This window comes from Protopterus annectens, chromosome 11.part0, assembly GCF_019279795.1.
Source record: "Protopterus annectens isolate FY-2018-M chromosome 11.part0, PAN1.0, whole genome shotgun sequence".
Classification (NCBI taxonomy): domain Eukaryota; kingdom Metazoa; phylum Chordata; order Ceratodontiformes; family Protopteridae; genus Protopterus; species Protopterus annectens.
In genome coordinates, this window is record NC_056745.1 from 1,507,374,396 (window position 1) to 1,507,446,484 (window position 72,089).

A 72,089-nucleotide genomic window follows, 5' to 3' on the forward strand; every position below is an offset into this window, starting at 1 on the left:
TCGCCCATGTTAGTAATGACCAGGTCAAGGATGTTGCTACCTCTAGTGGGGGTAAGATTGAGCTTGCCCAGAGCATTGGAATTAATGAATTCCAGAAAGTATTGGGCAAGTGTATTGGTACATGAGTAGTTATCCCAATTAATGGAGGGGTAGTTGAAGTCGCCCAGTATGAGAGTGTTTGGTTGGGCCCTAATATTCTTCAGGGTGCTTAGGAACATGGAGTGTTAGTCTTGGGACATGTTTGGGGACCTATCACAGGCGACAACCTAAATCGTTGTCTTACCCAATATTAGCTGTACCTGAATTATCTCAGATGCGTTATGTTGGACTACTAGTCTGAAGGTGTGCGCATCCTTTATGAATAAGGAAACGCCACTGCCTTTGGAGCTTCACTCCAAGTTCTGGGGCCAAAAGGTGTGGAATGAGTTATAGCCTGGTAGTGCAGGGGTGCTTTCTGCTGCCTTGAACCAGGTCTCTGTTATAGCACAAATGTCGATGTTCTCTATTTTAAGGAGTGCTACGAGCAACTGCATTTTGATATTTAGACTTCTAGCATTGAGCAGCATGACTCTCAGACTGCATTTGTTTGTAGCTCTTACAGTGGTAATTTGGTCTTTTGAACACCACCTAAAAAGGCACTATAGGGGTGGTAAGAGCCTTGGTCAGTATCTGGAAGACCAGGGGTGACAGATGTAGGCCGTCTCTGGAAAAGCATCGAGTTCTGTCAATCATGTCATCCCAGGCAGACAGATACTGGATCCCCTTAGAATGACACCAGAAACTTAGCCAATTGTTAAAATCAATCATTTTCTCCTTGTACTGTGGTATCATTCTGGGTGATGGTAGGATGCTTCTCAGGGCTAGGGTCATACCAACCTGGGCTACATAATCCAAGAGCTCCTCTATGTCTCTTTTCATGTAGTCCAGGGATGTATGTCTCAGGTCATTCACACCAACATGTACAATGACAGAGACATATTTGTACCTGTTGTTGAGGAACCTGAGTCCGTGCATTATGTGGGGGATCCTGGCACCTGACAGGCAGCTCACTGTTACTTTCTCCTTATTCAACCTAGTGAGTGGGACATGAGTGTGACTCACTATCGAATCACCTATGACTAGTGTGCTGGATATGCTGTTTTGCTTTAGGTGCTTTGGTTTGAGTGGCACACTGTTTAGGAGAGTTATGCATCTCATAATTAGTGCTGTGTTGTGGTGGTTGAGTGCATTTCTGCCCTGGAAGTCTCTGCTGTTTTGGTAGATTTTTATTGAGAGCCTCCACAAAGGTGGGTGTGTGGTTTGTGTTTTTATGTGAAGGCAGTGCTGGTGTGTGTTCTGGAGGGCTATGTGTTCCATGTGGTGTGGCGCAAGTGTTGACCTTCTCCTCTTGACCAGCTATTCTTGTCTTGGCAGGAGAGTGCATGGCTTCCAATTTGGATATATAAGTGCATCTCTCACAAGTCTGAGTGTTGGGAGGTAAGAGGAGAGGGTTGTCAATGTACATGAGGCAGTTGCTACATTGCCCAGGATGCCCAAGTTCACCAGGTTAATAAGAGAAAGCACAGGGAACTGACATTTAGACATGCCTGGAGGGGTGGGCATTAATAAATACTGGAGCTGTTTCTTTGTAGAATGTTTAGTGCTGGTAGCACTTTTGTGTGCTACAATAATTGCTAGAAGAAGTCTGGTGAAGTGCTAAACTAATAAGCTAGTAAAAGTGCAGGAGGGGAGAGAACTAGCAGATCTAAGGAAAAAATTGAAGAGCAGACTCTGGCACTGCTCATTAGCTTACAAGCAGTCCTGGATACAACAAATCTGTACCTGGACTAGACTAGTTACAGGAAAGGTGGGAAACAAGCAAAAACATGGGCTTTTAAACCAGAAAGTCAAAAGAGATGGAAAAACTGCCCAAACGGCCAATAAACTACAATTTCTGGACCAGAACCTACTCCTCTTGTAGTAGATATGCTACCTAATTCTTATCACTCCAATTAAAAAGCTAGAAGGCTTCCCTCCAACGCAGAAAGGTTTGGGAGGCTTAGAAGCATACCAATAGTCCTGGATACATCAAATCTGTATCTGGACTATACTAGTTACAGGAAAGGCAGGAAACAAGCACAAACATGGGCTTTTAAACCAGAAAGTTGAAAGAGAGGGAAATGCTGACCAAACGGTCAATAAACTACAATTTCTAGGCCAGAAACCACTCCTCTTGTGGTAGACAGGCTGCCTAGTGCTTATCACTCCTGCTTTTAAGCTAGAAGGCTTCCCTCCAACACAGAAAGATTTAGGGAGCTCAGAAGCTTACCAACAGTCCTGGATATAGCAAATCTGTATCTGGACTAGACTAGTTATAGGAAAGGCAGGAAACAAGCTTAGATTTTTTTCAGAAAGCAGCTAAAACAGCACTAAAAACAATTCAAGTGCAGTACAAGCTAGCACACTTGAGTGTGTAGCAGTATTAAAGTAAATACAGTTTAAATAAATGCAATGTATTTGAAATGTATTCTGAACTAAATTCAACTGTTGTTTTATTCAACTCTGAGCAGTTAAAAAGTGCCAAATATATACTTATCAGCTGAGAAGCACACTCAATCAGAACATAAGATTTTATTTTGTTGTTAGTAAAGTGCAAGGGGAGGAGAGAGGAGCAGAAGATAATTCAAGGTTTAGAACCTACATGGGTTGGTCTTCTCAAATGTACTCTCTGTATTAGGCAGAATGAACACTAGACTGGGAGGAGTGTCCCAGATCAAATTTACAGTATGGGTGGGCAACTGCAAAGCCACCAACTATAACAAACACTACAGGAATAGGGTGGGTGGGATGGAGTAAAACAGTTTCAGAAGAGATCAGAAAAAAAAAACTATGCCAGCAAATATATAAAATAATTCAGTCATCAAATATATAAAATAATTGAGTCAGACAAAAATTAAGACAATGCAGAACTCTGAAAAGTTAACGTGCCAAGAATTATACTTATCAGAGATATATTTCTAGATTGTTTGAGAGCACTCCAGTCAGAACACAAGACGTTTCGAACAGTGTATGCAGGAATTTACAAACAAGGGCTATTTTAAATCAGTAAGCCCTGAAGCATTAAGATAACAAAAAAGCTGTTAGACCAGTTTTATGAACTTTAACACCAACACAGGAATGGGAGGGGGGACCAGTTTCAGAAGAGATCAGAAACAAAAAATGATGCCAGCAAATATATAAAATAATTGAGTCAGGCAAAAATTAAGACAATGCATAACTCTGAAAAGTTAAAGTGCCAAGAATTATACTTATCAGTGATATATTTCCAGACTGATTATATAATCAGAAAAACAAACCATGTATAAGAGAATTGGAGTCACAACAGCAGCTCGGACTTCCCTTATTTCCAAACCCGCTGTTTAGTTAATGTTTGTTAAACAGATAATTTGGATAGAACATAAAAACACTCTGGGTATGATCTGAGTCACAAGGGTAAGGATAAATTCAATGTGCAGCCAATCAATCAAGGTATGCTTTCAGTGGCAGATTTAGGCATGGGCACAAGGGCATGTGCCACCCCCATTTTAATGTCATATGACATCAGTAAGAAAAAAAAAAACAGAAATGCACTGCATTATCCTTTCATTAAAATCAGAATATGTACTGCCTAAAGGATACATTTTTAGCAGATTGGAGATGCAATAGGAGGTTGCAGTCAGGTGATCTATGCTGATCCAAAAATTGCTCTTCCAGCTGCATCGCCATTGTAGTGAGTGAAGGTGCATTGGGCGGCAGGTTTTATTGATTTAGTTGATCAGAAAATAAAAAGTTGTAAAGGGATACTTTTTCCTGAAAATTCAGTCTAGCACCTACTAAATGCAGAGTTGATTGACACAAGGAAACTTACAGGTTTTTCTTTATTCATGTTTAAAATAGCAACATTGAGTGAAACAGACAGTACTTATCCGGCAAATAATTATTTATTGCCAGCTATGATAGTTAGTATATGTAAGAAATGTTTAGTTTGTCTCAGATACATACACACACACACACACACACACACACACACACACACACACACACACATGCATATAAAAAGGCAGTTTTCCTTTGTTTCCACCCATTCCTGTTTGATGTATCTTTTTTTTATATTGCCTTTGAAATGAAACTCGTGTTTGTTGTAAATAGATATTCAGTATTTTCATGTTTTCTATTTTATTATTTATTATTAAATATATCTGTACATTTCATTGTGGCTGCTCTTTTAGAAAATAGTTTAACCTTTGAGAGCAATTGCATTTATTTAGTGGCATTGTGGGCTTCATGCTACTGAAAGTCTTGCCACTTGGTCAAACATTACTATTTGTATAAATATTATTTTTTTTCAGAGTAATTGGGTACCCTAGTAGCTGGGTTTGTGGGAGTTCTGGTGGTAGTGTATCTACCTTTTAGTCTGGGTAGAGATGGTAGAGTAGGTAAGCTGTAACAGCCTTTCCCAGGGGTGTGTGTGTGTGTGTGTGTGTGTGTGTGTGTGTGTGTGTGTGTGTGTGTGTGTGTGTGTGTGTGTGTGTGTGTAAATCAAATCTCATGTCAGCTACATGGAACAGGGACACAAGGCACTGATTTCTGCAGAGAGAATGGTGAAGTGTTATTTGGGACCTGGAAAGGAAAACCGAGCCTTAGGTCTGGAGTGTGCTGCCTGTGTGCTTTTAAGGGATATTGTGCTTGGTACAGAGAGATGCATCAGAAAAAAGTGTGTGTATCCATTTTTGTTCTATTTGAACATTCCCCACTGGTGTCAATGGTGAGGATTGAGGCTCATTGAGTACTGACCCAGAGGACGGGCATCACAGTTGTCAAAATGTGCACAGCCATTTGGAAATGAGTATTGTGACAATTGTTGTGAAAGAAGGCAAATTAATTGTGTTAATTCACATTTAAATCTCCTCAAGCCCACTGTGAAGATAGGTGAAGGCTGCCAGCCTAGCCAGATAGAATTTTGTAGATAAATCTATCATTTGTAAATATTAATATACGCCACAGGCTTGTTCTCTTAAATTGGAAAAACTGGTGTTAAATGTGGAACTGCAGAAATGTGGCAACAGTGCACTCTGCTGTATCAAAGCTAATAAGTCAATTCTTTGATGTCAAAACTTGGAGCAAATATGTCTGGATGAAGGAGTTCTGGCTATTGTCTTGAGACCAGAGTTAATTGCTAGAATTTGCATGTATAAATTATTTTATTGTTCTGGCTTCCTGACCAGCTGCAATATCACATGCTATTAACCTCTGAGAATCTGTTAGCCTGGGAACCAGAAATAAATGATGTAATCTGAAATAAATCAGTGGTAATGTGTTATCAATTTAAGGACAGAAAGAATGATCCAACATCACCAACACTGTCTTGCTCTGTATGTAAGTTTATTTTAGAACCGTGTTTTCTCTTAGAAATAGCTAGGAATTAAGAAGGTTAGACTAAGTGTTTTTTTGTGATGCCAGAACCTTTCTACTGAATTATTTTACACATTTCTCTGTGATCTCTGAACTCTTGACTAGCACTGTGTAGTAAGAAATATTGTCTTGTGTTTGTATTATTTGTTATTGAATATTTTTAACCCTTTCAACTGTGGCTGTTTTGTGTAGAGATAATGTAAGCTCTAAGAGTACATTGCATGTATATAGTGATACTGTACCAAGTCAATCTAATAAACCTTGACTGTTCAGTCACACACCATTTGGATAATAATATTGCACAGTAATAATTGGACACCCTTTCAGAGGGGCCTGTGAGTAGCTGATATTAGTGAGTGGTGGCAGCTGGTACTTCCTGTTAGAATGGGCAGAAAAGGGACACAGCTGGAGAACCTGTGCCAGCCTTCCCCAGGAGTGTCTGTGTGGTTGCATATAACTCTTATTTCAAAGTGTGTGTGTGTCAGCTACTTGGGTAGGGACATGAAGCACTGTTTGGACAGAGAGGGTGCTGGAGGTTTTAGCTTGCACACTAGACTGATATCTGGACCCTATAGCTGTGCCAGTGGGAAGTCTTAATGGGGACCTGGAGAGAAAGGGAGAAACCAGCCCCAGACTGACTGTGATCTCTGTGTGCTCTTAAGGGAAATTGTACTTTACTGTGTGTATGTTTATTATCCTTTCCATATATGGATGCTCCTCACCGGTGTTAGTGGTGAGGATTGAGGCTCCTTGATTGCTGGGCCAGTGCATGGGCGCCACATCCACAGTTGCAGAGCACTCATCAATGTCACTCAGGGAACCAGGAAGGAGTTCCTGTGATTCTATCCTGAGGCAACAAAAGATGCTGAAAAGGGTTTACTCAAAAACAATACACTGTACTGAATGTGAATTTAACCAATAAGCCAATACATTTAGTTAATTCCACAAGTCTGGAGGAGAAACAATACAGTAAAACTGTAAAATAAACACACAGTGTCAGCTGTCTGGGATTATCCAAACATTGTCATCTTCAGTTATAGCAGAATAAACAAGTAAGTTAAGAAATAATTACAATAAATAGCATAAAATGGAGACAGTAATTGGGTACAAGTAATTACAATAAATAGCATAAAATGGAGACAGTAACTGGGTACAAGTAATTACAATAAATAGCATAAAATGGAGACAGTAACTGGGTACAAGTAATTACAATAAATAGCATAAAATGGAGACAGTAACTGGGTACAAGTAATTACAATAAATAGCAGAAAATGGAGACAGTAACTAGGTACAAGTAATTACAATAAATAGCAGAAAATGGAGACAGTAACTGGGTACAAGTAATTACAATAAATAGCATAAAATAGAGACAGTAATTGGGTATAAGTAATTACAATAAATAGCAGAAAATGGAGACAGTAACTGGGTACAAGTAATTAAAATAAATAGCAGACAATGGAGACAGTAACTGGGTACATTGAGTAGAGACGGCTGGAATGGAGACAGTAACTGGGTACATTGAGTAGAGACTGCTGGAATGCTTCAACAAGGACATTTTTCTTAAAGGGCCAGGAACGTAGAATTAAAGTGTGTTTAAATTGGCATCAAAGGAGTCTTAGATGAAGTAAGAAAAGGGACTGGAAGCATGCATTTTAGAAGGTAAACATACTGGATCTGAGAGAGAGAGAGAGAGAGAGAGAGAGAATGGCTTAGTTAAAGATTAAAATGCAGAAAAGGAAAAAATGCAATTGTGGAAAACATTTCCTAATCCTTAGTTTTTATAATACTTTCTGCAACTTTATGGATATGATATTCTGTATGGTTGCTGATAAGATAGCTGGGGAAGAAAAAGATAACTTGGAACATGTTTTTGTGGGAGTGTAATGAGCTCGTGGATTCTAAAAAGTACTAGAGAATACTGTGTCAGGAATATTGGGGGAGCAAATGGCAGTAACTAAGGAAATTATTATTTTGAGCTAGGACACTGGATCTAAATACCCTAGACATGCCTTATGTGGGAACAAGAAACACAAAATAATGTTCAGGAGAAAGACTGAGGTTTAAGGGAAGGCAGGAAATGAGCAGTTTATGTAATGTTGGACTAGACGATAGCTGTTGCAAAGAAAGAAAACACAGATGTATATGTAATGTATGTAAATGTAAAAAATTATATGGATTATTTTTTTTTTCTGTTGATGTTTGTGTGCCTGTGTCTTAAGTGATCATTTTATAGAGTTGTTAAAAAATCATATTCCTATATATCACTGTGTGTGAGATAAGCATTTATGTGTGTGTGTGTGCATGTGTGTGTGTACACATACTACAAGGAGTTAAGGATGGATTTGTTTATTAAAAGTGACTGAAATTTAGGGTTAAAGATTATCTAGTGACAGAAAGCTGCAGATACTAAAGATATAAAATATGAACAACACAGTGGATGGCAGAGGTAAATTTCAATTTCCAGATGCTGAATACATGATCTGTCAAGACTGGATACATACAGTTTCACTTCTGAGCCTATTTATTAATGATTTATTGATTTATTTTTTGTAAATTTAGTAAGCCCCATGTAACACAAGTAGTAACTCTGAGGCATGCTTTGGTCTTTTTCAAATGACTCAATATGAAGGTTGTCAAAATAAGACTCAGAACTGACTTTGTGCATCTTTTATGCTGTTTATTGCCTTAATCTACAAAAAACTATATTAGCGTTTACTGGAATGGAAGCATCTCAGTGTTAGACACAGTGAACTGTATGACAGATGTGCAGTCAATGCTATGTAGAAGAAAGACATTTTATTGCAGATTGTAGAGTCGGCACTTGAAGAATGAATGCCTGCCATGTTAGCTTTTGAAATGCTGTCTGCAATACATGGAACAGTATCATGACTAGTTACATCTACTTCTTAAATAGCTGTGATACTTTTAACTCAACTGAACTTAACTGTTTCCATATAAATTATTCTGTATGTACAAAGGAGTAAAACAATGAGTATAAAGGTCATACAAGAAACCAATTGTTTAAAAAACAGAAAAAGAAAAATCTAGCAAAGCTAAACTTTCCACTGTGTGATACCTTAAACCTTTTGTATCAGAGGCAACATGGAATATATGCAAAGTACCGTTTAAGGATATCAGGTATTTCAGCTAAAGTATGTTTATGGATATCTGTTGGCTATGACAGCCCTGTGTTTCCAAAAGTCAAAATTCCTCTTATGCTCTACTGATGATGCCATAAGACGGCAGAAACATGCATGTCCCCAGCTAGAGGGTTTCGCTTTAATGGCTTGAAATTGTCCATAAATAGACTTAAAAGTAAAAGAAAAAGTCATGGACATTCAGAATTGCCATTTAGCTGGAACACCTGATATCCTTAAAGGACAATTTGCATATATTCTATGTTGCCTCTGATACAAGAGATTTAAGGTATCACACAGTGGAAAGTCTAGCTTTGCTAGATTTTTCTTTTTATGTACAAAACATTACTAAAATTACTGTGTTAGCCACTGTGGCTAATATCAACTTCAGTGGGACTCTTTTGTAGGTTATAACAATGATTATACTAGCTATGCCATGAAAGGAGACTGTGACTTGGCATGGGCAACCAATCACCCCTTCCAGGCACATGTTGAAAAACATTGTACTGTCTGTAAATCTGCTGCACAGGAATTTCCGTCTTTGCGCTACCACAACCACTGTCTTTCCACATATGATGTCAGAACATCTTAACGTATCCACACTAGCCAAACCCAGTGTCCCATTTTCCAACTCCCATCCCAGTAGTTGTCCAATCAGGTTACACCCCCCCCCCCACTTTGCAGATTCCTGGATCCACCACTGGCTTTGAAGATGGAAGGAAACTATAGTGCCTGAAGTAACAACATTTATATATATATATATATATATATATATATATATATATATATATATAAATGAAAACTCCACACTAGCACAGCACTTACCTTATGTCAAGGTTGAGCTTTGCTATGACTCAAAATTCTTACCACTGAGGCACAATGCCACCACCACCCCCTAGATCTTCATCGTTCTGAAACTACATGACAAATATATGACTGGTCAGCTGGACATTGATGTTTCGTTATGTTTATTTTTTTATGAATTTATTTAATGCTTATTTTGTACATAACTTAATTATTATAATTTAATGAAAAAAATTCTTTCAGATTATGGAAGAACAAAAAGAAAATAATAAATGTTATGATTTGGAAACTTTGATCCTACTCCCAGACTGCTGTTTAAAACTTACAGTCAGCTATATCAAGAAACAGTAAGCTTTGAAGAGAGAAAGGAAATACAAGGAGCTCATTGCCAAAATACAAGTATTTATGACATATTTCATTACTATGTCAAATTCGAAAACAAACTGGTGAAATACAAAAATTGAGGTAAAATGGTAAACCACACACACAAAATTTAATGTTAGCTCTTTCTTACACCAAATGTAATGTACTTCTTCAGGCATTATTTCCCAAAATGCAAAGGCTTAAAAGCATCATTGTCTTACCAATTAATTAATTGCATGAATTACTTAATCACAAGAAAAATCATTGTTGCTTAAAGGAACATACTAAGATCTCACTTAAAATTCTAATTCATAATGCAGAAGTATGTTTTTTACTAAAATAATCATAGCTAAATTATTTTAAAAAAATTCATTACTATAGAAACCAGGATTACCTGATGAATTTTGCAGAGCTTGTACAAATACAGCTATTATCATTGTGAATAATAATTGTTAGAAAGAACATCCTTGCCTGCTACCAGTGAACAATAATATCAATTTACTGAATTAAATATTATCTGACCATCAGGATGCTATATAACCCAATCCTGATGATAAGATTTCATACCTAGCATTATATATACTGAACCTGGCACTCTGGTTTAAAACTAGCCCATCTGCATGAATAATTCCCAGTATAAATGTTTTATACTGTTGACTGTAAAGAACGCAACTGTTTTTTTGCAGTAGATGGTTTAAGTTAGACTAAATGTTATAATGTTTTTTAATTTTAATGAAACTAAAATGAATATGTTACCAAATAAAAATATATTCTGCAAATGCTTTGCATCAAACTACACACTGCGAAGAAGGCCTGGAAACATCACAAGTATCTTTATTTGCACAGATTTCATAAATCAGCAGAATTAAGTGTTTTACTTTATTTAACAGCCTTATTGATTGATATAATTTTTACATTTCTTTACTAGAAGTCATTAGCACATTTAACCAGCTGGATTTCAATGGACATTACATAGACATGTTCTGTAATATTCTTACATGCATGATCTATTAATAAGCTTATGATACCAAGACTCCAGAATTTAAACACATTTTAAATCTTACTGCAACCATATAGTAAGTCAAATTGCTGAAATTCTGTACAAATGATCAGAGATGGGGCTATATTAAAGTAAGTTTTATATTAAGTCATTTGTAGCTCCTCACTACCATTAAAAAAGGGATATTGAGCCGTTATTGAACTATCTCCCATCGTTAGATAACCTCTGTGTCTGAAACTTCATGCTGGTTATTAGTTGTGGTAGTTTCAAGCAATGGCAGATTAAGTGTACATTAGGCCACAGTCTGATTTAAATCCATGGGCACACTGAACACATTTTTGGTCCATGTATAAATGCATGTGTTCTTTTGTATTCACCTTCCTAATTATTTTAAATATTGCTTTGTTGATTAATACAGCAAAGTTTGTTAGAGTAAGTTTTACGTTTGTAGTTTATGAAAAATTTTCCAGTATGCAGTGAAACTAAATGTATTAACCAACAATGACAATTATACCAATTTCAGAACATTTCATCCATAAAAAGGCCACCTAAACTGCTCTTATAATATTCCACCAGTATCTGTACTCATCAATTATGCCCACTTCATTGAACTATGGAAATTAAATGTCTGGGATAAAAACAGCCATGGTAAATTATTTCAATTTGATTTGCACAAAAACACACTAGTCCGGCAAAGAAAGACTATTGAATTTTTAATGTTATCATGTCTGTAAAGTCAGTTATTATTATCTACAGACATTTATTTATTTATTTATTTATTTTATTTATTTCAGTTTGATTACCGGGGAAGTACACTGAGCCAAGAAGTACCTATTTTCAGTGGACGCCCTGGGAGAAAAGCTCCAAAGGCAGTACAATCAAGGATACAATGCATGAGATAAAATACAATAGAATGTCCACACAGCAAGAATACATAGTAAGAACACTGCAAATGCAAAATTACAATAGAATGTCCACACAGCAAGAATACCTAGTAAGAACACTGCAAATGCTAAATAACAAATTTTTTTTTTTTTTTTTTTTTTTTTTAGGTACTAACATAATTTGCAATATTTTCATCCTTACAGTCAAGTGAGAGTCAGCTAAAACCATTTAGCTAGAATTAGAGAGCAGAAAGGTGCAGTAGTAGAGGGGCTTAGTGTAGAAAAACCTTACAATTATATAGGGTGAAAGCAAGAACATTTCCATTTCGAAAAAGGTGTAAGAAGAGTCTAAAAAACATAAAATATAGCTACATTGTTGAATACATTGCTCTCGGATGTCTGTGTCTAAAAAAAATTAACAATAATGACAAAAGTAACATATTTAAAATTTGTTTTACACAAACACAGATTAACTATACTAAGGTATTACAACTTAACTCACACATACACATGTCCACTAGTCCTGCAAAGCATTTTAAAGACTGTTTAAAATGATGGTAAGATCATAAGGTGCATTCATCTGCAGATCGCCCCCCACCAGCAGTTATAGCCCCTTTGTTGACAGCACATGTCCCTTATTGCTATGAAGAAATAAATTACATGTACTTTGTTGGTAGCTTTGGTTGAATCACATGAAACAGTATAAAGATCATGAGCATCACACCATAAGACACAGACCCGTGTAGCACAGCTAAATAGAACAGTATTTATGATGAGGACATAAAAAATATTAACCACCTGATAACATATGTTAAGTTAATATGCACAATCAATGCAGAAGTAAAGGTCATATGAATAATTCCATACTAAAGAAAACTGATCATAATGAAGATATTGTTGTTGGCAAATAGCTTTGCATTCCAGTGCTTCATCAACAAATGCAGTGCATGCTGACCTAAGAAACTGCTGTGATGATGATACTGATGCAACATTTCCAGAGCTAGAACAGCCGTGGAGTAAGAATTGAACAGCCACGGGATAGTTAGTTACTAGGCATACAGTCTAGGAGACATTTAAAGAGGCTAGCTCAGGTTCCTAATTGCACCAAAGCATTGATTGGTTAAGTGGCTTGCTTAAAGTCACACAGCAGGTAAATGAAGATGGAAATATTCAAATCCTGCCCTCTTGACACAGGGAGAAATTCATTAACAATTAAATATTTTGGTCATCTGCAATAATTTCCAGATAGAGGAACAATTTTGAACTAGATGCAGAAATCCTTATCCATCCAGTCTTGGAGAGAAGGCTGTATCATAGTGTTGACGACTGATTGCTCTGATCATCACGTTAAATAATACAGATTATATGACCTGACAAATGTCAGCCCCTTTGCAGTTGCCGGAGGCTGTAAAGAAATTAGTATTACTAAAATGCAACGTTTCGACTGTATTATACAAAATGTTAACTTTAAATTCATAGACTTCATGCTGTCCAGTTTATTTACAGCTAAATAATAAACACACTGGCAATATTCAACAAAGCAAGAAAGCCAAGGGTCATATCCAGAGAGCATTGCTAATATGATGATGATCCTGTTTAGTACAATCAACTTCCTTCCTTTACACACTAACTACTCTGCTTTCTGGGCAGCTGAAGGGCTTGCAGTTCAGGTAACCATTAGGGAGCCTAGCTCTAATTTCCAGTTGCCCAAAAGCACTGTCTGGTTAAATTGGTCTTTCATGTTCATACAGCAGGCAAATAAGGGCTGAAAGAATGAAATCCTATACCACAGGACCTACAGCTTACAGCCTTAATCATGTGAACAGACTGCCAGAATAAAGTGAAAAGGGAGAGGAAGGATTCAAAGCAACAGTCTACAGGACACAATAGAATTAACGTATTGTATTAATTCATTACCTATTAGTAGAATAGTCACATGGAAAAACAAAATATTTACAGACACAACAGTCTACAGGACACAATAGAATTAACGTATTGTATTAATTCATTACCTATTAGTAGAATAGTCACATGGAAAAACAAAATATTTACAGACACAACAGTCTACAGGACACAATAGAATTAACGTATTGTATTAATTATTTACCTATTAGTAGAATAGTCACATGGAAAAACAAAATATTTACAGACACAACAGTCTACAGGACATAATAGAACTAACGTATTATATTAATTCATTACCTATTAGTAGAATAGTCACATGGAAAAACAAAATATTTACAGACACAACAGTCTACAGGACACAATAGAATTAACGTATTATATTAATTCATTACCTATTAGTAGAATAGTCACATGGAAAAACAAAATATTTACAGACACAACAGTCTACAGGACACAATAGAATTAACGTATTGTATTAATTCATTACCTATTAGTAGAATAGTCACATGGAAAAACAAAATATTTACAGACACAACAGTCTACAGGACACAATAGAATTAACGTATTGTATTAATTCATTACCTATTAGTAGAATAGTCACATGGAAAAACAAAATATTTACAGACACAACAGTCTACAGGACACAATAGAATTAACGTATTGTATTAATTCATTACCTATTAGTAGAATAGTCACATGGAAAAACAAAATATTTACAGACACAACAGTCTACAGGACACAATAGAATTAACGTATTGTATTAATTCATTACCTATTAGTAGAATAGTCACATGGAAAAACAAAATATTTACAGACACAACAGTCTACAGGACACAATAGAACTAACGTATTATATTAATTCATTACCTATTAGTAGAATAGTCAGATGGAAAAACAAAATATTTACAGACACAACAGTCTACAGGACACAATAGAATTAACGTATTGTATTAATTCATTACCTATTAGTAGAATAGTCAGATGGAAAAACAAAATATTTACAGACACAACAGTCTACAGGACACAATAGAATTAACGTATTGTATTAATTCATTACCTATTAGTAGAATAGTCACATGGAAAAACAAAATATTTACAGACACAACAGTCTACAGGACACAATAGAACTAACGTATTATATTAATTCATTACCTATTAGTAGAATAGTCACAAGGAAAAACAAAATATTTACAGACACAACAGTCTACAGGACACAATAGAATTAACGTATTATATTAATTCATTACCTATTAGTAGAATAGTCAGATGGAAAAACAAAATATTTACAGACACAACAGTCTACAGGACACAATAGAATTAAAGTATTATATTAATTCATTACCTATTAGTAGAATAGTCAGATGGAAAAACAAAATATTTACAGACACAACAGTCTACAGGACACAATAGAATTAACGTATTATATTAATTCATTACCTATTAGTAGAATAGTCACATGGAAAAACAAAATATTTACAGACACAACAGTCTACAGGACACAATAGAATTAATGTATTATATTAATTCATTACCTATTAGTAGAATAGTCAGATGGAAAAACAAAATATTTACAGACACAACAGTCTACAGGACACAATAGAACTAACGTATTATATTAATTCATTACCTATTAGTAGAATAGTCAGATGGAAAAACAAAATATTTACAGACACAACAGTCTACAGGACACAATAGAATTAACGTATTATATTAATTCATTACCTATTAGTAGAATAGTCAGATGGAAAAACAAAATATTTACAGACACAACAGTCTACAGGACACAATAGAACTAACGTATTATATTAATTCATTACCTATTAGTAGAATAGTCAGATGGAAAAACAAAATATTTACAGACACAACAGTCTACAGGACACAATAGAATTAACGTATTATATTAATTCATTACCTATTAGTAGAATAGTCAGATGGAAAAACAAAATATTTACAGACACAACAGTCTACAGGACACAATAGAATTAACGTATTGTATTAATTCATTACCTATTAGTAGAATAGTCACATGGAAAAACAAAATATTTACAGACACAACAGTCTACAGGACACAATAGAATTAACGTATTATATTAATTCATTACCTATTAGTAGAATAGTCAGATGGAAAAACAAAATATTTACAGACACAACAGTCTACAGGACACAATAGAACTAACGTATTATATTAATTCATTACCTATTAGTAGAATAGTCAGATGGAAAAACAAAATATTTACAGACACAACAGTCTACAGGACACAATAGAATTAACGTATTATATTAATTAATTACCTATTAGTAGAATAGTCAGATGGAAAAACAAAATATTTACAGACACAACAGTCTACAGGACACAATAGAATTAACGTATTGTATTAATTCATTACCTATTAGTAGAATAGTCAGATGGAAAAACAAAATATTTACAGACACAACAGTCTACAGGACACAATAGAATTAACGTATTATATTAATTCATTACCTATTAGTAGAATAGTCAGATGGAAAAACAAAATATTTACAGACACAACAGTCTACAGGACACAATAGAATTAACGTATTGTATTAATTCATTACCTATTAGTAGAATAGTCACATGGAAAAACAAAATATTTACAGACACAACAGTCTACAGGACACAATAGAATTAACGTATTGTATTAATTCATTACCTATTAGTAGAATAGTCACATGGAAAAACAAAATATTTACAGACACAACAGTCTACAGGACACAATAGAATTAACGTATTGTATTAATTCATTACCTATTAGTAGAATAGTCACATGGAAAAACAAAATATTTACAGACACAACAGTCTACAGGACACAATAGAACTAACGTATTATATTAATTCATTACCTATTAGTAGAATAGTCAGATGGAAAAACAAAATATTTACAGACACAACAGTCTACAGGACACAATAGAATTAACGTATTGTATTAATTCATTACCTATTAGTAGAATAGTCAGATGGAAAAACAAAATATTTACAGACACAACAGTCTACAGGACACAATAGAATTAACGTATTGTATTAATTCATTACCTATTAGTAGAATAGTCAGATGGAAAAACAAAATATTTACAGACACAACAGTCTACAGGACACAATAGAACTAACGTATTATATTAATTCATTACCTATTAGTAGAATAGTCACAAGGAAAAACAAAATATTTACAGACACAACAGTCTACAGGACACAATAGAATTAACGTATTATATTAATTCATTACCTATTAGTAGAATAGTCAGATGGAAAAACAAAATATTTACAGACACAACAGTCTACAGGACACAATAGAATTAAAGTATTATATTAATTCATTACCTATTAGTAGAATAGTCAGATGGAAAAACAAAATATTTACAGACACAACAGTCTACAGGACACAATAGAATTAACGTATTATATTAATTCATTACCTATTAGTAGAATAGTCAGATGGAAAAACAAAATATTTACAGACACAACAGTCTACAGGACACAATAGAATTAATGTATTATATTAATTCATTACCTATTAGTAGAATAGTCAGATGGAAAAACAAAATATTTACAGACACAACAGTCTACAAGACACAATAGAACTAACGTATTATATTAATTCATTACCTATTAGTAGAATAGTCAGATGGAAAAACAAAATATTTACAGACACAACAGTCTACAGGACACAATAGAATTAACGTATTATATTAATTCATTACCTATTAGTAGAATAGTCAGATGGAAAAACAAAATATTTACAGACACAACAGTCTACAGGACACAATAGAACTAACGTATTATATTAATTCATTACCTATTAGTAGAATAGTCAGATGGAAAAACAAAATATTTACAGACACAACAGTCTACAGGACACAATAGAATTAACGTATTATATTAATTCATTACCTATTAGTAGAATAGTCAGATGGAAAAACAAAATATTTACAGACACAACAGTCTACAGGACACAATAGAATTAACGTATTGTATTAATTCATTACCTATTAGTAGAATAGTCACATGGAAAAACAAAATATTTACAGACACAACAGTCTACAGGACACAATAGAATTAACGTATTATATTAATTCATTACCTATTAGTAGAATAGTCAGATGGAAAAACAAAATATTTACAGACACAACAGTCTACAGGACACAATAGAACTAACGTATTATATTAATTCATTACCTATTAGTAGAATAGTCAGATGGAAAAACAAAATATTTACAGACACAACAGTCTACAGGACACAATAGAATTAACGTATTATATTAATTCATTACCTATTAGTAGAATAGTCAGATGGAAAAACAAAATATTTACAGACACAACAGTCTACAGGACACAATAGAATTAACGTATTGTATTAATTCATTACCTATTAGTAGAATAGTCACATGGAAAACAAAATATTTACAGACACAACAGTCTACAGGACACAATAGAATTAACGTATTATATTAATTCATTACCTATTAGTAGAATAGTCAGATGGAAAAACAAAATATTTACAGACACAACAGTCTACAGGACACAATAGAATTAACGTATTGTATTAATTCATTACCTATTAGTAGAATAGTCAGATGGAAAAACAAAATATTTACAGACACAACAGTCTACAGGACACAATAGAATTAACGTATTGTATTAATTCATTACCTATTAGTAGAATAGTCAGATGGAAAAACAAAATATTTACAGACACAACAGTCTACAGGACACAATAGAATTAACGTATTGTATTAATTCATTACCTATTAGTAGAATAGTCAGATGGAAAAACAAAATATTTACAGACACAACAGTCTACAGGACACAATAGAATTAACGTATTGTATTAATTCATTACCTATTAGTAGAATAGTCAGATGGAAAAACAAAATATTTACAGACACAACAGTCTACAGGACACAATAGAATTAACGTATTATATTAATTCATTACCTATTAGTAGAATAGTCAGATGGAAAACAAAATATTTACAGACACAACAGTCTACAGGACACAATAGAATTAACGTATTATATTAATTCATTACCTATTAGTAGAATAGTCAGATGGAAAAACAAAATATTTACAGACACAACAGTCTACAGGACACAATAGAATTAACGTATTGTATTAATTCATTACCTATTAGTAGAATAGTCACATGGAAAAACAAAATATTTACAGACACAACAGTCTACAGGACACAATAGAATTAACGTATTATATTAATTCATTACCTATTAGTAGAATAGTCAGATAGAAAAACAAAATATTTACAGACACAACAGTCTACAGGACACAATAGAATTAACATATTATATTAATTCATTACCTATTAGTAGAATAGTCAGATGGAAAAACTAAATATTTACAGACACAACAGTCTACAGGACACAATAGAATTAACGTATTATCTTAATTCATTACCTATTAGTAGAATAGTCACATGGAAAAACAAAATATTTACAGACACAACAGTCTACAGGACACAATAAAATTAACGTATTATATTAATTCATTAACTATTAGTAGAATAGTCACATGGAAAAACAAAATATTTACAGACACAACAGTCTACAGGACACAATAGAATTAACGTATTATATTAATTCATTACCTATTAGTAGAATAGTCAGATGGAAAAACAAAATATTTGAACAGACAAACACACAGATATGACTATCCAAGTACAGCTTGCTCCAAGTCATTGGAGGTGAAAGGGTTCCAACTCTATGCTTTTGACCTGAAGAAGCAATGGCTTAATATAGCACAGAACACTTAATGACTGCCGTTATTGCCTGTCTGTAAATGTCAGAGACTTTTCTCTTTCATTGATTTATCAGAAAATGGAGAAGAGCATGAATGTTTAATAGTTGTTGCTGAGGATTATGGCTCTAAGTTCTTAAGCTGCTTCGGTAGGATGCAGGGTTTGATTCTTTCTACCTCTTTTTGCCTTTAGTGTGACTATGAGCAAGTCAATTAACCAGACTGCTCCTATAATGCAAAATATTTAACTAGGAGTGGGCATAATAGAGTAATTTATCATATGGACATTCTGGAGCCAAACACACACAGTCCTACTGCTCAGGACATGAATGGGCATAATGTGAGAAATTTGCCTTATGGACATTCTAGACACACACACACACACACACACACACACACACACACACACACACACACACACACACACTCATACAAACACGCTATTCCCACCTGCCTCCAGAGTTAAGAGCTTATCTCTGCAATTCCTGTCACATAAAAGCAGTGTTCATTCTCGGTGTGTGACATGACTACTTTCCCATGCTGCTGCAGTAATAAACAGTACTTATGCTCATTAATACTTCCTTCCTGTATTTCTCTACTACTACATTGGAGCATGAAAATAGCAGACTGAAAAAAGAGACTCATTTTTGGTTGTGCTATAAGCACAGATGGAATGATTTAAAAATTAAATAGTTTTGTTGCCTGGCCTTTGGTCCTCCCTGAAGCTGTGGGCCCTGGGAATTCACACCCCTATTAAAATCTACCTCTGTATCCAGTGACATTTAAAAATAAGAAATTGCAAGCCTATCTGCAGCTCAGTTGATCAATGAGCTATTGTCAGTTTGATAGCATTTGTTTAACAATGTTTTCACTTAATAATAGCAGAGCTTTTATTGGGTGTGTTTTGTCGTAGCAATTCATGAATGCTTGACTTGACTTGTGTACAAATGGCGGTTCAGGTGACAAGATATTACTCATGTCAGTCATTAAGTATCATGTCATCAAGGCACTAACATTTGTCATGAAAGAGAAGACAGAGAAATTTGAAGGCAATGAGCCCGAGTTTATTCCTCTTTAAGTGAAGAATTTTGAAAAGAGCATTTCAGTTTTAATCTAAATGTCATACTTAATGAATATTTGCATGATGTCAGTTCTGTTGTGATCTTGTCAAACTTGCAGCATTTCTTCAATTCCATTTATGTACAATAAATAATATCTATGTATCTATTTTTCTTTTTTTAAAGGGATATACACCCATTTAAAACACATGTGGTGTCAGTATTTATTTTTCTTTTTTATACACATTTGTCCACTCTACCTTCTATGGACAGCCAGGGTGGTGCAGCGGTTAGTGTTGCTGCCTCACAGCAAGAGGTTCTCCAGTTCAATTCTCAGCTGGGGTGCCTTCTGTGCGGAGTCTGCATGTCCTCTGTGTGGGTTTCCTCTGGGTGCTCTGGTTTCCTTCCACAGACATGCAGTAGGTGGATTGGACACTCTAAATTGGCCTTAGGTGTGAGCGTGTGTGCCTTCTGTGGAAGGATGGGCACTGGGCTGGCAACTTGACACTGTAAAACTCCACTGCCAATCATGAGCAGACAGATGATCTGCTGTGGTGACCCCTAACCAGGAAAAGCCGGAAGAAGAAGTCCACTCTACCTTCTGATCATTACCTCCATCCCAACTATTTATTCCACATCACTATGATAAGAGCTGACTAGGAAGCATTACTCATGCAGCTATCAGGATGAGCTTTTTTCATTATAGTCTAATACCATGACCTCTTGGTTAGGGCATGAGGCATGAAATAGACCATCCTCAAAAACTGTCCTCTTACAACCACAAGAGGTATTATTTTCCAACAGCCACAGTCCTACCCTCAAATTATAGGAGTAGGTTTCTAAAGTCATCACCAGCAAATCACACCCATCCAACACCTACATCTCTGAGAAGAGGCAAGCGGATCATATTAATTCAGGTCTCCTCTTTCCAGAGGTGGTGTCAATATTATGAAATATGACACTGTGGTCTACATCAGTCTTGGTGTTTGCATGTATCATGCTCTATTCAACTGAGGTAGGGTATGTATTAATTTAATGCTACTATTTAACAGAATACATGCGAGACAAACAAAAAAATCCTTCATATCTCTTAAAGTGTCTAGTCAGTATAAGACTTAAAAATAGAACAAATGTTAAAGTACAATTTTCTAGAGTTAAATAATCTTACGTCTTGCATTTCTTTAATGTAGGATGAGCAAACCTTCATTATTAATTTTTTTTCTCTTACTTACTTGCTCTAATTTTAGCAGATGGAAATTTCTGAAGAATGAATAAATAAAGAGAAATTATTTCCAAGAGAGCTGAAGTGCCTTTTTTCATAATACAAATTCTAAAATAATTAACAAGACCAGAAAACTGAGAGACTCATGGCTAAAATAATCAAAATATCTTCACAGGGTTTCATTAACATCATGGCTTCATTGCCACAAAGCTAACACTATTTACACAAGTAAACACCCAAGGGCAGTGTGTGTGTGTGTGTGTGTGTGTGTGTGTGTGTGTGTGTGTGTGTGTGTGTGTGTGTGTGTGTGTTTGTGTGTGTTTGCATGTGTGTGTGTGCGTGTTTGCATGTGTGTGTGTGTGTTGAGGATCCTCTCATTGTTGTTTCATAACAGACCCTTGACTAGATCTTGTTAAGCCACATTGTGTCCAAATCAAAATACAGAAAGATAGTGCATGAGCACCACTTGTCATCAGTGCAACTGCACATGCACACAGTTGTTTAATGTTGATGCAATCAACAGCAACAAATATGTACATAAAGAAATATGCAATTGAGTGGCATGGCCAAGATGGCTAACTGAGAGCAGCAACTGGTGAATGCTCTGTGACTGAATTTTTTTCTCTGACAGAAAATATAATCAAAATAAAAAAACTGAAGATACTTGTTAGCTATTTTTTTTCACTAATAGTGAAATAAATTATTTATAGCTTTATATTCTTCAAAAGCTCTAATTTCCCTGTCAGAGTTTCAGCTGTTTGGTTTAGAGAGAATAGGCTTCATCATGAGACATTCGAGAAATGGTACTCAAAATTCTTGTGTTAAAAAGACATCCAGTCACTAATGTCTAATATGCAGGATGTATTACTTAAAATGGGCAAACTGGATACCAAAATAGAAAGTGTTAAAGAAGTGTCCAGAAGGAAGATGGGACATTTAGAAATTCTTATGAAACAACAAAGTGCACAATTCAGTAGTATGGAAGAAGTTTCAAATGATCATGAACACAGAATAACTGAAGTTGAGTCTCAGACTGAATTTCTTGTAAAACAAAATAACTGTCTCAAAGATAAAATTGCTAATTTAGAAAATAGAGATGAAATAACATTAGAATGTATGGCATACCTGAAAGTTGGATGCAGACAATGTAATAAACTTTTTAACAATCTGGCTACATAAAACATTTAATACACCTGAAACTTTATTTTTTGTCATTGAAAGTGCACATAGATCCTTGAGATCACCTTCAAACAGGGGTGGCTCATGCTATAGGACTGCAGCCCCCCCCCACCTGTAAAATGAATAAAATAAATTCCCCCCACTGTAGAACATAAAAAATAAAATTTAAAAAATGTTACCAGTAGTCCCAGACTCCATGCATGCATGCTTAGTTCCTGACTGCTGTGTTAGGCAGACCAGAACTCCACACACTCATGTCCAGACTGCTCTGTTAGGCAGTCTGGATAGGGAAGACAGGAGGCTCCAGCCTACTTGTGGGGACCCAGCAGCAGGAGGCTCCAGCCTACTCATGAGAGGACAGAAACAGGTAGGGGTGTGTGTGTATAGGCTGTTATAGAGGACAGAGAGAGGTAGGGTGTGTATGTGTAATGCCCCAGTTGCTACATGGTGGTGGGTAGAGAATAAGGCTTGAACTCTGTACCTTGAGCCCAAGTGACAAGAGTCTGAATTCCCTACCCACCACCATTTGTAAAACATTTGCAGATTTTTGCATCATATTTGTTCTGTTCTGTTCCTCATAAAATCTGTGGTTTCTGTATTTTTGTTTCTTAGCATAGCCAATAGTGGAGTGGTGCAGTGGTAGCATTGTTGCCTGATAACTGCAGGTTGTCTGGTTTGATTCTTGGCTGGGGTGCCTTCTGTGTGGAGTCTGCATATCCTCCATGTGTTTACTCTGGTCTCCTCAATGGATATTTGTCCCTGTTTTTTGGACTGTATTCCCCCATTATTGGCTTCGTCCAGGTTTTTTGTGCCAAGGTTGAGAGCTATGGTGATAACTGAACTCACTGAATATGTTTGGGAGCTGTATTCCCCCATTATTGGCTTTGTTCAGCTGTTTTGTGCTAAGATGTTGACAGCTATGGTGAGAACTGAATTCACTAAATGGTAGCCATTTAAGTTTCAGTCTTCCTTTCTTTCATAAAATAGATGATATGGCATAGTGGTATGTTGCTTTGACTGTTTTGTTCTGGGTTCAATACTTGGCAGTGAAATGTATTGTGATAACACAGCATTTTATTTTAGCAACTTTCCAACAGTATACAAGCAATGTTTAAAATGTGTCCCTGGTTTTTGGGCTTTTGTCCCCCCAAATAAATGTTGGCTTTTTCCAGATTTCTTGTGCTGCAAAGTTCAGAGATACAGCTGAGTGTTGAGTAGATTTTACAAGGAGCTGAGAGCTGCAGCGGAACAAAAGCTTAGTGCTGCTTATGCTGAGTTTTCTTGCATTGTTAATAGCACAAGAGGTAGTGTACTGTCTTTTGATGCAGAAGGCTGTGGGTTCTACTCCCACAGTAGGTAGATGCATTGCTAATACTGTACTCTGTTGTAAAGGGGATGGATGCTGCAGTCCTCTTTGGCGAATATACCTAGTAATTATGAACCTGTTATCAGTTTGCTATCCATTCCCTAATGCGATATTGCTAGCTTATTATTTTTTTAATACAACATAGGCAATGCATTCCTCAAGGGCAACAGGCACTTTATTTGTAGTTGAAACAATGACATATAAAGTTGTTTGCTAGCAGTAACATCTTCATTAGTTAACAGATTTCTTTAATGTGGAATTATTTAGATGACTTTTACTTCTTCAGAGATCATGCATATTTACTGATATTGGTGGACTGTAGAAGTGTGAGTAGACTTTTATGATGGAAATGTTCTGAATTAGGCTATTTTGTCATTATTGGTGCATGCATTTTGTTTCATTGTTTACTGGAAAAAATGTTTAAAACAATAAATTTAAAATGTCCTCTAACAACTGTACTATATTGCACAAGGAATATAATTTAATACAGTCAGGAAGGTGTATCAAAGAGCATGTGTATGTTTCATGTTCAAGGGGCCTATGATTTGAAAACAGCCCAAAATTAATCTTTATCTGCCACTGGCAAAATGTATTTTCTTTGAATGTGGGTTTCAATGATTTTTCAATGAATGTGAGTTTCAAGGGCAGAGAAGTTTTAATGCTAAGTCTATTTTCATTGTGAGACTACATTGCTTTGTTTAGCAGATATCTATTAGGGTTTATGCTCTAAAATATAAAATAAAAACTTTCAAATGAAATCCATATCATCGCAAAAGTAAAGCAGTATGCACATTACAGTGTTTATGGCAAATGGAGTGAAATAACCAAGGAATGGGACATTGGAATGGCTGCAGGGGGGACGCTCCATTCGGCCATGATTTTATGAGGGGGGGAGGGCAGCAAACTCAGACAACCCCGCCTGAACTATACCTCTCAACTGTCCAGAATTTTGCAGAATGAATAGATTTTTGCTTCTTATTTTTGATTTGTTCCTCTTACAAATTTGTGGTTTTCTGTCAAATCATTTAGGAATGAAGTCACTAAATAATGACAGACATTGGGCCGGATTCACGATGGCTTGCACAGAGTCTAAGAGTTGAGTAAGACTCCATGCAGCCATCATGTCCAACGAGCGATCCAGGAACAGCTCCTAAAACGGCTCTTACACGGACAGGGCTGGGACATGCAAATCACCTCAACTGCAGGTGAAAGGCATGCAAATGAGGTAGATTTGCGATTCAGGAAACCCAAACCTGTCCGAGTAAGAGCAGTGTTATTTGTAGAAATGTATTCAGTTGACAACTGAGGACCATTCTGCAAATAGCAAAATGGAGCCGTGACAGCTCCAAATAAAGGTTGCATCCAGTGCAGGAAGCATGCCAATGGCCAAATATGCGGCCATTGGAAATGTTCCCTGATGCAAAATTAAAATAAAAATTATTATTTTTTCGCCGATTTCCGATGTTTAAGCGTAGCGCAGTACTGCGCTGCACAAATGGGCTGTGCTCTAAAAACCAGAATACTACAAATTAAAACCCACAAATGTGGATTTTATTGAAAGTGGTAATGTACAATGCAAGGGAATGGCAGGCTGAAGACAAGATGGCCACCGAGTAGAGGTTGCTAAGGGGGGAAGCTCAGTCTAAGACATGTAACCAAGCATTAGTAGGCAATCCTATGTAAATGAGTATTAGGATAGTGAATCGCTAGTTTACATAGCAAATGAGCACAGTCAGTGGAGTGTAGGAGTAGGATATGGGGAGTAACAGAGTAGAAGATAGGTGACATCATGAGGGGGGTATGTATGAAAGAAGTGAAGCTCATTGGATCAGAGTGGCATGTGTCCGCTGTCATTTAGACATTATGGAAAGAGGTGTGTCAACAGGTAGGCTAGGGAAAGCCAAGAAATGGAAGGTATATACCATGGATAACACCAAAGTTTCTTGCTGAGTGTGCATGCATGCGTGTGCGTGCCTGTAAACCTGAATAAGACAGAGTGCGCGCGTGTAAGCGTGAGTGTGTGCGTTTAAGCCGGAGTAAGCATGTATAAGGCTGTTTAAAGAGTTGTAAGCACGTTTGCGCTGGTGTGCGCGCGTTTTAACCTGAATAAGCAAGTTTTAGTCCATGTAAGCATGTGTGCAAGCGTCTTAGTTGCAGTGCTCGTGTTTGCGCTTCTGTGCACAGCGCTCCCCCCTGAGGAAACAGAAAGGAAAAAGGAAGCACAACAAATAGTAGGAAGCTACCAGGGAGTACTAGCAGAGCTAGCAAGTGAAAACAATCAGAATCAGGCAATTACACAGGCAGTACACTATCCCAACCCAACCTAGCACTTAAAACTCTGCAAACAACACTCCATTATGTTTCTCACAAGAGACACTGCAGTAAGCTAATAGAAGTGAAAACTGAAAAAGCTTTACTGAGACAAAGAAATGTTAGGGGCTGCCATTGCTGTTATAAGGCAACATATGCAACATGCTGAGGGTGGTGACAATGGAAATGCTTCTGGACAACCCACAGTGAGGAGACGGAGAAGAGTGTACAGGCCCAGGGTAACCTACCAGGGGCTACATGAGCTGGAGATAGTGGAGTTCTATAGAGTGGACAGAGACCTCCTGCAGCAAATTGTTGAGCTGTGCAGGCCACGCCTCACACACAGAACCAACAGAGGGGAACCCATCCCAGTGGAAACCAAGGTACGTGTTGGCATAAGAATATTAGCAACAGGTACCTTCCAGAGACCAACTGGTGATATGATGGGAATATCACAGGCATCAGCATCCAGGGTACTACACCAGTTCCTGGATGCCATGTCAGCACATGTCGGTGATCATGTATATTTCTCCAATTCCCGTGAGGTATTGGCCAGCAATATGCATTTCTTCCAGCAAATAGCGGAATACCCTGAGGTAGTGGGTGCAATAGACTGCACGCACATACGCATCAAAGCACCAGCCAGCGAGCGGGGTAGGGTCTACTTCAACCACAAGGGCTTCCCCTCCATCAACTGCCAGGTCATGTGTGATGCCCAGGGCATAATACTGAATGTGTGTGCAGGCTGCCCTGGAAGCTACCTTGATTCCCATATCTGGCATCTGACGTAGCTGTACCAGACATTTGCCAATGGGGACATCCCACATGGTCACCTAGTGGGGAATGCTGGCTATGCACTGGAGCCGTGGGTGATGACACCCATCAGAAACGCACACACACACACCTAAACAGGAACGCCATAATAAGGCACACGCAAAAACATGTAATGTAATAGAGCGTGTGTTTGGGCTGCTCAAGTCATGGTTCCGGTGCCTGGACACATCTGGTGGAGCCTTGCAGTACTCACCAACTACATGTAAAAATTGTCATGGTATGTGCTATGCTACATAATATGATCCTGCAAAAACAGCTGCAGCAGGACCAGCATAGGCCTGGGCCAAACAGCTCCTGCCATTGCCGAGACCATCACAGGCAGAGTGTGCCTCGGAGGAGGAGGAACAACCTCAGCCTGCCCCAGTAGGCAGAAGGAGGCGTGCCCAGTATGCTTTGGCCTTGGCAAAGAGGCAACACATAGCACATACACTGGCTCAGTAGGAACTCTGGAAATGATACCCCTCTCCGACTCGTGCATAAAGTAAAAGGATGCCTAAGTTGACACTACCTGCTTCCAAACATGTGCAGGGAGTGTAGTATGTGCATCCGACATAGGCAGCCCTGCAGCACCACCTAAGGCATGAATGCCATGTGTTAAGCAATATAAAGCAGTGCTAAACAGCAATTACCACCATGCAGTATATGCAAATAAAATCGCACACACCAACTAGCACAACTGTGGTCAATGTTCAGTAATATTGGGCAACATCCAGCAATGTTGGTGAATATTGAGCAATGTCGGACAAGCCTGGTCTAAGTAGGGCATAGCTAAACAAAAACCAACATGCTCATATTTGCTTAACAGGCCCTTAAGCAGTGTGGGCTGCTCAGTATGAAAATATAAATCAGTGATGGGCCTCGAACCCAGGATATGGTGCACTATAGCCAAAGTACTGAACCAATAAACCATGACAGTATTGCAGTGGTCCACCTTTATGACAGAATGTTGATAAGTCTATGCAAAGTATTGCATGGAAACCCTGCAGGCACCACATAATCCTTGTTGAGTTATGACACAAAGGTGAGTCCTGCAGTGAGAACAGAACCTGACTTCCAACACACACAGTATAAATGTTAATATTGGTCATGTTCGCACACATCAGCAAATGTAGTGGACCTCAGATAGCAACATACTGAAGGGTCACACTGGGCATGCTCACACACTTGAATAAATGAAACAAATGTCAGGCAACAAAACATGTAATGCCAGAACTGGGCATGCTCACACACTTAGGCCATGTCTGAGTACAGCAGTGGGCCACGCATATCTGGCAGTTGCATGTGTTAACCCAGGAACCTGTCACTATACAGCAATCCACCCTGTGCACACAGTTATATGACAACCGACACATCTATAATATAGTGGAACCCTGTCATAATCAAATATGTTCTGCAGATACTGAAGTTCTTCATGGAAACTGGTAAAGCAAAGATGATAAAGACCTGCAAACAGTATCAGCAATAAACATTGTGCATCTTGAACATTAGCATAGGTTCAGAGGTCGATACTAGGCTATCTGCCCTAGGGCATGTACAAGCCTAGCAAGAGTGTGTTTGGCATTCGCAACCGTGTCAGATTACTACACTGTGTGTGCGAATAGTAGGTCACACAAGATAGCTCATGTACGTTTATGCTAGTGTGCCTCTGTCTAGCAGGGACACAGAAGATATCCCAGGAGTAAATATACAATCACCCATACAGTCGTCAAGATGTCTCCAGTAGGTGGTCAGTGGGTGGCTCTGCCTATGTGAAACTGGGATTATATTCTGTAGTGAGTGGAGCCTCTGGGATAAGAATCTGTCCCTCCACAATGTCCTGTTAACATCTGTGCTGAGGTATATGTCCCTGCAGTGTGTAGCTCCAAGGGAGTTGTATATCCTGAGGTGGAGCATGTCCAGTAATTCTGGTTTGGGTATAGCTGTAAACAAAAGGCACACATCATATCTGAGTAGGTGGTAAGAGACTGAGTAGAGCTGGAGTTACTGCATCTGAACTATGCAGGGCATCTGTGTGAGTCCCTAGATCTGCTTGGTGAGGACCGTCCGTGGCCAGTACAGTTGCTGCAGGTGTCAGGTAAGGTACACCCCAAATGTGGCATTGTAACCAAGCATGGATGTGATGAGTATAGGGGCACAATGACCTCACTCAATCTAGATGTGAAACCATATGGGATAAGGTGGCACACATAGAAGGTGTTTCCAACCACCTTGGCAAAGTGAATGTTAAAGGAGACAGTACGAACAAGTGATGTCCCCAAACCCCTAACAACTCCTACCATATGTAATGGAGTACTACCTATGTGGTAATGTGTGGGCATGTTGCTATTCCCAAAGGGGATGACTATGCAACTAATGGCATTTAGCTGTAGGCCATGGCTCAGGCACTAGTCATCCATCTCTGTGAGACCCTGATTGAGTATGCATGTGGCAGCTGGAGTGTTGATCATGGCACCCAGACCCTGATTGAGTATGCATGTGGCAGCTGGAGTGTTGATCATGGCACCCAGTTTGCAGTCAAGTGCAAACATGTTCAGCCATATTCCCCCTGTGATAGCCTGTACGTAAGACAAATATATACTGAACAAGAGAGATCCCAGGACCAAGCTGTGTAGGATGCCATGTGTAACTGGTGTATAGTCAGACATGGCACCTGCAATTCTGACCATGTGGGTGCTATCTCTGATCTAGGTATCAATCCATTGTGTGAGATATGTGTCCAAATTGACGCTGGTGAGCCTATGCATAATGGCCCAGTGGGTTATTGTGTTGAATAGTTTTGCAAGGTTCAGGTAGGCTGTGTGGATAGCCGTCCCTATGTCGATGGACCTGTTAGCTATTTAAAGAATACCTACAGGTTCAAGAGGCAAGATCTGCCCACAACAATGCTGAAATGAGTAGGACACAGTGTCTGTAGGTTCTCGATGTCTATGTGTAGGAGTCCTATGACAATATGCTCCATAGCTTTGCAGAACAGGCTACATAGGCTTATCGGGCAATATTGTCTGTGGTCCATTGTGGCGCCAACTCTGTGGAGTGGGACCACTGTCACAGTACGCCATTCCTTGGGTACATATCCTGTGGTAACTCTAATATTGAACAGTGATGTAATGTGAGGGTTGCGTTTGTCATGATGCTCTTGTATGATGCAGGCTGGGACACCATCTGGTCACACTGATACTGTGATGTACGCTGTGGGGAGGGCAGCACTCACCTGTTACTGTGTGATGTCAGGGAGGTTATCCTTTGTTGGGATGGATAGTTGCTCCTTAGGGAGGATGGGTGGGACACATCTGCACTGAACCTGTTTGCCAGGATGTAGGCAATGCCAGTGGGTTCAGGGTAGGTTTAGTCAGTATGCAGTAACTCACAGCATATCAGTGAGTGTCCACCCAGGTTCCTGACATAACTGAAGAAGGCCGTGCGATAGTCCTACATGTCAGGTGCAATTGTCTGGTAGATGCAGCCCTTAGAAAAGTGCATGAGTGATTGTAGCTGTCTGCTAGTACAGTTCACAGATGCCTTCCCAGTCTGGGATTGTGCTCTATCATGTAGTAGCGTCCTCCTGACATTGTACATCTTATTAATGACTGGGGTCTACCAGACAGGTCCCCTGCCATTGTAGTAGTGGGTCTTGTTGTTATTTGGGATAGCACAATCCATGCAGTCCACTAGGTGTCCATAGAATGTGTATGTAAAGGATGCAGCAGTGTGAGCCGTATATGCCACTGTCTCAGGATCTCTGAAGGATACCACCTTGCTTCGGTGAAGTGAGATGTTGGCTCATGAAAAGTTCACCAAGATTACCCAGGATGGGTGTGTGGAGGGTATATGTATGTCCTGTGAGATACATGTATGTTCTGACCTTACCAATGAGGGGTATATCGCTGGTGTAGAACATAGAGTCCCCATGTTGGTGATGAGCAGGTCCAATATGTATTCCCCCTTGTGGCTGTGCTGACTGGTTGTGCCAAAGCATATGAGTCCACAAATTGTAGTGACTGTTGGGTGAGGTTGTTGGGGCTTTAGTAGTATCCCCAGTCAATATGTGTGCATATGAAGTCACACAATATAATGGTGTCTGTGGAGACCTTCATATTCTCCATAGTTCCCACAAAAGCTGAGTGTGTTTCCTGAGTTTGGGAGTGTGTTCTGTAGCAGGCAACAAACTGAAAATCAGTATTGCACAATGGTAGTTGTATATGTATGGTCTGTGATGCTTTGTGCAGTGCTACTAACCTGGAGGTGTGTGTATCTGTGATGTATATGGATACTCCCCCTAGTTGTGTTGTCTGTTCCAAGTCTTGTTGTCAGACAGTATGGTATGAAACATAACTTGGTAGTGCTGGTGTGCATAAGTGAGCCTGAACCAGGTGTCTGTCAGTGCACAGATATTGCTCCCCTCCATACTGAGGAGAGTCCTGAGTGGCCACAATATGAGGTTAACACTTTTGTTGAGCAGCATTACCCTTAGTTTCATTTAACCTGTAATGTCTATGGAGGTGGGTTTGTCTTCTGAGCCCTGCTTAAAAAAGGCACTCTGGTGGTAGCAAGAGCCTTTGCCAGCATACCAAAGTTCAAGGGTGACAGGTGCAAGCTGTCCATAGTGAAGCTGCATGGCATGTTGAGCATGTCACCATACGCTGACAGACACTGTATCCCCTATGAATGAAACAAATTTGTTAGCCAACTGTTAGATGTGATATGTGTGTCCGTATATTGTGACATCATAATTGGTGGGTGTAAGATGCTAGACAAGGTCAGGGTCATACTGGCCTGGGCTACATGATCAGAGTGTACCTCCATGTGTTATGTCATGTGGTCCAGGGAGTAACGTCTGAGGTTACAGACACCAGCATGGACAATGATGGTGCCAGTCTTGTACTTGCTTTGGAGTGACCTGACTGCCTGTGTTATATGGCAGATCCTGGCACCCAACAGCCAGCCCAAAGTGACTATTCCCTTGTCAGGGCTGGTGAGTGGTATGTCAGTGTGTTTGAACATAAGTGTCACCTATTACAAGTGTATTATTTGTGTTGTTTAGCCCGAAGGGCAGTGACTGTGTGGCACACTGACATTGTGAAATTAGTGATATGTGGGTATTGTAGTGGGGTAGCAGGTGTGTGTGTGTCTGCTTTGGAGGTCTCTGCTACTTAGGTAGAGTACATTTACAGCATCCGAGTATGTCAATGTGTGCTAATGTGGTTTGTGTGCTGTTGCTAGAGGATATGTGAGACTGATATGTGGTGTGTGTGGTTAACTTCACCACCTGATAGACTGTGCCAGTCATGGGTTGAGAGAGTTCAGCTCCCTATATTTCTATATAGGTGCATCTCACACATATATCTGAGTTTGTCGGGAGGAGGAGAGGGTTGTCTGTGTACATGAGGCAGATGTGACATTGTGTCAATATCACAATATCCACCAGCTGAACTGAAGAGTACACACAAAACCGACCCCTGGACATGCCAGGATATTATCATGACATACTCTGTAGCCTGATCACAAAGGATCAGTAGGGTGTTAAGCATGTAAAAGAGTATAACAGGTAATTAGTACTCATGTTCGTTGGTGTTTTGTAAAGAGGAGCTGAGAAGGAGTCCAGACTGAATCATGACACCTCCTTCAGCTATGTCATAAATATCAATGTACACACATATATGTCCTGAGTCAGGGCCAACTGTACCTGAGTGTCAATGCCGACATCATGACAGACAGGCCCATATGTACATACCCATCCCCCACTGACAATAGTCCACATCATCATACCAGGAGATATCACATGTAGAATGGATGAGCAGCTACCCCCACTGCCAAAAGCATGGCAGCAGGTGGAATACATTGATTCCCAATATGTGTCATGCACAAACTACAGAACAAACAGATCATGCACCTGAACAGTCAGCGGAGCACCCCTACACAGGATGTGGAACCGTTGAATGTGTCACAGCTACATATGGCACTCCCCACAAGTGTTGGTGCACAACACACCATGGGAAGTCAAGTCCAGTATGCCTATGAGGTCTGATCTGCAAGGTCATGGAGTCCATCATGGTTGCAGTCATAAACAGAGCTATTGGAAGCTGACACAAACACACACAACCCTACCAACTGTGGTATGTTCATGTGCGGATCATGGTTCCCAAACATGCTAGACTGTTTGCAAGGCAGCCACCCAGGACATACATCAATGAACACATCTACACATGTGTCACATAGACTTTGAATAGCCCTTTATCAACATCCTAGACACATGTAGTATCCACAAAACCAAGAAGCTGTGCATAAATATGTGTTGACATATGACGGAATGTCAATGTGTCCACAGATAGATCACACAAGGTAAGGATACTGAGGTCATGTTCAAGCTGTTGACACCTGCTGACCCACATGGACCATTCCTGGAATGGCATAAAACAAAGTGTACACACATCACCATGTCCAGTCTGATGATGTCACCATTCTATAAATACAGCAGGAGAAGGGAAACCAGCCAGTTAAGCAAATAGTGCGCCGTGTTAATGCGTTTCTTTCCAGTATCATAACATAGTTAGTTAGGGGTTTGAATCCTGCAAAGTGTGTGTGTGTGTGTGTGTGTGTGTGTGTGTGTGTGTGTGTGTGTGTGTGTGTGTGTGTGTGTGTGTGTGTGTGGTGGGGGGTGTATGCGTGCACTCTCCTTTGACAGGTGTTCCTGTTTTGGAGACTGGGAAAACTCAGTAAAGGAGGTTCATTCCTCTTTGGAATGTCTGATGATGTCACCATCCTACAAATACTGCAGGAGAAGGGAAACCAGCCAGTAAAGCAAATAGCGCACCGTGTTAGTGCGTCTCTCTCTAGTATCATGACATAGTTAGGTAGGGGTTTGAATCCTGCAAACAGTCTGTGTGTGTATGTATGCAATTGTCTTTGAAAGTAGAGCCCTTTTTAGAGACTGTGAAAACACACTATGGAAAGTCTGATTATGTCACCATTCTACAAATACTGCAGGAGAAGGGAAACCAGCCAGTAAAGTAAATAGTGTGCTGTGTTAGTGGGTCTCTCTCTAGTATCATAACATAGTTAGGTAGGGGTTTGAATCCTGCAAACAGTGTGTGTATGTGTGCAATTGTCTTTGAAAGGTTTTGGAGACTGTGAAAACACACTAAAAGAGGTACATTCCTCTTTGGAAAGTCTGATGATGTCACCATCCTACAAATACAGCAGGAGAAGGGAAACCAGCCAGTAAAGCAAATAGTGCACCGTGTTAATGTGTCTCTCCCTAGTATCATAACATAGTTAGGTAGGGGATTGAGCCCTGCAAATGCTGACTGTGTGTGTGTCACTGTTGATCAACACAGTGTGGGTTTTGCTTTTACTATGGTATGACATAGTATGATGACAATAGTAAGTGCATTGCAGACATCGGGTATCTGCGTGGCAAATATATATGTGTACATGTCCCCTCAATCACTACATAAGTGTGAAGCCTGCATACTACATGAATACATTTGTTTCCATTGACAGGTTGTGCCGCTGCTACTCAGATTGTAGGTCACATATGTATGTATGTGACATGGCCGTCCACTGTTGTGTTCTGTGGCCAAGGTCATCTGTGGCACACACACCCATGACAGTTACTTAAGAGTAGTGTGAGTGAGGGTATATGCCTGGGGTATATGTCAGACATGGTCATACACAACAAAGTCTGCCAAGAATGGACAGTCTTTATAGGTGTATGACTGCCTTGTGGATATGCATTCAGGCCTCTAATGTCTGTGATACACCTTTGGACTCCACAATACCTATGGATATGTGGATACCAAGGGACACATGACATAACATGGGTCTGTATGTACACAATGGTACCCGACATACATGTTGAGGGCTACCACCAGTGTGGTACTGACGGGATAGTATGTATAGTACATGAGGATGACTATGCCATAGTCAGCTTACTGCTATACAGCATGTATCACACAACAGGTATCTGTCTGTATGATACCCTTGTGTAGGATATGCGTCCCTTCCAGGGAATGCATTGTAGGCCATTCCATGCATTTCCAGATTTGGATGGACACATCCCTAGTGTGTTTGCATGTACCTAAGGGGGCTATGTGACACACAGGTGTGGTCACAGTAATGGGTAGCAGTCATCACCACTGGTTAGTGTTATAGTGTAGCACCGGAAGAATCTGATTGATACTGGGTTCCCTACTACTGTGTGTCATTTGTCAGGACATCATCCAATGATTGCTTATAGTCATGCTGTTGAGGTTGTGTATACTACCAGACTGCAAATCATTGACTGATATTAACGGTATCACCCACAGCATAGTGTCAACCCATGTCATACACACGTCTACCCATGTTAGTCTATAACTGTAGTACTGGCCATTGAAAGATGCAATGGGATGTTAATAATGTGTACGACAGGGTATGCCACATGTCCCATGTGTCCACTATGCACGGACATCCAGACAGTACACACCCACCATGTTCACAGTTGTACACTTGCTAATCTGTACTGCACACATCACACACGTACTGTCCACTTGCTAACACATGCTGGCAACACATCACACATCAGCCAAGTGGCACATGGGTGGATAATACATACTCAGACCTAACAGTGGTGTAAACAATGCTACATTGACAATCAGAGCTTTGATGCATAATGTCTGCTCAGATATACCTACAAGGATGTAGTTAGACTTCTTTGTTGACAACTCACTATTATTGCTACACTGCTATAGTGTCACCCTGTGCATCAGCACCATGTTAGCCTGTCCCTCCATCGATAATGCAGATGACAGGAGGTGGCACAAGTATCATCATATGCACAGGGCATTTTGTTGTTTGCCAGAGCCTGACATTGACCCATCCAATCGACATGTGTGTGTGTGTGTGTGTGTGTGTGTGTGTGTGTGTGTGTGGGGGGGACAACAGTACAGCATGGACCAATGTTGATGTAATGTGTGTGTGTATGTGTGAGCCCTAGTTGTTTGCTTAACGTGTTTATGTTTGCATGCACACAGCTCCAACATGTGGCTGCCATATACGGTGGTTTGTGGGACAGCCACAGACTGTACCTGCTTGGCTATACAGATCACTGTCTCCGGCCATGGACACAGTACCTGTGCCTGTCAGGGGTGCTACGGACGGTATTGAGCACCAACCCTGACTGGGTACTGTCATCAGAGGCAGAGGTATGATGACTGGACCCATGTCCCTGCTGGGAATGGCCAGAGCTACGTGCACGTGGTCTACTGGGATGGACAATGGACAGGCCAGCCCCAGCATTTCTAGGGCTGGTACTGCCACTACGGTAGCAGCTGTGAGCTGTGGGCCGTCCACGACCACTGCCAGCTGTTGCTGTTGCTGGCATGCATCCGCGTCAATGTCGCAACCATGAAGACATGTTGTGGAGGGCATCTATTATCTCCCACAATGTCTATCAATGACCTCGATGTATGTCCAGATGGCACCGGCAAGGTCACGGATGCTGTCATTGATAGCGGTGTTATGTGCCCTCTGCGCCCTAAGTCCCTTCCTGGTGTACCATTCCATACGTGCCTGAGCCTGCATTACGGCCCGAAACATAGTGGTCATCATAAGACCTGTGAGGGCATGCCTTCCAGGGGCAATATGTCCAGTGGTGTTCCCACAAGAACCCCTGGACCTCCGCCTATGTGGTACCGTTCCGGGTCTACAGCTATGGCTGCTGTGAGGAGATGCACGTGCCATGGGTACCACACTCTTCTGGTCAATGCCAGCTGTATGCTGTCCCTCCCCTATGGCCATTCGTGGTGAGGGATGTAATGGCAGTATGAGTGTGCACATAGATGGGGTTGAACACTGTGTACTTGGATTGGTGGACCAATGACAGACCCTGTCAAATCTCCCTGTGCCAAAATACATGTGTCATCATCACCACTATCCATGGCTGTGGCTTCAGGTCACCTGCTGCTTTCGCCAAGCCCTACCTCAGCACCTGTGAGAGGAAGAAAGGAAACACACATTACAGTCTGCACATGCACACATGCACACATGAACACATGCACACATGCACACATACACACATGCACACATGAACACACAAACACATGCACACAGGCACACAGGCACACAGGCACACAGGAACACAGGCACACAGGAACACAGGAACACATGCACACTCCTCACTACAGCAGATACACACACACAACAGAAATCCAAATCATACTCAATACTGGTTAAAGGTGGGTGACAGTATCACAAGGCAAACAGTCAAGCACACATGTCAGCATGCAGAATAAGTGTTGATCAAGTCCATGCAGTGTGAGTGTAGACAGCCATAGTTAATGACAGTGTACATGGCTGTGGTGCATGTGTGTACATGTTCAGTGATTGCCTACACCCTGGAACACAATGTGTACAAGGACATGACATTTCTGTGCAAGTATTATAAGCTCTGCAATGTCCTGTGCACCATCACACACAGGTATACATACCATGGCTGCGTGTGTTATCTGTGTGTCACATGGATTTCCATGTCTGATTGCAGTGTCTGTGTCTGTAGCAGATAATTGTGGACACAGGTGTAGCACATGCATGCTATGTACACACACGAGATAAGTGGTGCATGTATACATGATGGGATACCAATCCTGGACATGGCCATTGTAACAGTATGGGGTGTAGTACCATTAGCCATCATCATCATCATCATGCATCATGCATCATGTGGTCACTAAAGTGTGCTAGACCACCACCTAGCATGCTGTACCTGAACCGCAGTGCCGTGGCTAAGTTCACAATTACACAGCCACATTGCACAAGGGTGTGTGAGGTGTCCAATAGGGAGCATTGCCTAACATGACTGTGTTATGTGTTGAGGAGTGTTGCACAGCCCCATGCTAGGCCCCTACCCCTCAGGTATAGTATGTGTGGTGTGTGGATGACATGTGGGATATTGAAGTGTGACCTGGCAGCGGGTGTCCGGTTACACTATGTGTAGCATGTTAAGGTGTACTGCGTATGACAAACGTGTTATGTTGTGTACATGTGTGTCAACTATGCCTATCCAATGTGCAGTACAGTGTTGCCACATTTGTGTCTGATGCTCTGTGCATTGCATGTAATTGAGGCAGCTACTGACATTACTGAGATGTTTCATGTCTCACAGCAAACATGCACAACATTCATTATGCGTAGGTGTGTTATGTGTACATGGCCTACACCTCACCTATGGCATGCACAGTTCAATACCAAGTTTAAAGTGTTAACACACTCACCAGCATGTAACGTCTGCCCTGCTGTCACACCAGAGGGACCTGCAAGAATATGACACAGTTTGACAGTGGCCACAACTGTGGCATTGCTACTGTGAGTGTGCTAAACTACAGTAGAACAACAGGCATAGGTGTACAGATACTATTCAAATTATCAGTATTTCACACAATAGGCAGCACAACTGCTAAACGCAGTACACATCTCACACATGCATAATCTAACAATACAGGTAACAGTAGTCTACAGCTAGGGCATGTTATCTGCACACTCCATGTCACCATGCTGGGTGGCTCCAGCCTCCATGACGACACATGTGTGATGTTGTTGTTGCTGTAGGCCAGGAGCCACCACGCTTTGCAGCAGTTCCTCCACTCTGGTGAGGGGGGGGGATGTATGGCCACCCCACCACCTGTGGCAAGCTGTTGTCTGTGGATATCAGATGCACACTGCCGGACATGTCTAATTAAATCACTACAGTGATGGCGTACCTGCTCATATGTCCGGTTATGCATGCCTATGTCATTTACGCGATGAACAAGTTCTTGCCACAGTGCAGTGCGCTCCTGCTGGTGCTGGCCCTTGAAAACAGCAGGGTATAGTGCTGAACCAGGCTGCAGTGTATTTCCTGTTCCTCTGCAGCTGTGTAGCAGGGGTTCCTGTGATGAACCATAAGCCTGGAAGACAAGTAAACGATATGTGTGAGCAAGTCATGTGGCACACTTAACATTAGTACAGATATCAGTTAACTGCCATATATAGCATCTGTTCGTCTGTCAGAGGATACACACATTCAATACCACATATCAGTGCTCAGCCCAAAACTGGCTGACAGTGCCTGCCACACTCCATATGACACACCAGTATACACCAGTACTCGGCTCACTGTTTGGGATTCAATGCACAGCCTTGTCAGGGAGGTACATATCAAGCTAATGCATGCAGAAATATGTCATCCATTGCAATGCATGTAAAGTACAGTTACAGTATAACCAGTAACCCACCCTAGTCGTTGATGCCATACCTCTACCTAACATATGTGCACAGTTGTTAATATAGCTGGCATACTGCTGTAACAGAGTATACATGTTGCTAGGTACACACGCAAACCCTGCATCACAGATGTGATTGCGGACATGGTACAGGCATCATTACACACACATCAGACATTCATACAACACACAAATGTATGCTAACACAGATGAGCATTTGCTATGTACCTTACAGTACTGTGTGCCCCTACTTACAGATACCTATGCCTGAGTAATATAATCTGTCCAGACTACAGGAAACACACAAGACAGTGTTACCAGGGAATGTGAACATACACCATGCTGTGCTGTTTAGGCCTACAGCTTCAGGTGGTACAACAGTTCAAATGTCGGCTGGATTCACCAGCAGTACCACTTACTGAGCATACATGTATTGCTTTAGCCTATGATGGGACACCACAGTCGTACACAAGGAACTACGTCACAACATATACCATCCTACTATGTCTGCATCCCAATAACTGACACATCTTTCTCTGGCCTTACACTTAGGACACAAACGACCATGACAGAAACAACCTCACACTTAGCTATCACACTGTCACAGACCTTGCACACATTCACTGTCACACTCATTCCTCCTCACATAGCAGGTATTGCACTGTGTACATGTCTGTGTGCATTGTGTCATAAGTAGGTAATACGCAATTGTCCCTGGGGCCTACAGCAGCCTAGCCATATGCTACCCTGACATGGTGGTTGTCTGACTTCTATGGGTGTGGCATACCTCTGTATGTTTGGCAGAGGTAATCTCTGGGTGGCCAGTATACAACACACTGTAGCTGTGGTTATGTGAGTCAGTCTGCATAGGTTATGTGTTTCAGGGCAGTATTACCCTTTGTGAGGTATGTCTGTGGCCTTTCCACTTGCTGCAGTTGTCATGTGAGGTACATACCACATGGGGCATTGTGATGAGTACAGGGGAAGATTGACCTATATTTCCATACATGACACATCGTGTGTGATTACACATACCACATAGACAGATTACAAGACTAGTGTGGCACTGTGAATATCAAAGGGGAGGCTACTGTCACGTTTGTCCCATGTGCCTTCTGACACCTTCAGTGTTAGTTAGGCAACCACCTATCTGGTAGTTAGTGGGTAAAGTGTTTTGGAATGGGGTATGGCACTGCAGTATCAACACTGGTGTTCAGTCCATGCCTTGGTCACCAGGCACCTGTTGCAATACATCTGACCCTGTGTCTCCCTCTCTCACTATATATATATATATATATATATATATATATATATATATATATATATATATATACATATCTATATATATCCATAGATATCCATATATATCTGTATATGTCTATATATCTTTTTATATATGTATATATCTATATATATATATATATATATATATATGTATATATCTATATATCTACATATCTAAACAGGCACTGCTGTACATATGCATGCACATATATGCACATATACTGCCCACCTTTCATGTTGGGAATATCAATTATGGAACAGTTGTGAGACATACGATTATGTAATAATATTGCACAGTGTTGTGCAGAATGCATTTCGCTATCCTCAGGCCATATAGCCGTAGCAGACCTCACTGGCTGTAACTCAGTCCCACAGCATTTAACCACCACATGACATATACCTGCACTGCTTGCTGTTTTCAATGCCACACACTACAACCTACATAGATATGTGCACATAGCAACCTTCAAATACGTATATATGTCCAGCCTTCACTAACAGTTGCGGTATGTCCCTTGCCCTATGCACATCTGCATATACATATAGATACGGACTGCTACCACATAAGGAGTGTTCACAGAATGTAGAGTACCCTTCAGACACATCATTTGGATGCCAACAAATACATCTGTGTTACATACCTTACCTTTGTATTTCTCACCTCAGTCTGTTGTACCTGTTGATGTTTTTTTTTTTTATTTGTTTAGGTTGGTGTCTTCCACTGCCTGTGTTTTTTTTTTTTTTTGTTTTGTTTTGATTGGTTTGTGTCTCCAACTGCCTCTGTTTGTTGTTTTTCTTTTGTTTTGGTTGGTGTCTCCAACCGCCTCTGTTTTTTTTTTGGGGGTTGGTGTCTCCAACTGCCTCTGTTTGTTGTTATTTATTGGGTTGGTCTCCAACTGCCTCTGTTTGTTTGTTTGTCTGTCTGTCTGTCTGTCTGTCTGTCTGTCTGTCTCTCTCGCTCTCTCTCTCTCTCCAGTTGCTGCAATGATATTATTGCATGTGTGGACAGCAAGTACAGGCTGCTTTTGTAGATATCTGCACATGTGCATGTGATGGCCTCTGCACCAATTGGTGCCCACCATTTAGTAATTGCATGCAGCCTGCTGTGTGGTAATTGCAGTTCTTACTGTAATTTCAAGACACTGCTATAAAATGATAGGTTAGGTAGGTCTATGCCTTTCAGTTTTGCAAGGTGGGGACCATGCTTGTTTGCTGTGGACACTGTTGTGTCAGTCAGAAGGTTGGTATATGTCTCGTATCTGAAGCTGGGTTGTAGCCAGTGAAATGCATGTTGTACTGAAACCTGACTGTTGCTTCTTCCAGTACACTCTTCTCAGTGTGTAAGTTTACTCACACCTCCTAATGCTAACACTGGATACATGGGAGTATGTACTTTCTTTTGGAATTAGGGAATTAACTGGCATACAACAGTAGTTATTGCAATGTATTCCTATGGCTTTCCTATTTTCCCTTTACATTCACTCCTTGTAATGCATGGTCATATTTCTTTATTGCAATGTATTCCTATGTCTTTCCTATTTTCCCTTTACATTCACTCCTTGTAATGCATGTTATATTTCTTTATTACAATGTATTCCCATGGCTTTCCTATTTTCCCTTTACATTCACTCCTTGTAATGCATGTTATATTTCTTTATTGCAATGTATTCCTATGGCTTTCCTATTTTCCCTTTACATTCACTCCTTGTAATACATGTCATATTTCTTTATTGCAATGTATTCCTATGGCTTTCCTATTTTCCCTTTACATTCACTCCTTGTAATGCATGTTATATTTCTTTCAGCACCAAGCTATTGTACATCTGCTGTGGCATAGTGGTACATCATGCAGACTGGTGAGTCCAATGTGTGGGGTTTGAGACTGACAAGGGTATTTTATTTTGCTGCTGAGCAATACAAGGGTCTTGTCATACAGAGTGACAAAGGCACTTTTAAGCAGTTGTAAGCGAGTTGGCGTGGGTTTGTGCAATGCTTAGCAATGCTAAGCACCGCTTAGCTTAGTGTATTTTAGCAATACTAAGCTAAGCTTAGCTTAGCTTATTTTATGTTAGCAATAGTTAGCTAAGCTTGGCATAGCTTATCATATCTCAGCAATGCTAAGCTAGGCACACACATGCGCACACTGGTGCAAACCCGTTTACTACTGCTTACAAGTGCTCACTCCCGCTAACCCCCACACTCATGTCTTTGACAGAAAAGTAAATGGGGAGATAGGGATGTGGTGATAAAGGGTGCTCAAAGAGGGGAAGACAGTAGGGAAACTAGCTTGGGATATGCACGATGTGTGTGGAGAAGGTCCATAGCTGCCCATTTCTTTACCAGCAACAGCTGTGCATATGCAATACATTAGGTGGGATATTTGAAACCTTCCACCCCTGAGAGAGTGGTGAGGACATCTATGTATGTTGTACTACCAATTATGACTATCAGGCACATGCACTGTTTGTGAACTGCTATACTGTCATTAGTACGTTACTCACATCTGAACAGTTTGTGGTTTGTGTTGGCATTAGCACTGTCTTCTCAGGATGACTGGACATATTTCTGTACCGTGCATGCCTACCTACACCCTTGGTTGTGCCTGACTACATGGGTATATACTACCTTTGGGTAGGGGTGCAGAACTGCAGTGTGCATTATTTATTATTGTGTGATGTTTATTTTACTGAACATGCAGAGTTGCTGTGTACCTGTAAGTCTATGAAGGCTTGTAGTCTGTCTGAGTAGCTCCCACCTGTGGATATATCCAGATGGTAGACAGAGGTCAGCCTAGTATTCTTTGACTGTGCACCACAGCAGTCTTTTCAGCACCTGAACAATGGCATTATCACAGGTGGTTGCTAGCAGTACATGGCTACATCCTTTGCTATTTCTGTGTTGTACTTCTACATAAGGGTATGCTTGTGGGATTCATTCTACAGCTATTTGCAGAGTGTGTAACAGCAGACAAGCTGATATGCCTGTGTGTTTCTGACTATTCCAGGCCTCAGATACTCTCACGTATATATTTGAACAGCTTCAGGGTAAGGTACATATAACTGGGGTACAACTGTCATATAGTACAGACATTTTGCAGTTCAGACTTTGGGTGATTCAGAGCATTTCTATTACTACACCTTTTCTGACGTGCAAGAGGTGTCTACTCTCACTTATTGACATTTGTTATTAAGTGAGATTCAACACCTTTCTGCCTACTGTTAGTACATTTCACAGGGAGTCAGAGGGGCACAGCTAACATTTGTTTACAAATCAGGGTCATCACTGTAGAGCAGTCACTGTTGGGAGGTCTGGCCTGTGATCTATGCAAATATGCCAGTGTTTATCCTACCCTGATACTGTGTGGGGTTTGTAAGCTGCTACTGTGACCTTATTCCCTACTAGCATGGCTGATTCTCTTTTCACAGTCATGTCATGCAATTCAACAACACCTGCTGGTTAAGGCCTACAGAACAAGATTTGTGTTATGCCATTGCTATTTTCCCTTTACATTCACTCATGGTAATGCATGATAAATTGCTTTCAGCACTATGTTATCGTATATCTGCTGTGGTGTAGTGGTACTTCATGCAGACTGGTGAGTCCAAAGTCCCGGGTTCGAGACTAACAAGGTTTTTTATTTTGCTGCTGAGAAGTACAAGGGTCTTGTCATACAGAGTAACTAAGGCACTTTTAAGCAGTTGTAAGCGGGTTTGCGCGGGTTTGCACGATGTTTAGCTATGCTTAGCTAAGCGCACACATGCGCACACTCGCTTAATCTCACTTACTACTGCTTAAAAGTGCTTACTCCCACTAACCCCCGTGCTAATTTCTTTTAAAGAAAAGAAAATGGGGAGATAGGAAAGTGGTGATAAAAGGGGCACAAAGAGGGAAAGACAGTAGGGAAACCAGCTCGGGATGTGCAGGATAAGTGTAGGGAAGGTCCATAGCTGCCCATTTCTTTACCAGCAACAGCTGTGCATATGTATGAAATTTGGTGTGAAATTTGAAACCTTCCACCCCTGAGAGAGGGGTGAGGACAGAAAATATGTTGTACTGCCAATTAGAATTATCAGTTTACATGTCCAGTGGACATGTGTGTGAATTGGGCAGCTATGTATGGGGCGTAATTTTTTTTTGGGAACAGATTGCCCTTTTTTATTTTTTTTTTCAGGTGAGAGTGGAATGTGAGGTAGAAGAAGTAGGTATATTTGGGGAGGTAGGTTGAGGAGGTAAACAGACAAGACAAACAAGACGCATACAGGGGCAGAGTTTGACACATGGGGTGGGTGAACACAATTGATGGGGAAGGATGTTTGGAAATCGCAAGCCCATGAGCCCACAGATGGTAACAGTGGAACTGAGATCCCCACTCATGGGCAGTCACCACTGCACCTTCACAGCCCCGAGGGTGGCTGTGCTGGGGGCTGAGTAGGATGTACAGGCTCACCCGAGAGACGCACCACACTCACCTCAAGCTGGCGTAGGGGATCAGCGACTGAACGCTGGATCTTCCTACGCACCACAGCCCGGACCCTTCGAAGGGTGATGGGTGGCCCTTCTCTGCCCATGCTTGCATGGGGGGGACAAGCCCCATCCCCTGCAGCACTTCCACCCGGAGGTGGCACGGGACCAACAGAGGAGGGGAGTCCGGGCTGGGCACCAGAACCACTGGTGCCAGGTGCACTTGCCAACTGAGGAGGGACAGGTGGGTCCGCTGGGACCTGCCTTCCCATACATTCTGTGATTAGGTGTGTTTCATTACAACATAAACAACACCATTCCAGTTTAGTTGTAACAGCATGCAGTAATATTCCCATTAACCCAACACACCACAGTTCCAACAGTTGAAGAGCAAACATAACACATGCATATATTGAACAACAGTGGTTATTCCAACCGCATGCAGGGATGATTGGTAGCAACAGGCCACCATGAACGTGGTGTTTGAACAGGGCACATGCATCAACATGAATGCAAATATTTATAGAACAATTGGACATATATCCCAACAAATATTTAAGATTACTCATACCCATTGAGGTGTGGAATTGCATGGTTTATGCACAAACAATAGGGTGTAGAAAAAAACCTCCGTTAACATCTTATAAACACTTTTACTCTACACTACATTTCTAGTGACTGCAGGTGTATATTCCCTACATGTATTATTACACTTACCACCATGCATTAGGTTGTGTCGTGGGTTTGGCTAGTTCAATCTATACTTGACCTATATCTCACATACTAACTGTCCAGGATGCAGATGTTACTGCTACATATTTCATGGTTGCATTTATATTTCTTTATCTACATATCTGGATGTTTTCACATGACATTTTCACTTCAAATTGTACAGAACCCTGCATTTATTGAAGCACACTTACATTTCTGGGGAACATATTAGCATGCTACTCATGTGCCAGATTTACTTATGCATGCCAGCCAGTAACTGACTGTTGAGGACTGTATATTTACTTCACAGCTACTAGCACTTCCATCACCCACTTTAGATGGGACTGCAGAACTATGGGTTGCCAGCACTTTCTAACACATTACTATTTGTATAATGCAAGGGTACAACAACATTTCATACTAAGTGAAACAGACACACTCTGGGTTTTAGACCTTTATTAATGACAGTACACACTTTTCCACAGGCTCACTCCTTTATTTGTTTTAACGGTATATATGGCAGACATGTTCACGACATATTATACCTTTATTAATAGGTTAGCACATTCTTTTTTCAGGCTCACTCACATATTATTTTATATGACAGTGCCTGCAGAGATATTATTCCAGACATTTGTTACCTTTCTTAATGGGTTACTACACTCTTTTTCTGCCTTTCTAATGTTTTTATCTGACAGTACATGCAGAGGACTTATTCAGTCAATTTTATCGCTGTATTATTGGACTACAACACTTTCTTTCATTCTCTCTCCCATATTTTATATAACAATACATGCAGAATAAACACTAACCTGCCTGGCGGCACAGCCTTAGCAGCCTATCTTCATAGGCTTGCTGATTCGTAACACGGTCAACTGCAGCTGTAAAGTAAATGAAGGGATATTGAGGCATTCCTATCCATTATACATACTCCATTTTAAATCCTTACATACTGCATTCCATGGCTACATACTCAGTTGTGGGGCATCCCGCATCCTACGAGCCTCCTGTATCCACTGGTTCAGGTGGTCCTCTTTTCATCTTTTCAGGTTCGCATGGTGGTGATGGACCTGCTCACCAGTCTGGGGAATGCCTGTGGCACTGCTGAGGTCATGAGCTAACCGATTCCAAGCCTCTGCCTTGTACTCCATCCCTTGGAACTGGCCCTGCAGGAGTCTTGCCTCATGATGGTGGACTAGGAGCCAAACTATGTATTTGGACTCCTCTGTGCCCCATCTCTGCGCTCGGAAGCGCACTCCCTCTCCAACACCAGACATTCTGACCGTAGATGTGAGCTACAATCAGTTATGGCATGTATTCTCATCTGTGGGGCTTAAATATGCCGCATTTCCTGCACTTTTCGGTGATTGGCCATTTTGTAAAATTCTTGGCTGGCTGACTGCAGACCTGCTTAGTAATGGTTAAACTACCATTCCTAAGTTTATGTATGTTAATAGTGGCTGTTTCCTCTGTGTTGTCATGGCTTAGTGGTTCTGTACTTTGATTATGATGCAAAGGTTCCTGGGTTCAAACCTTGTCATTCTTTTATTTTAATACTGTCTAGATGGGCTAGGGGCTGTGGCTGTGTTTAAGCAACTTAGCTCTACGTTGCTCCCCTGTGCCTTACGGTGCCCTGGTTGGCACGGTGCGCACGTCCGCGCAAACACATTGCGCTGGGTAAAGCGTTTTTAAATGTTGGGCAACTCTATTGCGCTGTATAAAGCGCTACTACACTATGGGCAAGTCTGTTTAGCTGGTTGAAGCTCTATTAAACTATGGGCAACTCTGTTTAACTGGATAAAGTGCTATTAAACTATGGGCACCTCTGTTTGGATGGGTATAGCGCTATTAAACTATGGGCACCTCTGTTTAGCTGTGTAAAATGTTGCTTAACGGCAGGCTATTATATATCTGGGTCTTTTAAAAATATATATTTTGTTCACTGATACATTGGCCATGTCACTGCTTTTAATAAAATTTTAATCATATTTGTCTGGTATTATTTCAAATACTGATTTAAAACATAAATAAGAAGGGGAGTGGTGGGACTCGAACCGTGAATGCCTTCTCTTTGTGCATATGCTTTACCATTACGTTATTGCTATTTGGATTAATTTGCATAAGTAGTTCTTATATGTTCTTCAATGTCACAATTGCTAACTGTGGTTAAGCAATGGGCACACCCGCACAAACAAGTGCAAATATGGGCAGCTATATCATGGATTTAAAAAAATAATAATATTTTCCATTTTATAACTCTGATGGGGGTTTACAGTGTCAGGGAGTGTGATGTTGGGTGCATGTACATTTGAGCGGACTCGCTCTTGTCTGTTGACATTATGCTTTTTAAAACCTTGCAGGGGCGTGGACTTTTAGACTGCTCGGCAGTCGGACACGCCCCCTGCTTGCCTACTCAGTCCGTGTAAGAGTTACGGATGAGGCAGCTAGCCCTCATGAATATTCATGGCACACTGATGTCATACCGTTCAACTGCAGCCTCCGAGTAAGACATATTAAGTCTTACACGGAGGTTTTGTGAATCCGGCCCATTGAGTTTCAGACGCCATAACCTTCGAAAAATGCATGCTAAAGCAAGACCTGTTATTCTATCAACTGTCTTAAGTTTATACAAGAGCAATGTTTAGTACTGTTTGTATGTTCCCCCAATATATTTGGCCTTGTCTAGATTTCCTGCATTAAGAGGTTGAGAGGTATGTGCAAATAAATCGCTTTATAGAATTAGGAATATCCAAACCTCTCATCTGTCCCGAATTTTGGCTTAAAATGTTGCTCTCCCCCTAATAATCCCTCTGCAAAATGGCAATTTTGGAAGAAAACGTGGAGGGTTTACAATTATAAATAACTGTAATGATCAGAGTTATAGATTACTTTTATTTCAGAAATGCATGTAGATGCTCTTATTTTGTCAGCTGCTCAAGTTAACAGTACTAATTTTAAAAAGGCGTCCCTTCTTTGACAGGTTCCCAGCTGTATTGTGTAGCAATTTTATATTTTTGCATAAAATTTTTGGTCTGTTTTTCATAAAATTGTGGTTTTCTGGCAAATTAGTAGCAAACCATTAAAGATTGAAGTTAGAAAATAATGGCAGACATTTGAGTTTCAGATTTTATACCCTTCAAAATTCATACTAATGCAACACCTACTACTATTCTATTATCTTTCTAAGTTTATAAGACCAATATTTAAAAATTGTCATTATTTTTGGGCCTGTGTCCCACTTCTATGTATGTTTTTGTCCAGATTTCTTGCTCTGAGGTTGAGAGGTATGAGTGTCAGAGCCATCACCATTAGCCAGAGCCATTTCAAACTGTGACCTACTTGTTGCACCCCACTCCCCATTATAGTGACTCTGGATATGTCCAAGCAAGGCAAGGAGCAGTTATGCAGTGTAAGTGTGCAGAGTATTTTCCCCATCCAAGGTAGACCACAAGTACAACCGTGGCTTTTCATCTGTCCTTGATTTTGCAGAATGTTCTGGTTTTCTGTCATATTTTTATACTGTTGATTTATGCATCTTATTATTCAGAAAATGCATGTTGTTGCAGTGCCCTGTTGCTCTGTATTAAAGTAGCAATGCTTTAATGACCATCAGGTAAGCTTGTCGGAGATTGTAAGATGCAAGTAAGCTTTAATAAGCATACTGTTGAAGAATTACCAACATTGAAAGCCTTTTCATTGCTGCCATGCAGAGAATATTTACATAACTAGATAACGTATAAGCCTTAGGTATTGAAATGCATATGACAGTATTTGTAATAAAGGACAGGATTACAGCATTTTCAGAAGCTCATTACATTTGTTGGAGACTTGCAGTTATCTTTGCAGGCTTTACCCGTAAACTAAACAGAATGCCAATCTATCATGTGTGGTCCATAACTTGTGCAGTAATGCTTTAAGCAATTTATTTTGAGCTTGTTTCTTGTTTGCTGCTCATTTTTTACTTTGATCATGTGTTCCCCATGAAACAAGTAGATAGTTGTCAGGCAGCAGGTCTTTTTTGGAAAAGAAACATTTTTACAAGTGGGGTATCACAGAGATTGCTGCTTTCAGCATGTTACTTGGTAATTTTATAAAGCTGAATATAAATTATAATTAGAACTGCAGTGCAAGGAGAAGTGGTTTGAGCTGAGTGCTGCTTGTTTTTTATACGTGATTTTGACTGGCATTCCAGTAATGTATTTAAAAAGTAATTTATTTTTTCATGCCTCACAACCTTCATGTTTCCATCTAGATATTAAGTAAGTTGTTATGTAGCCAATGCATTGAAATATTTTTTTCTTCTATACTTCATTTTGTCTTGATTGGACTCTCATAATGATGGTTTGGCACCCAGGGCAGCGTATTTAATTAAAGTTCCAGTTGTTGTGGTTTTGAACATAGCCCCACCCCTTTCTAGTTGGTCACACCCCTTCACATTGGCCCCACCCATTCAGCTGTCTCCTGCAGCCCCTCCTTTAATTTGAAGTCACCAGCCACCACTGCCTTAGAAGAAGGAAAACTCACCGCCATGTTCAATTATAGTTAAGTATATGTCTAGCTTAGAAAAAAATCAAATATTATAAACAACATAGTCCAGCCAGCCTACTAAAATAAGTGCACACATACTCAGATTTGACAATGATTATTCCAGTAAAGTAATGAGGAAAATAAATCCCTGCTTACCACTGATCAAGGAACTTAAAAAGAGCAACATTAACACCACATTGGCGTTTTCTGCACAAATCAGATTATTACTTTCTGAAGGAACTAAAATATTTGACACACTGGAGGAGGCATTCACTTTGTCAACAAAATTAAAACTTCTTAATAATACTGAAGAAATGGATTGGAACAGTATATCCCTTAAGAGACAGAGTGAGCTGAATTCCTAGAAAACTGCTTCTAAAATTAAAAGCTTGGAAACAAGGGACTTTTATTCTCTGATTGTACAACTTTTATTTTCTGAAACAATAGATTTACCCTTTAGGTAAAATGTATTAGACTTTAAGTTTCAAAACATATGTAAGTATGTATTTATAATTTAAGCTAAAACATTTTTCATGATAAAGGATATAAAGATCAGTTTTACTGTTTTATTATATTTACAGTAAAAGACTTTATATTTCATTTAACTAAACTTACTAATGTATTTATAAATGTTAAGCACATACTTCCTGTAACAGAATGTCATTAAATTATAAGTAGTAGAATTGGTAACTTTAAGACTATACACGTTAAGAATTGTATTTTAATTGTTTAACTTTGCTTAGTATGTGCATTGCTGGGTTAAATGAATGACAGATCTAAGTAATATGCTAATCAGAAGTGCTAAAATGCTGTGTAACACATTCCTTTCACATATTGTTTATAAAGCAAATACTTAAAAAAAAGCTTGAGAACAAAACAGTGTTCTGGTTGTTTGAAAATGCTTGATTCTTGCTTGCCTTACTTCATGCGTGCTCCTTAATCTGCTTATAAGAAAATCTAGGTCAAAGTCCATCACTGATGTCTGTGGAAACAGAAAGGAACTTTATTTTACTTTCTATTTTTCCAAGTACATATGTGAGAAATCTATTCAAAATAACATATTTTTTCATTTTCTTAGAAGTGAAGAATTAGTAAAACAAAAGTTATAGTGACATTTTACATTGATCTGTTGCTGACATATATTTTGCTTACAGTTTACTGAATGTTAATAGCTTATGCTGTTGTGTTATTAACTATAACTGTACATATTAATGGAAATAAGTAAAAGTAGATGTGTGCTACTGATTAGAACACTTTAAAAGAATTAAGAAGAATGAGAACCTTACAGAGGAAATTAGCAGCTAATGTGTTTTGTGAGTTGTCATTTTCAATTCTGTAATCAAATTCTAATGTCAAGATGAGCAGCTTAAATCAGAACAGTAGTTCGCAATGGCTAAAACACACATGCAAATTTAGCAAGCAAGACTTTGTATATATAGTCAAGATTATGTGTAACACTAGACCTAATAATAAGATTAAACTTCTTATGAATAATATGCATATGCACAAGGAATAAAATATCTACTATGTAAGATTAATAAAAGACCAGTATCAGTAAATTAAGAAATACATACACATACTGTAGTCTCTAAGAGAGAGAGAGAGAACTAATGATTAATTAGCTTTTTGATATGAGATTTTGGAAATGCAAATTATGTAGACTAAGGTAGAATATTAGTAGGCATATGAGGCAGAAAATATATATTTAAATAATAAACTGCTTATAAGAAAGATATGTATTATATATACATGCATATGGCAGAAATGTGAATGTAGAAGACCGCATATAATTTACATAGAAAATCACATAAAATATTTGAAAATATCCTGAAAGCTAAAATTTAAGCTTGTTCATGTGTACTTTGAAGCTTTTTGCACATTGTATGTTATTAGATTTACTAATACAACCTGAAATAACTAATTTCACAAGTTGGAGCTGAAATCTGTAGGTTGCATTGCTGAACCACTACATCCAGTTTGATAAAAACTGAAGTAGATTTTTTAATATGTTTGAGTCTGGGAAGGGAGAATGGAATTTGAATTAAGCATATTGTAACTTTTGAATACAATATAGACTACAAATATTTTTGACTCCATAGAAATAACAAAACATTCAGGATTTTTAATAAACCCTACACGGTTGCAATAAAATTCAGATTCAGTAAGCACTGTGTAGAGGCACACACACCCATGCAAACTGTGGCATACTAAATACAGCATAATCAACTGGATTGCATGCTAATCAACCAATCCAACACAGTGGAGCTATTCAGCAAGCTATAAAGCAACCGCTTAGACTTCTTGCTGGTTTTTCCTGTGAATTCCAAAACTTTTGGAATACAGCCTAAATTTTAGGGGCTGCTGCTGCTTCTGTAATTCATTTGTATGTGGTACAGGCTGAAGCCAATGCTGATGCTGCTGCCAATAAGCCTAGGCCAAGAAGCAGATACGTTTCCAGCCTCCATTTAACTTTTCACAACCAGCATGACATGGAAATTGTTGAGAACTATAGGGTGGACATCGACACACTGCAGGAACTCTGTGACCTCTGCTGTACTCAACTCAGTGCCAGAGAAAACTGTGGGGAACCCATCCCAGTGGAGACAAAATGTATGTGTAGCCCTTAAAATTTTAGTTACTACCACCTTTCAGATACCAACAGGTGACATGCAGGGGCTGTCACAGGCATCAGCATCCTGGATCCCCCACCAGTTCCTGAATGCTGTGTTCTAACATGCCATTGACTGCATACATTTTCCCCATAGTTCTGAGGAGAGGGCCAGAACTATGCAGGAGTTCTACTTTGTAGCACACTACCCTGAAGTATGGGTGTCGTAAATTGCACACATATACAAATGGAATTGTTGGATACCAACTTTCAAATGCAAATTGAAGAACAGACAACCAAAATATGGCACCCTGCAGCCATTTCAATGTCCAATTACCTGACTATTTCACCCCATTTACCATAAACACTAATGTATGCATACTGCTTTACTTCTACAATGATTATTTGGATTTTATTTTTACATTTTACAGCACAACAATGCAGAAACACTAATAGACATCTGGTAAACAAAGCAATACTGTCTCACAAAGAAAATAGCCTTGAAACTCACATTCATTGAAATAGCATTGAAACCCACACCACATCCAAAGAAAATGCATCTGGCCAGTGGTGGATAAGGATTACCTTTGGGCTGTTTTCAAATCATTGGCCCCTTGCACACAAAACAAGAAACATACATGTGTTCTTTTCTTTGATACACCTTCCTGACTTTATTAAATTATACTCCTTGTATAATATAACACATTGTTTTAAATTATATTCCTTGTATAATACAACACACTTGTTAGACAGAGCGCATTTTAAATTTGTTTGAACATTTTTCCAGTAGGCTGTACTGTAGGCAATGAAACAAAACGCATGAAGCAATAATGACAAAACTGCCGAATTCAGAACATGTCCATCATAAAAGTCTGCTTCCACAGCCACACTATAAATAGAATGATAGTAGTGTAAGCCATAGGCATCTTGCACAGTGTCTCACACTTATTTTCAATTTCATTTTTTTTTGGGGGGGGGACAAAAGGTCAAAAACCAGGGAAACATTTTAAACATTGCTTGTATAATTTTGTAAAGTTGCTAGAATAAATTTGTGTGTTACCACCATGCATTTCACTGGCAAGTTTTAAACCCAGGACTCTATAATCAGAACAACATAGTACTATGCCAAATCAGCAGCTTCTGAAAAACAGGAAGACTGAATGCCAAATCAGCAGCCTTCTGAAAAACAGAAAGACCTACCCCCAGATTCACAAATCCTCCGTGTAAGACTATATAAGTCTTACTCAGAGGCTGCAATTGAATGGTATGACATCACCATGCCATGAATATTCATGAGGGCACACTGACTCAACCACAAGTCTAACATGGACCGTGTAGGAAAGCAGGGGGTGTGTCCGACTGCCGAGCAGTTTAAATGTCCACACCCCTGCAAGGGTTTGAAAAGAAAAATGTAAACACAGAAGAGCGAGTCCGCTCAAATGTCCATGCACCCAACACCAAACTCCCTGACATTATAAACCCCATCACAGTTATTAAAAGTAAAACATTAAAATTTTATTTTTTTTATATTCCCGAAATAGCTATCCGTATTTGCGCGTGTGTGCGCGGGTGTGCCCAATGCTTAGCTGCAGTTAGCAATCCCGACATGGAAGAGCATAAGAAAGAATGTTTATGCAATGCACAACAAATAGCAATAGCGTAATGGTAGAGCGTTCGCACAAAGAGAAGGCATTCATGGTTCGAATCCCACCATTCCCCCCTCAAATTTATGTTTTAAATCAGTATATGAAATAATACCTGACATATATGATTAAAATATTACTAAAAAGCAGTGAAATGGCCTATGTATCAGTGAACAAAATATATATTTTTAAAGGATCCTGATATACAACTGCCCGCAGTTAAGCAGCGCTTTACCCAGCACAATATATGTGCCCATAGTTCAGCAGCGCTTTACCCAGCGCAATGTAGTTGCCCATAGCTAAATAGCGCTTTACCCAGTGCAGTGTAGTCGCCCATAGCTAAATAGCACTTTACCCAGCACAATTGGTTTGTGCAGAGGTGCACACCATGCCAACCAGCACACCATAGGGCAACGTGGAGTAAAGCTGCTTAAACACAGCCACACCCCCTAGCCTATCTGGACAGAGAATGACAAGGTTCGAACCCAGGACTCTGTGCACCATAATCAAAGTACTGAACCACTTAGCCATGACAGCTTAGGAGAAACCGCCACTGTTAACATACATATACTTAGAAATGGTAGATTAACCATTACTAAGCAGGTCTGCAGTCAGCTGAGAATTTTCAAAAATGGCCAATCACAAATAAGTGCGGGAAATGTGGCACATTTAAGCCCCATAGGCGGAATTACTCGCCATTACTGATTGTAGCTCACATCTGCAGTGAGAATGGCTGGTGCTGGAGAGGGTACACACTTCCGAGCGCAACGTTGGGGCATCAAGGAGTCGAAATACATGGTTTGGCTCCTTGTCCACTGTCATGAGTCAAGACTCCTGCAGGGCCAGTTCCAAGGGATAGAGTACAAGGCAGAGGCTTGGAACCAGTTAGCTCATGACCTCACCAGTGTCACAGGCATTCCTCGGACTGGTGAGCAGGTCCGTCAGCACCATGCAGACCTGAAGAGACAGAAGCAGGACCTACTGAACCAATGGATACAGGAGGCTCATGGGATGCAAGATGCCCCACAACTGAGTAGGTAGCCATGGAATGCAGTATTTAAGAATTGATAATTGATTCTGTATAATGGATAGGTATGTCTCAATATCCCTTCATTTACTTCACAGCTGCAGGTGACCATGCTGCGAATCAGCAAGCCTATGCAGATAGGCTGCTAAGGCTGAACCACCAGGCAGGTTAGTGATTATTCTGCATGTATTGTTATATAAAATAGGGGAGAAAGCATGAAAGAAAGTGTCATAGTCCAATAATACAGCCATAAAATGCCCTGAATAAGTCCTCTGCATGTACTGCCATATAAAAAAGTTAGAGAGCCAGAAAAAGAGTGTAGTAACCCATTAAGAAAGGTAAAATATGTCTGGAATAATATCTCTGCAGGTACTGTCATATAAAATAAGTGAGCGAGCCTGAAAAAGAGTGTTCTAGCCTATTAATAAAGGTATAACATGTTCTGAATATGTCTTCTATATGCACTGTAATATCAAATAAAGGAGAGAGCCTGTGGAAAAGTGTGTAATGTAATTAATAAAGGTATAAAACCTGGAGTGTGTCTGTGTCACTTACTTTGAATTGTTGTTGTACCCTTACATTATACAAATAGCACTGTTTTAATAATTGCTGCCAACCCACAGTTGGGCAGTCCCATCTAAAGTGGGTGATGGAAGTGCTAATATCTGTGAAGTATATATACAGTCCTCAACAGTCAGTGACTGGCTGGCATGCATAAGTAAATCTGGCATATGAGTAGCTTGTTAATTTGTTCCCCAGAAATGTGAGTGTGCTACAAGAAATGCAGGGTTATGTACATATTGAACTGAAAATGTCATGTGAATACATCCAGATATGTAGATAAAGAAATATAAATAAAAGCAAGAAATATGTACCAGTAACATCTGCATCTTGGACAGTTAGTGTGTCAGATATAGGACAGGTATATAATGAACTAGCCAAACCTATTACACAACCTAAAGCATGTGGTAAGTGTAATAATATATGTAGGGGATATACACCTGCAGCCACTAGGAATGTAGTGTAGACTAAAAGTACTTATATGATGTTAATTGAGGTTTCTTTCTACACCCTATTGTATGTGAATAAACCATGCAATTCCACACCTCAATGGGTATGTGTAATCTCAAACATTTGTTGGGACATATGTCCTACTGTTCTATGAATATCTGCATTCACTTTGATGCATGTGCCCTGTTCAAACACCACAATCATGGTGGCCTGTTGCTACCAATCATCCCTGCATGCTGTTGGAATGTCCACTGTCATTCAATATATGCATGTGTTATGCTTGCTTTTCAACTGTTGGAACCTTGGTGTGTTGGGTTAATGGGATTATTACTGCATGCTGTTACAACTAGTCTTGAATGCTGTTGTTTATGTTGTAATTAAACACACCTAATCACAGAACGTATGGGAAGGCCAGTCCCAGCGGACCCACCTGTCCCTCCTCAGCTGGCGAGTGCACCTGACAACAGCAGGTCCGGTGCCCAGCCCGGGCTCCCCTCCTCCATTGGTCCTGTGCCACCTTCGGGTGGAAGCACTGCAGGGGATGGGGCTCATCCCCCCCGTACAAGCATGGGCAGAGAAGGGCCACCTGTCACCCTTTGAAGGGTCTGGGTTGTGGTGCGTAGGGAGATCCAACATTCAGTCGCTGACCCCATACGCCAGCTCGAGACGAGAGTGGCACGTCTCACGGGTGAGCCTGCCTGTCCTACGCAGCCCCCAGCACAGCCACCCTCGGGGCTGTGAAGGTGCAGTGGTGACTGCCCATGGGTGGGGATCTCAGTTTCACTGTTACCATCTGTGGGCTCATGGGCTTGCGATTTCCAAACATCCATCCCCGTCAATTGTGTTCACCCACCCCATGTGTCATACACCGCCCCTGTATCCGTCTTGTTTGTCTTGTCTGTTTACCTCCTCAACCTACCTCCCCAAACATACCTACTTCCTCTACCTCACTTTCCACTCTCACCTGAAAAAAAAAAAAAAAAAAAGGCAATCTGTACCCACAAAAAAATTACGCCCCATACATAGCTGCCCATTTCAATCACATGTCCGCTGGACATGTAAACTGATAATTATAATTGGCAGTACAACATACTTTGTTGTCCTCACCCCTCTCCCAGGGGTGGAAGGTTTCAAATTTCACTCCAAATTTATTGCATATGCACAGCTGTTGCTGGTAAAGAAATAGGCAGCTATGGACCTTCCCTACACCCGTCCTGCACATCCCGAGCTTGTTTACCTACTGTCTGTCCATCTTTGTGACCCCTTTTTCACCACTTTCCTATCTCCCCATTTTCTTTTCTTTCAAAGAAATTAGTGTGGGGGTTAGCGGGAGTAAGCACTTTTAAGCAGTAGTTAGCGGGTTTAAGCAAGTATGCACATGTGTGCACTTAGCTAAGTATTGCTAAGCGTTGCGCAAACCCACTTACAACTGCTTAAAAGTGCCTTAGTCACTCTATGTCAGGGCCCTTGTTCTGCTCAGCAGCAAAAGAAAAAACTTCTGCCAGTCTCAAACCCCAGACCATTGACACAATAGACTCCATGAATTGCCACTAATCCACAGCAGATATACAAATAGCTTGGTGCTGAAATAAATATATCATGCATTACAATGAGGGAATGTAAATGGAAATTAGGAATGGCATAACACAAATCCTGTTCTGTGGGTCTTTACCAGCAGTTGTTGTGGAATTGCATGACATGACTGTGAAAAGAGAACCAGCCATTCTAGCAGGAAATAATGTTACAGTAGCACCTTACAAACACCACACAGTATCAGACCAGGATAAACACTGGCAAAGTTGAATAGGACAGAGGCCAGACTCCCCAACCGTGACTGTTTACAGTGATGTCCCTGATTTGTAAACAAATGTTAGCTGTGCCCCACTGAATCACTCTGAAAAGTACTAACATTAGGCAGAAAAGTGGGGAATCACACTTAATGAATAATGTCAATAGGTGAGAGTAGACACTGCTTGCACATCAGAAAAGGTGTAGTAATACATATGCTCCGATTCCCATGAAAGTCTCAACTGAAATATGTCTGTAATATATTACAGGTGTATCTCACTTATATGTACCTTTCACTGAGGCTGTTCAAATATATACCTGAGAGTATCTGAGGCCTGGCAGAGGCAGAAACACACAGGCATATCAGCATTCCTGCTGTTACACACTGCAAATAGCTGTGGAAGGAGTTCCACAAGCATGCCCTTATGTAGGAGTACAACACAGAAATATCACAGGATGTAGCCATGTACTGCTAGCAACCAACTGTGACAATGCTATTGTGCCAGTGCTGAAAAGTCTGGAGTGGTGCACAGACAAAGAATAATAGGCTAACCTCTAGCTACCATCTAGATATGTCCACAGGTGGGAGCTACCCAGACAGACTACTTGCCTTGATAGACTAACAGGCACACAGCAACCCTGTATGTTCAGCAAGATAAACATCACATGATAATAAAAAATGCTCTTTGCAGTTCTGCACCCCTACCCAAAGGTATGATATACCTGTGTGTTCAGGCAAAACCAAGGGTGTAGGTAGGCATACTCAGTACTGAAATATATCCAGTTGTCTTGAGCAGCCTGTGCTAATGTCGACACAAACAAGCCACACACTGTTCAGAAGTGAGTAACTTAATAATTACAGTATAGCAGTTCACAAACAGTGCATGTGCCACAGGAATACATTGCAATAACAACATTTGTATGGCAGTTAATTGTCTAATTCAGAAAGAAAGTACATACTCCCATGTATCCTGTGTTAGCATTTGGAGGGGTGAGTAAATGTCTACACTGAGAAGTGTGTACTGGAAGCAGCAACATTCAGGTTTGAGTACAACATGCATATCACTGACTACAACCCTAGCTTTAGATAAGAGACATATACCAACCTTCTGACTGACACAACGGTGTCCAGAGCAAACAAGCATGGGCCCCACCTTGGAAAGCTAAAAGGGCTATGCCTACCTAACCTAGCATTTTATAGCAGTTGGCTGCAATCACAGTGAGTACTGCAATTACCACACAGCAGGCTGCATGCAATTACTTAATGGTGGACACCAATTGGTGCAGAGGCTGTCACATGCACATGTGCAGATACCTAGAAAAGCAGGCTGTACCTGCTGTCCACACATGCAATAATATCATTGCAGGAACAGAGAGATAGAGTGCGAGAGAGAGACAGAGACACAGACAGAGACAAAGACAAAAGAGACAGAAACAGACAGAGAAAACGAAAAAAAAAAAAAATAAATAAAAAATAAACAACAAAACAATAACAACAGACGGAGCAGAGAAATACAAAGGTAAGGTATGTAACTCATATGTATGTGCCGGCATGTAGTAGATGTTCCTGAAGAGTACTCTACACACTGTAAATCATCCATATGTGGCAGCTGTATGTATCTATCTGCATCTGCACATGTGAATAGGGCAAGGGACATACTGCAACTGTTAGTGAAGGGTGGACACATATATGTTGTTGCAGGCTGTTATGTGCATATATCTATGTAGGTCGTAGTGTGTGGCATAGAAAACAGCATGGAGTACTGATACATGTCATGTGGTGGTTAAATGCAGTGGGACTGATTTGTCAGATCTGCTGTGTTACAGCCAGTGAGGCCTGCTAAAGCTACATGGGCTGAGGACACCAACATGCATTCTGCACAACACTGTGCAATATAATCACATAACTGTACATCTCACAACTGTCGCATAAGTGATATCCCCACCATGAAAGGTGGACTGTACATGTGCCTATATGTACATCTATATGTACAGCAACGGATGTGTACATGTATGTGTATAGATATATATATATATATATATAGAGAGAGAGAGAGAGAGACGGGGTCATATGTACCGCAACAGGTGTGTGGTGACCAAGGCATGGACTGTAGACAGGTGCCGATACTGCTGTGCCATCCCTCCTTTCCAAAACACTGTAACCATTAACTACCATGTAGGTAGAAATCTACCTAACACTGATGGTGTGATAAGGGAACATGGGACACAGGTGGACAGTAGCCTCCCCTTTGATAAAGACAGTGCCACACTAGACTTGTAATCTGTCTATGTGGTACGTGTCATCACAACAGGTGTGTCATCTAGGGAAATATAGGTCAGTGTTCCCCTCTACTCATCACAATGCCCCATGTGGTATGTACCTCACATGACAACTACAGCAAGTGGAAAGGCCACAGACATACCTTACAAAGGGTAATACTGGCCTCAAACAGATGCCCTATGCAGACTCACAAAACCACAGCTAGACTGTACTGCATACCGCTCACACAGAGGTTACCTCTGCCGGACATACAGAGGTATGTCACACCCATAGCTGTGTGACAACCACCATGGCAACATATCACAATCCCTCCAAGCTACACGCTCTAGGGCCCTAAAGCTCATCAGCTCACTAAACAACACATGCTGAAGGGATAGGCTCCTATCTCAGAGATATGTCATACTCTGGAATAAACCACCTAGCAATAGCTAACAAGGCTCCTAATTAACAGTTGTCATAAATACCCCTGATGATTGTTTGGGAGATAGGTAATACACCCCGGGAATCACCTCAGTGGTTCTGGTTGACAGGGGTAAGTGAAATCAAAGTACATGTGCGGCAAAGGCCAGGGTAGCATATGGCTAGGCTGCTGTAGGCCCTAGGGCCAATAGCATATTACCTACCTATGACACTATGTACTCACACATGTACTCAATGCAATACCTGCCATGTGAGGTTGAATGAGTGTAACGCTGAATGTGTGCAAGGTCTGTAAAGGTGTGATAGCTTAGTGTGAAGTTGTATCTGACATGGTAGTGTCTGTCCTAGCTGTGAGGCCAGCAAAAGATGTGTATGTTATTGCTAGGCAGACATAGTAGTATGGCATACGTTGTGACGTAGTTCCTTGTTGACAACTGCGGTGTCCCATTGTAGGCTAAAGCAATACATGTATGCTTAGTGAGTGGTACTGCTGGTGAATCCAACTCCCATATGAACTGTAGTACTACCTGAAGCTGTAGGCCTAAACAGCACAGTATGGTGTATGTTCACATTGCTTGGAAACACTCTCTTGTGTGTTTCCTGTAGTCTGCACAGAGTACATACCTCAGGCATAAGGGTTTGTAAGTAGTGGCACACAGTACTGTATGGTACACAGGTAAAGCTCATCTGTGTTGGCATACAGTGGTGTGTTGTATGTTTGTCTGATGTGTGTGTAATTACGCCTGTACCATGCCTACAATCATATGTGTGTTACAGGGTATACATGTGTATCTAGCAACATATATATTCTGTTACAGCAGTATGCCACCTATATTAACAACTGTGCACATATGTTAGGCAGGGGTATGGCATCAACGACTAGGGTGGTTTACTGGTACTACTGTAACTGTACTTTACATTCATTGCAATGGATGACATCTTTATTTGTGCATTAGCGTGATATATACCCCTGTGGCGAGGTTGTGTATTGTGTCACAAACAGTGTGCCGGGTACTGTTGTATAGTGGTTTGATATATAGAGTGTGCCAGGCACTGTTAGTTAGTTGTGGCCTGAGAACCAATATGTGGTATTGAATGTGTGTATCCTCTGACAAACAAAAGGATGGTAAGTATGGCAATGAAGTGATATCTTTGGGTAAGGGTGTAAAGGGTGCCACAGGACTCGCTCACACATATTGTTCATTTCTTTTTCAAACTGATGGCCCACCAACGTAACCCATGTTACACAGCAGTGGAGGAAGAGGTAATCCACCACAGCCTGGTGCAGCACTACTCACTGCTGTTTTCCAGAAGCAGCCAGCACCAGCATGAGCGGACTGCACTGTGGCAAGATCTTGTTCGTTGGGTAAATGACATATGCATGCATAACTGGACATATGAGCAGGTACGCCATCACTGCAGTGATTTAATTAGACATGTCCGGCAGCGTGCGTCTGATATCCATAGGCAACAACTTGCCACAGGTGGTGGGGTGGCCATACATCCCCTCCTCACCAGAGTGGAGGAGCTGCTCCTAAGCATGGTGGCTCCTGGACAACAACAGCAACTGCCACAGACATGTGTCGTCATGGAGGCCAAAGCAACCCAGCATGTTGGCATGGAGCATGCAGGTAACATGCCCTATCTGTAGACTACAGTTACCTGTATTGTTAGATTATGTATACGTGAGATGTGTACTGTGTGTTTAGCAGTTGTGCTGCCTAGTGTTGTGCAATACTGATATTTGGAATATTATCTGTACACCTGTGACTGTCGAATGTTGTTCTACTGTAGTTTAGCAAACCCACAGTAAAAATGCCACAGTTGTGGCCACTGACATACTCTCTCAAATCCTTGTAGGTCCCTCTGGTGTGTCAGCAGGGCAGACGATCCATGCTGGTGAGTGTGGTATAACAGCAATATTGGTAATGAAATGTGCATGTCATAGGTGAGGTGTAGGCCATGTACACGTAACACACCTACGCATAATGCATGCTGTGCATGCTTGCTGTAAGACGTTGCACAACTCAGTAATGTCAGTAGCTGCCTCAATGGCATGCAATACACAGAACATCAGACACACTTGTGGCAACACCGTACTGCACATTGGATAGGCATAGTCACACAGATAACACATGCAGCCATGGTATGTATACCTGTGAGTGATGGTGCACAGGACATTGCAGAGCTGATAATACTTGCACAGCAATGTTGTGTCCATGTACACATTGTGTTCCAGGGTGTAGCCAATCACTGAACAACTACACACATGCATAAAAGCCATGTATACTGTTATTAACTAGGACCGTCTACACTTGCACTGCATGGTCTTTAGCAACACATATTCCGCATGCTGACACATGTGAGGTGACTGTTTGCCTTGTGATACTGTCACCCACCTTCACCCACTATTGAGTATGTGTTGGATTGCTGGTGTGTGTGTGTGTGTGTGTGTGTGTGTGTGTGTGTGTGTGTGTGTGTGTGTGTGTGTGTGTGTGTGTATCTGCTGTAGTGAGGAGTGTATTTGTGTGCATGTGTTCATGTGTGCATGTGTGCATGTGTTCATGTGTGCATGTGTTCATGTGTTCATGTGTGCATGTGTGCATACATGCATGTGTTCATGTGTGCACATATTCATGTGTGCTAACATCATGTACAGATTGTAAAGTGTGTTTCCTGTCTTCTTCTCACAGGTGCTGAGGTTGGGTTGGTTGAATGTGAATGCAGCAGGGAACCTGAAGTCACTGCCACAAATAGTGGAAATGATGAGACATGTATTGTGGCACAGGCAGGTTTGACAGGGTCTGTCATTGGTCCACCAATCGACAGTACACAGCTTTCCACCCCATCTATGCACACACTCATACTGCCAATACATCCCTCATCACCAATGGCCTTAGCCGAGGGACAGCATACAGTTGGCATTGACCAGGATAGTGTGGTATCCATGGCACTTGCATCCCCTCACAGCAGCCATACCCGGATTACTGGAATGTTACCACATAGGCGGATGTCCAGGGGTTCTCATGGGAGCAGACGTGCCCCAACAGGTCTTACGACCTCAAGTATGTTCTGGGCTGTAATGCAAGCACAGGCACATATGGAACAGTACACCAGACAGGGACTATTGCGCAGAGGGCCCATTACACCGCTATCAATGACAGCATCTGTGACCTTCCCGGTGCCATCTGAAATTACACCGAGGTCATTGATAGATGTTGGGGGGAGACATTAGATGCCCTCCACAATGTGTTTTCCATGGGCCAGGACCATGCGGGACAGTTGAGACGTCGACGCGGACGTATGCCAGCAACATCAATGGCTGGCAGTCATTGTGGATGGCCCACAGGTCACAGCCACTCCCGTAGTGGCAGTACCAGCCCCAGCAATGGTGGGGCTGGCCTGTCGATTGACTGTCCTAGTAGACCATGTGCACGTGGCTCTGGCCAGTCCCAGCAGGGACATGGGTCCAATCGACATACCTCTGCCTCTGATGATAGTACCCAGTCAGGGTTGGTACGCGATACTGTCCGTAGCACCTCTGCCAGGCACAGGTACCGTGTCCGTGGACAGAGACAATGATCTGTACAGCCTGGCAGGTACAGTCTGTAGCTGTCCCGCAACCTCCCATATATGGCAGCCACATGGTGGAGCTGTGTACATGCAGACACACACACATTAACCAAACAACTCGGGCTCACACATATACTCACACATTACATCAACATTGGCCCATGCTGTACTGTTGTCCCACACACACACACACACACACACACACACACACACACACACACACACACACACACACACACACACATGTCAATTGGATGGGTCAATGTCGGGCTCTGGCAAACCAACAACACACCCTGTGCATATGATGACACCTGTGCCACCTCCTGTCATCTGTAACATTGATGCAGGAACAGTCTAACATGGTGCTGATGCACAGGGTGACATTATATCAGTGTAGCAATATTAGCATGTTGTCAGCAGGAAAGTGTAATGATATCCTTGTAGGTATATCTGAGCAGGCATGATGCATCAAAGCTATGACTGTGAATGTAGCATTGTTTACACCAGTGTTAAGTCTGAGTATGTATTGTCTGCCCATGTGCCACGTGGCTGAAGTGTATAGTGTTGTCAGCATGTGTCAGTGTGTGGACAGTACGTGTGTGATGTGTGCAGTACAGATTAGCAGGTGTACATCTGTGAACATGGTGGGTGCGCACTGTCTGTATGTGCATGCATAGTGGACACATGGGACATGTGACATACCCTGTATTACACATTGTTAACATCTCATAGTATCTCTCGATGGCCAGTATGCATTCCACTACAGATATGTTCTAACATCGGTACACGTGTGTGTATGACATGGTTTGACACTATGCTGTGGGTGATACTGTTAATATCTGTCAATGTTTTGCATTCTGGTAGTATACACAACCTCAACAGCTTGAATATAACCAATCATTAGATGATGTCCTGATAACTGACACACAGATGTGGGGAACTCAGTAACAGTTGGATCCTTCCAGTACTATACTATAACAGTAACCAGTGGTATTGACCACCACCCATTCCTGGGACCACACCTGTTTGGCATATAGCCTGCTTAGGTACATGCAAACACACTAGGGATATGTCCATCCACATCTGTATGCATTGGCCTACAATGCATTCTCTGGATGGGACACATATCCTACACAAGGGTATCACAAAGACAGATACCTGTTGTCCCACACATGTTGTATAGCTCTAAGCCAACTATAGCATAGTCATCCACATTTACTATACATACTATCCCGACAGTACCACATAGGTGGTAGCCCCCAACATGTATGTTGGGTAGCAATGTGTACATACAGCCAAGTGTTATGTCATCTGTCCCTTTGTATCCACATATCCAGAGGTATTGTGGAGTCCCTCAGTGTATCACATAAGACATTAGGGGCCTGTATGCATATCCACAAGGCTGTTGTACACCTATAATGACTGTCCATTATTGCCAGATGTTGTTGTGTATGAACATGTCTGACATATACCCCAGGCATGTACCCTCAATCACACTACTCTATAGTAACTGTCATGGGTGTGTGTGGCACAGATGACCTTGGCCACAGATCACTACAGTGGCCGGCCTTGTCACATATATACATATGTGACCTATGATCTGAGAAGCAGCGGCACAGTCTGTCAAAGGAAGCAAATGTATTCATGTAGTATGCAGGCTTCACACCTATGTACTAATTGAGGTCACATGTACATATATTTATTTGGCACACAGATACCTGATGTGTGCAATGCACATACTGTTTTAATCCTGATATGTCATACCATAGTAAAAGCAAAACCCACACTGCATTGACCAACAGTGTTACACACCCAGCAATTGCAGGATTCAAACCCCTACCCAACTATGTTATGATACTAGTGAGACACATTAACACGACGCATTATATGCTTGACTGGGTGTTTTGTTTTCTCCTGCTGCAGTTGTAGGATGCTGACATCAGCACACTTTTCCAAGAGGAATGTGCCTCTTTTGATGTGTTTTCCCAGTCTCCAAAAAGGGCACACCTCTCAATGGTATTCACACACACTGTCAGCGTTTGCAAGATTCAAACCCCTACCTAACTATGTTAGGCTATGTTCTGATACGAGAGAGATACGCATTAACATGACACGCTATATGCTTTACTGGGTGTTTTGCTTTCTCCTGCAATATTTGTAGGATGCTGACATCAGCACACTTTCCAAAGAGGAATGTACCTCTTTTGATGTGTTTTCCCAGTCTCCAAAAAGAGCACTCCTTTCTAAGGTAATCACACACATCCCCCCACATATATAATCAGCAATTGCAGGATTCAAACCCCTACTTAGCTATGATACTTGAGAGATACACATTAACACGATACGCTATATGCATTATTGGGTGTTTTTTATTATCCTGCTGTATTTGTAGGATGCTGATATCATCAGACTTTCCAAAGAGGATTGTACCTCTTTTAATGTGTTTTCCCAGTCTCCAAAATGGGCACTCCTCTCAAAGGAAGCACACACATACACACCCCCCACAGTCAATCATTGCAGGATTCAACCCCCTACCTAGCTATATTATGATACTTGAGAGATACGCATTAACACGACACACTATATGCATTACTGGGTGGTTTTTATTATCCTGCTATATTTGTAGGATGCTGACATCATCAGACTTTCTAAAGAGGATTGTACCTCTTTTAATGTGTTTTCCCAGTCTCCAAAAAGGGCACTCCTCTCAAAGGAAACACACACATACACACCCCCCAACTGCAGGTTTCGAACCCTACCTAACTATGTTATGATACTAGAGAGATAAGCATTAACACAACACACTATATGCTTGACTGGGTGGCTTCTTTTCTCCTGCTATATTTGTAGGATGCTGACATCATCAGACTGGACATGGTAATGTGTGTACACTTTGTTTTATGCAATCCCAGGAATGAACAATGTGGGTCAGCAGGTGTTAACAGCTTGAACAGGACCCCACAATTCTTAGCTTATGTGATCTATCTGTGGACAAATTGTCATTCCTTCATATGACAACACATATTTATGCACAGATTGTTGATTTTGTGGATATGACATGTGTCTGGGATGTTGATAAAGGGCTATTCAAAGTCTATATGGGACATGTGTAGCTCCATTCAGTGATGTATGTCCTGGGTGGCTGCCTTGCAAACAGTCTAGCATGTTTGGGAACCATGATCTGCCCATGAACATACCACAGTTGGTAGGGTTGTGTGTATATCAGCTTCCAATAGCTCTGTTTATGACTTCAATCATGATGGACTCCATGGCCTTGCAGATCAGACTTCATAGGCTTATTGGACTATACTTCCCACGGTGTGTTGTGCACCAACACTTGTGGGGAGTGCCATATGTTGCTGTAACACATTCAACGGTTTCAGATCCTGTGGAGAAGGTGATGCTTAACAGACTGTTCAGGTGCAGGGTCTGTTTGTTCTGTAGTTCACTCATGACACATATAGGGAAACAATGTAATCCAATTGCTGCCATGCTTTTGGCTTTGGGGGGAGCTGTTTAGCCATTCTACATGTGATATCTCCTGGTATGATGATAGGGCCTTTCATCAGTAGGAGGTGGGTATGTATATATGGGCCTGTCTGACAGGATGTCGGCATTGTCAGTCAGGTACAGTTGGCCCTGACTCAGAACATATATGAGTGTACATTGCTATTTATGACATAGCTGAAGGAGGTGTCATGTTTCAGTCTGGACTCCTTCGCAGCTACTCTTTACAAAACACCAAAAAACCTGAGCACTAAACCCCGGTTATACTCTTTTACACACTTAACACCCTACTGATCCTTTGTGATCAGTCAACAGAGTATGTCATCATAATATCCTGGCATGTCCAGGGGTCGGTTTTGTGTGTACTCTCCAGTCCAGCTGGTGAATATTGGAATTTTGACACAATGTCACAACTGCCTTATGTACACCGACAACCCTCTCCTCCTCCCAGCAAACTCAGATATATGTGAGAGATGCAACTATACAGACATAGAGGAGGCTGAGGTCTCTCGTCGCATGACTGGCACAGTCTATCAGGTGGTGAAGGTAACCGCACACACCACAAATCCAGTCTCACATAGACCTATAGCGACAGCAATCAAACTACATTATCACACGTACACATACCCAGAGGCTCTAAATAAACTCTGCCTAAGCAGTAGAGACCTCCAAAGCAGACACACAAACAACTGCTACCCCACTACAATACCCACATATCACATAGTTCACAAAGTCAGTGTGCCACACAGTCACTGCCCTTAGGGCTAAACAACACACCTAATACACTTGTAATAGGTGACACTTATTGTCAGACACATTGATGTCCCACTCACCAGGCCGAACAAGGGGATGGTCACTTTGAGCTGTCTGTCGGGTGCCAGGATCCGCCACATAACACATGCACTCAGGTCACTATAAAGCAAGTACAGAAATGGCTCCATCATTGTCCATGCTGGTGCGAATAACCTCAGATGTTCCTCCCTGGACCACATGACATGATACATAGAGGAACTCCCTGATCATGTAGCCCAGGCCAGTATGACCCTGACCTTGTGTAGCATCTTACACTCACCAAGAATGATATCACAGTATACAGTCAAAATGATCACTTTTAACAGTTGGCTAACATATTGGTGTCATTCAAAGGGGATCCAGTGTCTGTCAGCCTGGGGTGACATGCTCGACATGCCATGTAGCTTTGCTATGGACAGCTTGCACTTGTCACCCTTGGACTTTTGAATACTGACTAAGGCTCTTGCCAACCCCATAGTGCCTTTTTTAAGCGAGGCTCAAAAGACAAACCCACCTCCATAGACATTACATGGTAAATGAAACTAAGGGTAATGCTGCTCAACACCAGATGTGTTACCCTCAAAATGCGCCCACTCAGGACTCTCCTCAGTATGGAGAATATCAATATCTGTGCAGTAACAGACACCTCGTTCAGATTCCCAAATGCACACCAGCAGTACCAGGTTATACTTCATACCATGCTTTCTGACCACAAGACTAAGAACGGCCAACACAAATAGGGGGAGTATCCATATACATCACAGATACACACAACTCCAGGTTTGTAGTACTACACGAAGCATCGCAGACCATACATGTGCAACTAACAGTGTGCAAAACTGCCTTTCAGTTCGTAGCCTGCTACAGACCACCCTCCCAAACTCAGGTCTCCCCAAACACCATTATATTAGGTGACTTCAAATACCCAAACATTGACTGGGGATACTACTGAAGCCCCAACAACCTCACCCAACAGTTGCTACTATTTGTAAACTCAAATGCTATGGCACAACCGGTCACCACACCCACAAGAGGGAAAAACATATTGGACCTGATCATCACCAACATGGGGACTCTATGTTCCACACCAGAGGTATACCCCTCATTGGTAAGGTCAGACCATACATTTATCTCACTGGACATCCATATCCCATCCCCACACCCGTCATAGGTAATCTTGGTGAACTTCTCAAAAGCAAATGTCACACTTCTCCAAACCAAGGTGGTATCCTTCAAAGACTCTGGGACAGTGGTAAATATGGCTCAGACTGCTGATTCCTTTACAAACGCATTCTATGGACACCTAGTGGACTGCATGGATTGTGCTATCCCAAATAACAACAAGAATCACTCCTCCAATGGCAGGGGACCTGTCTGGTGGACCGCGGCCATTAATAAGCTATACAACAAAAGGAGGAGGCTACTACATGATAGAGCACAATCCCAGACAGGGAAGGCATCTGTGATCTTTACTATCAGAAAGCTACAATCACTCATGAATTCATCTAAGGCCCGCTTCTAACGGACAATTGCACCAGACACTTAGGACAATCACAAGGCCTTCTTTAGTTATGTCAGGAACCTGGGTGGACACTTACTGATATGCTGTGAGTTACTGCATACTGACTAAACATACCCTGAACCCACAGACATTGCCAACATCCTGGCACACAGGTTCAGTGCAGATGTCCCCCCCATCCCTCCTAAGGAGCAACAGAGTGTAACCTCCCTGACATCACAAATGAACAGGTGAGTGCTGCCCTCCCCAAAGCAGACAACACAGCATCAATGGGACCAGACGGTGTCCCAGCCTGCGTCTTACACAAGCTTCATGACGAACATAACCCTCACATTAATTCATTGTTCAATATCAGAGTTACTACAGGATATGTACCCAAGGAATGGCGTACAGCAACAGTGGTCCCGCTCCACAGAGGTGGTGCCAAAATGGACCCCGGACAATATCGCCCTATAAGCCTAATTAGCCTGTTCTGCAAAGCTATGGAGCATATTGACATGGAACTCATACACATAGACATCAGGAACCTACAGACACTGGGTCCTACACATTTCAGCTTTGTTGTAGGCAGATCTTGCCTCTTGAACCTGTTTGTATTCTTTAAACAGTTGCCAGGTCCATAGATGTAGGGAAGGTTGTCCTCACAGCCTACATGGACCTTGCAAAACCCTTCAACACAATACCCCACTTGGCCATTATACATAGGCTCACCAGCGTCAATATCGACACATATCTCACAAGATGGATTGCTAACTGGATTAGGGATAGCACCCACATGGTCAGTATTGCAGGTGACATGTCTGACTATACACCAGTTACACGTGGCATCCCACAAGGCTCAGTCCTGGGACCTCTCTTGTTCAGTATATATTTCTCTGATGTACGGGCTAACACAGGAGGAATATGGCTGACCATGTTCGCAGATGACTGCAAACTGGGTGCCATAATCAACTCTCCAGCTGGCACATGCATACTCAAACAGGGTCTCACAGAGATGGATGACTGGTGCCAGAGCCATGGCCTACAGCTAAATGCCATTAGATGCATAGTCATCCCTTTGGGAATAACAACATGGCGACACATTTATCACATAGGTGGTAATCCATTACGTACGGTAGGAGTTGTTAGGGGTTTGGGGAAACGACTTGTTCATACTCTCGCCTTTGACAATCACGTTGCCAAAGTGGTTAGACTGACCTATATAGCCCACCTTATCCCATATGGTTTCACATCTAGATCAAGTGAGGTCATTGTGCCCCTATACTCATCACGACCATGCTTGGTTACAATGCCCCATTTGGGATGTACCTTACCTGACACCTGCAGCAACTGTAATGGCCACAAGAGTTCCTCAACAAGCAGATCTAGGGACTCACACAGATGCCCTGCACAATTCGGATACAGTAACTCCAGCTCTACTCATTCGCTTACCGCCTACTCGGATG